The 60,948-nt window shown below is 35.1% G+C and overlaps 3 protein-coding genes across 3 annotated transcripts; all 3 read left to right on the top strand.

Annotated features, from left to right (window-relative positions):
* Window positions 1-4,697: 4,697 nt before the first annotated feature.
* ARPC2B (actin-related protein C2B) lies at window positions 4,698-7,223 on the top strand. The gene is made up of 9 exons (XM_078987325.1): window positions 4,698-4,852; window positions 5,253-5,319; window positions 5,578-5,785; window positions 5,854-6,020; window positions 6,108-6,185; window positions 6,260-6,392; window positions 6,473-6,564; window positions 6,654-6,768; window positions 6,841-7,223. The coding sequence occupies exons 1-9, from the start codon at window positions 4,794-4,796 to the stop codon at window positions 7,032-7,034; spliced, it is 1,113 nt and encodes a 370-aa protein (XP_078843451.1). The 5' UTR covers window positions 4,698-4,793; the 3' UTR covers window positions 7,035-7,223.
* A 6,199-nt stretch (window positions 7,224-13,422) lies between these two features.
* Window positions 13,423-14,256, top strand: LOC145039237 (protein PROTON GRADIENT REGULATION 5, chloroplastic-like). Its single transcript, XM_078987321.1, has 2 exons — window positions 13,423-13,860; window positions 14,019-14,256. Exons 1-2 carry the CDS (start codon window positions 13,588-13,590, stop codon window positions 14,121-14,123), a joined length of 378 nt encoding a protein of 125 aa, XP_078843447.1. The 5' UTR covers window positions 13,423-13,587; the 3' UTR covers window positions 14,124-14,256.
* Window positions 14,257-36,390: 22,134 nt separating this feature from the next.
* On the top strand, window positions 36,391-37,617 carry LOC145007915 (peroxygenase-like). Its single transcript, XM_078966549.1, has 6 exons — window positions 36,391-36,511; window positions 36,639-36,788; window positions 36,896-36,981; window positions 37,057-37,151; window positions 37,265-37,390; window positions 37,464-37,617. Exons 1-6 carry the CDS (start codon window positions 36,391-36,393, stop codon window positions 37,615-37,617), a joined length of 732 nt encoding a protein of 243 aa, XP_078822675.1.
* The last annotated feature ends 23,331 nt before the right edge of the window (window positions 37,618-60,948 follow it).

Raw genomic sequence — 60,948 nt, 5'->3', positions numbered from 1 at the left:
CCACCGTTCCTTTTTAGTTCCAGATCCTTTCACCGCTTCAACCTTCTACATACGTCATCCTTTTCCTTTCCACCTCTTTCTGAATTTCAATTAGGGCTCCACTGGATCTGCTCGACCTCCACCATCAGACTGCTGCTCCGATTCGTCGACCCTTCCACCACTTTGACCGCTTAAACCTTCTACATACCTTATCCTTTTCCTTTCCACCTCCTTCTATATTTTGATTAAAGCTCCACTAGATCTACTTCTCTAACTTAACCAAGGTAACCGCCACTTTCGATCTGTAGGGATCACTACCTTCAGTTTCTTCAGTGACGATAGATTTTCTTAGTAAAATCAAATCAAATGTAGGCTTCTGCGTGGAGAATATTCATAGGACTTCAAAAGCATGAAATAGCGACAACGATCTTCCAACATCATCATCCTTCTAGAATTGTTTTCGCCATTCAGATCGTCATTTGCATCCAAAACCAACCACAACGCAAAACAAACTTTTTTTTTTCAATCTTTTTGTATTTATAACATTATATTTACATATGCTTTTTTAGATTAGTACATTTCATATCTTTAACGAAGACATATTTAGATGATGCAGATTCGGTGTTCATTTGAGTAAAGTTCAAAAAATTCCTCGTTCCTTTGAAAATACATACGTATTTGTTCGATTTTAATTTTTTAAAATTTTTTTTGCTGGTTTTCTTACAGTTTAGGGTTTTTTCTACATCTGACTTTGCCGGTTTTTGTTTTTTGTTTTTTTTGTTTTTTTTTTTTTTTTTTTGTAAATACGAGGCCATTTCCATCGAAACAACACTTCGTTCTTGAGTTTTAAAAAATCAAAACATAACATTTGGATTTTGTAATGCCACTTTATGTTGGTTTTTGTTTTATTCTCTGTTGTGAATTCATTATGATGTTCTGTAAGTTTTAGGTATGCAAGAAAATGGATCATCAAAGGGTAGGGTTTTAAGGACCTGTCTATGTCGATAGCCCAATAAAATCATATATATATATATATATATATATATATATATATATATATATATATATATATATATAATCCACCTCCTATTCTCATTATCTATTCTCTTTAGTATGTTTCAGTTAATTTTCCCTACATATTTTTTCTTGAAATGAAGTTTATTTTTTATATGGTTTGTAGGTTGCAAGATTTGGACCTCAAAACAGAAGGTTAGTGTCATCTTTTGAAATTAGACTATCTAATAATATTTTTTAAGAAATTATTACTATTTGTTCCACCTTTTGTATTTTAGCTATGAAATTAATTTGGGGTTCTTATGATTTTACAAAAAAAAATTGTTCCATTTTCTTTATTATGTTTTGGTTTTGGATTCATCTTACAAAAACACACAAAAACAAAACCGCACCGCAAAAATAACCGCCTAACCGCACCGCGAAAATAACCGCACCAAGCGGTTTTGAAAATGGATTAACCGCATTTGCGGTTAGTGGTGAGATTTTGGCTAATAACCGCACCAAACCGCACCGCGCTCATCCCTAGCAGCTGCATAGGACCCAATTTTTCTCATTATATATTATTATTTAAAAATTTAAAATTATAATAAAGATAAAGACTTTTTTCTTCTTGTTCGTCTTAGACCTTTAAGAATATTTAATTTTTTAAGACTGACTCTATTGAAAGTTGATGGGGTCACTTTGTTACCATTGGTTAACCCCAAATCTATTTGTTATTTATCTTTGTATGTTTTCCCAAATGCAATGCTATAATAGGAAGAATTTGAAGTAGGTGAACCATGTGAAACGGGGACACATTTCAGAGTGACACGCAAAAAAATAGTACACACCGACCCGGGTGAAGCCCGGGATACCCTACTAGTTATTATTATTATTATCAGTAGTAATGAGAATTATTATTATTATTATTATTATTATTATTAGGGAGAATGAAAAAAAATCATGACATCATCATCAAAAATAACAAGATTATCATTATTATTATTTCCAACTAAGAGTTTTTAATTTTTAATTTTTAATTTTTTTTTTTTTGCTTTAAGATTCGATTAATGTTTAACTGATCCTAGATTCTAGATTTTGCGTATTACATATAGGGTAAATTACACCAATGGTCCCTTGTGTAGGTGCTAGAAAGCACGTTTAGTCCCTATTTTCAAAAATTAACTCGGACCGTCCCTCGTTTGATTAAAAATTGCACGCTTCATCCCTTGTAAGTTTAAATTTGCAAGCTTCATCCCTTACGAGTTATAAAATGACTGTTATACCCTTTTGTATTTATTTTCCAATTAATTTAAATGTTATAATAATTATTACTAATTTAAAAATAAAAGAAAAAACCCAAATATCCCTACCACCCTACCCCGACCCCCCCCCCCCCACCTTCCTTTTGCTCATCTCTCTTCCTCCCTCTTTTGTTAATTCTTGTAAAACCACAGATCCACCAGTTCCGATCAACCACCACCAGAGCACACCCCTTAAAGTCAAAATTCGGCCACTTTTTTGTAGCCTCCCGAATCAATAGAACCATCAACCATTTTTTTCCTGAACACCGCCTTCAACATGAACCACTTCACTGGTAACACCGGTTGCCCATCAGGGATCCCAACCTCTACGCCACCTGTTTCTAACCTCCACACCACCGAAAATACCAACCGTTGCTGCAACCACCCTCGAAAATTGCCGCCTTCAAATGCCACCTCTTAACAATCAAACTTGCTGCTGAATACCGAAAACCATTTCTGAATCTCACCTTCACCAAAACCGCCTAGAACTGCCATGAAATCAGGGCCTGAAAACCATATCAAACACCGCATGGAATGTGATCCCCTCTCCGTCTTCGTTATCAATTGAGAAGATTTGGGTTCGATATGAGCTTGCTTCTCCAATCTGAATCTCCCTCTTCTTCGATTTACAAGTTTAGGGTTCATTTTTTGAGATTTGAATGATGACTACTGGTGGTTACAGGAGGTGCTAGCGGTGATAGATGGAGGTGCCGGAGATTAGAAAGAGGATAGTGAAGAGAGAGAACATGTGTGTGGCGGAGATGAACGATCGAATTCAAAGAAGCAGAAGAAGAAGAAGAAGAAGAAGCAGCAGCAGCAGCAGCAGAAGAAGAAGAAGAAGAAAGGAAATTGGGGAAAGGGAAGGGGGTGGCTTGGTGGAGTCACCCGGAGAAGTCGCCGGAGTAATGAAGTCGGCGGAAGTTGTCGTTGGGGTCGCGTCTGTGGGTGGTGGTCGTGGATAAGAGGTGTTTCGAAGAAGAAAGGGGTTTGGGAGACGAGTTATGAATGTTTGCTTAGGGACCTAATTTCTTTTTAAAAGTTTTTTTAATAAATAAATAATTAATAATTACAAAAAAATAGAAAAATAGATAAAATAAATAAATAAATAAGGGCAAAATGGTCTTTTTATGCCCAGAGGGATGAAGTGTGCAACTTTTAATCAAACAAGGGACTTTCAGAGTTAATTTTTTAAAATAGGAACTAAACATGCTTTTTAGTACCTGCACGAGGGATGATTGGTGTAATTTACCATTACATATAATACAGACCTCTACATGAAAACAATTGCACATTCAACTCGGACCACCACATCAATTGCAAGTTAAAGTGGATTGTCTATTATTGGTTGTTCAACCCAACAAGGCAACAACTAATAAAATATAAATTTCATGGACACTATATATTATAAAAATTATAGTAGTTGTAGATAAGGTCAGTTCTTAACGATTCAATTTAAAAGTAATGTACACCAAATTTATCAAACTTTATTAAATATACATAAAGGGGGAGTTGGAAACGATAAATGCAATTACAATAAAATAAATAAATAAATAAAAGTGATTGGCTAATTTTTCAATACATTTATAACTTATTAATTAAGTTGATTCAGAAGTTACTGGTACAATAACAATGTTTTACTTGGTAAACATGTATTTGTTAGTTAGTGAACAAGTTTTCGAAGGGATAGTGGTTGTTTTTGGATAATTGAAATTTTGGAGGTTACGTAGAAATATGATCTAAGCTTTATTATTGTACTGAATAACCCAAGAAAAAAATGTAATGCACGTCATGTAACCTATACGCGTAACAAATAGGACATCTTGACATCCAACTTAAGTTCCATTTTGCACGGGTCTTAATCCCTTAAGACCTTCTACATGCAAGTAATAAAAAAGTCTTAGTTAGCGTTCACGCCTTTATACAAAAAGCAACATAAACCTAAACCTTGAGGTATCTCTTTGTTCTCTCACAAAATGTCATCTACAATCTAGATTAAATGTTTTGCACATCAAACTTAACCTACACGAAAAGAGTACAAAAGTAAGAACAATATCATTGGATACTCTTCAAACTTACAAGAAAAAACCCTTAAAATAGTGGCTCTATATTTTGGTAGGCGCAACTAAAAATCCAAGATTCTAAATCAATTTTGAATAAATAATATTCAACAAATCTACGAGCCGATTAACATAAATCAATGAGCTCAAGCGATTTACCTATTAGATGGAAATATACAAAAATTAAAAATCTTTAATAAAAACCATTTTTTTTTTGAAATTGTATTATTTCTTAGTGATGCTTCCGTTAGTTGTTAGATATGTACCCACTACCCACCCCTAGTGCACTAAAGATGATATAGATAGAGACTGTATATATTGCTTCAAAGCTCACCAAACATGATTGCAAAAAGGACTTCATTTTTACTCAAACCCCTTATTACTCAACTGTAAAATAAAACATGCTACACTACTTAGTTTTCATCCATCTACACACAACAAGATCAAAACATCCACAAGAATGGCTTTTTTCGAGAGGGCATCACCCGCATTGAAGCACATTTTGCTCCAACTCTATAGGTAATACTATCATTGTATATATATACATTTTTCATATGCATTTTCATGAACCCATCAAAAAACACTTAAAATTTAACATCATGATCAATGGTTGTTTATCAAACTTCCATGTAACATATAGATACTGACAGATACTACAATAACTTTTACCATGATTTTAAGTTGATTCAGAAGTTACTGTTATTGAGTCAGTCTGTCATTTTAACTTCGGAATGTTACCGATCATGTAGGGCTAGATACCTCTAACCATTTGGTAGACAAATTTTAGTGCTTTCTAAGTAGGTTTTCCAACAATGGTGGTGCACTAAAAGTGTGCGGGACTTTGATAAACGTAGGTCCTTAATGTCGGTTTTATAGAAATCAAAAGCCAAAACAAACTAACTTGTTGCTTTCACGACAGTGCTGATAAGCCTTTTGCAGTCGAACACCACTTGCACGAATTCGGATCATTGCAATATCACATTCAGGTAAAAATGATAAACTTTGTAACGTATTTGACATGTATTTAATTATGATTATTATTATGACTATAACTTTTACAATTTTGTATTGTATTTAACATGTATTTGATTATGATTATAACTATTACACTAGGAATTCTTCCACTGAAAAATATGAACTTATACACACTTATCAAGTAAAAAAGACGTAAATACCCTCTTGTTCACTCTTACAAAAAATTAATCTTAATTAATTATTCACATAGAAATTTATCTTTTTATCAGTCGTATGCTTCAGAACCACATCATGCTTACCTATCTGTTTCAACTCCTCTTCTATCCACCGGCTCTTCGATCTTATGTGAGCTTCCTTCTTCCACCATGGAAACAGTAACACGAATTTGCCCTGGAGTTGTGGAGATCGTTGAACCACCACGAACAGGATATCAGCTCACTCTTAAGCTCAATTTCGCTAAAATTCCAAGAAAAAAAGGTAAATTATGCTACAATCGATCGTTTTGTCACTGTAAAAGCCCTAGAACCAGTCGTTTTGTGATCTAGATGCAGCGAAGATAATTACCGAGATTGCATCGGTGCACACGGTGATACTGAGCTCTCAGCTACGAGAGTTGTTGAAGAATGTTAATGATCAGGAGATAACTCAGGGGACATACAAACCGATCAAACTTGTGTATCATCAACGGGAGCCTTTCTACGTCGTTAAACAGGTAATGTTAGGGTTTTTTAGGGAACAAATCTCGAAAACCTCACAGTTCACGCTTCGGATTTTCAAGTTTGATTTATGTGTTTGGCAGCCGGAAAAGTTAACGGCGGTTTTCCCGATTCGGATAAAAGAGGATTCAGATGTGGTTATCGCAAAGGCGTTCTTTCAGGTTCGAATTCCGTTAGTTTCTGTTTGTATTTATGATTTATCTCATTGTTTTGAGGTTTTGAATTCGTTTGACAGGAGCTGGTGGACGTCGGAAGTTCAGGAAGGTTTGCCAAGGCACCGGCTTGCTACTGGTCGGCGATTCCACCGGCGGAGTTGAGGGGAGAATCTATGCAAGATTTGAGCACGAATGGAGGGTTCGTCTCATTTGGTATCATTTATCAACCAAACTCGATTTACACATTTTCGATCACACAATTTTTACACCACTAATTCTGTTCATATCCGCAGAAATCATGGCACGACATGTTGAAGGGAAGAAACTCGAGAAGACTGTATGGAATCTACTCAACTTCAATGCGTTGGTGAAATATCATGTAAAGGTAACATCTGAGTTATTATTAACACTAACTCACTAAGCATACAGATTTGAAGACATTAATGGTGTCATGGTGATATGATTCTGAAACAGTGCACCAAAGGGTTTGTGCAACGAAGAATGAGAAGTCGTTTGGATAGCTTGGTTGAGGCTCTGCAACATACGAACATGAAAGAAGATGAAGATGAACATATTGGAAAAGTTAAAGGTATTATTGAGATTTGAGAAACGATCGTTGATCTTTGACTAATTTTGACCATTTGTTCAAATCTTGATGCAGGACGTACACGTGTGAAGAAAGTGATGAGGTTTATGAGATGTAAGGTTGTGATGAGAAGATGGAATTTGAAGAAACAGATTAAGAGAATACGATCGAGAATAAGAATCCATGGATTTGGAAAGTTTCAAAGACGTTGGTTGAAACTTCCAAGTTTCTCTTCTGTAATGAGATATCAGAAGCTAGAAAAGTATTGATCAATATAATTTATAGGGGAAATGAATTAGGAGGATAACAATGTTTTTGTTTTATTAAAAAATTGGTATTGAACCTATTGATTCATTTGCCGTTATAGAAAGTAAATTATTTTGTGTATTCCCTTTTTCTATTTGTCTTTATGAATCTTGAATCTAGTCTTCATAAATAAATAAATAAATAATTTTGTGTTTGCTTTGTTACTTAATATAAAAATCTAAGTTAAACTATAAATAAACTGGTTTGACCCATTAACAAGCTAGAAAAAGTTTATGAATAGTGACCTTAGGCGTAGAGCAGGAGATGATCAACGTTCTTATATATATATATATATATATATATATATATATATATATATATATATATATATATATATATATATATATATATATATATATACACTAGCAGTGTACCCGCGCAAAGCGGCGGGGCGTGTAAATTCTTTCGGTGATATGTTTCCTTTACAAAAATGTTATGTTACAAAAGAAAGTACATGTCGAAGACAAAATAATTAAACTATGTTTTTATTTGGGAAATGAAGTCATTTTTTGTTCCTGGACGGTGGGCTTTATAGCAGAGGAGGGAGCAAAGAGGTATATGCGATTGGAGGGATATTTGAATCGACATGCTAAATTTAAGAATATCTAAAAGGGTTTAAAATTTGAATGAATCCGAGATTTTTGAGGGAACCATATCAAATTGTTGAGAAATATATGGAGATTTGATGATAAATATTTGAATTCAAAATATGGTTAAAATTTAATATTATTTTATTAATGATTAATTATACTATCAGCTTCATTATTTGGACGTCTTAAAAAAAATTATTATTATAATCAATCTATTATAGAAATAGTTAGATTTCTTTTATAAGATAGTAAAGATATATATATATATATATATATATATATATATATATATATATATATATATTAACCCTATTCTTCACGGAGCTAGTCAAAAGGACTAACTATGCAAGGTTTTGAAACCACAATGATCACCTATGTAACGATTTCTAAAGATATCTTGAAAGTGCTATTTTTTGGAAACCATAAAGATCATTTATGAAATTTTGTCTAGTAAAAATAAATTTATAGGATGTAAAGATTGATATGTTAGCTTAATCTACATGTCTTCCATGATTCACCCGCGCATCATTTATCTTTTCAATCATTCGTACCATTGTTTTCAAGGAAATACTAATCTTTCAAAAAGTATATAATAGAGAAGGCAAGATAGGAGAATATGTAAAAGAGAGATAAATTTTAGTAGGGCTGTCAAATATGTACCATAAAAAACCAACTAACATGTTACCAACCAGACCAATTAAATTGGTAGCCAAGTTGTTTGATAGCCAATATATTTGGCTGGTAATACCATGTCAATTAAGTAGTCTTGGTACGGTAACGGTATGAAATTTTGAATACCACAGTTGTACCATACCAACCAACATATATATATATATATATATATATATATATATATATATATATATATATATATATATATATATATATATATATATATATATATATATATAGACACACACACACACATATATTAATTCATAAATACAAAGAAATATGAGTTCTCATATCTTCATGTTTTAATTAGAATAACAACTAACAAGTCTTAGAATTACTAAACTAACACATTGACCGGAAATTTTTTGATACTTATTATTTGATGTGCACGAGATCGATGATATATACACTAAAACTTAAAAAGGAATATTAGCTTCTCATTCATTTTACTTGTTTAGTTATCATTTGTTTCCTCTAGCAACTTGTTAGGAGTGGACCTCTTTTAATCATTTTAGTGGTTTCCAAAAAGAAAATACTACCAGAAACGAGTGAAACAACGGCCAAATGTTCACAAATTCAACTTATATTCATGTATAGTACATATTAGCTAAAAACTTTGGTATATACCAAATACCAATATATACCAACCAAAATCGTTGGTAGCTAAATTAATTGGTACCAAGTACACTTGGTATGGTACTGGTAGCAAAAATCTTATACCAACTATAGTTGGTACGGTACACGATTTGGGGAAAAAAAACTCAGTATCGTACTAATTCCATCCCTAAATTTTAAGGAGGAAAAGGCCGGGCCAATGGGCTGGACGATGCCCCAACGAATTACCATTCATCAATATTTTTGACTGCATATGGTTCAATCATAAAAACTTTATTATAATTATCAAAGTGATGTTTAAATATTCTGAATGCATATCGCGGTCAAAAATATAATAGCGGTCACTGGCCGCTATTTGAAATCGCGGTGGTATAGCGGTGATATACGTTTTTTATATTATTTAATATATATATATATATATATATATATATATATATATATATAGTTAATTAGTCAGGGGTCGTTTGATAGTTACTGATTGGGTAAAGGCTGATTGGATTAGAAGTTCTGACTAAGTTAACATCTGACTGGAACTTGTTGTTTGATTTTGTATCTGATTGATTGTACCAAATAACTATATTACCCTCAATCAATATTTTTATAACATTCTTTTGCCTCCCGATTTCTTTTACTTCACCTGCTCTACAAACATGATTTTTATTTTGTTAAAAAAGTAATATACATGAATAAATTCAAATATTCAATCCCTGAATGTATAGTGCTTGACTTTTTCTAGTTCATGAGAGGTTTGACAATCTTAAAACCAAATTATTAAGCGTATTATACACCAAATTATCAAACTTTGAGTAGAAAACAAAGTGCACAACAGCAGCAAAGCAACAATCCTTACGATTTAACCCTTTTGTTTGACCCAGAAAATGTCAAAATTAACATTGAAAGTTAAGGATAATGTCAAAATTGATCCAAACAAAGTATTATGTTCTTTTCCCTAATACAAATACATAAGCTATCAATACAAATAGCTTCATATGATTATGTGAATGAGAATTGAATTCAAATACATTACCAATAAAGGTTGCTTCTCTTAGGCCAAACAAAATATTATGTTCTTTTCCCTAATGGCTTTCATAAGCTGTCAAATACATTCTCTTGAAGACTAGGCTACGAAATAGTCAAACCTTATAAAGGTTGAATGAAACATACCAAACAATGTCTTTCTTCTGTCAATTTTGACCAATTTGCTTCTCTTAGGCCTTTCATCAAACGGTTTATGAGCATACATTCACACTGAATTAACACGCCATCGACTATCTACAATTCCAAAATCATAGTTATCAGGAGATGAAATAAAGAAAACTGTAACGAATATGTGAATTATAAACTAAACTAAATAATTCTAACCTTCATAATTTAACAATACAATTGATCACTAACAGGAAAAACTTGAAATAAAACTCAATTGAAATATTCTTGGATGAAATCATTCAATGGTGTAAGCAAGAAGGGGAGAAAAGAAAGGATTTTTCCTACCGCTAGAATGAGGCCGGATCTCAGGCGAAGCGGCGCCAAATGGAGGCAACCCAAGGCGTAGATCGGAGGTAGTAGGAATCAGCGCACATATCATTGTTGGGTCAATAGAGAAGAAGCATTGTTGGAGCCTGGATGTGTGATGATTGAGGGAGAAGAGAAAACATAAGTGTAAACTAAACGAGGGGCAATCAAGGTGAAGACCCAGTCAACTATTTTTTTTTTCAGGACCGGGTAAGTGATGGGTAAGAGATGGGCTGACTGAGTAAGTGGTTTATATGTGGTTACCAAACGCCCTGACCGGACCAAGTAAGTAAAAATCCTCTGATCGGACCGGGTCAGCACTAAATCAAACAGCCCCTTAATCAGTAATCATAATTCACATATCATATTTAGTTGATCATGCTTCACATATTATAATTAGTTAATCATACTTCACAGACAAATTACCAATGTCATAATTAATCATAATTTAACACAATCAACAAGAATACATATATGCAATACTTACTATTTTATCATAGTTTAACACAATTACAATTAGCAAATAAAATGATTAAGTAATTTGATAGTTAATCATAATGTAGTACTTCAAGTTTTCAACAAAATTAACAAGACAAAACATTACATGGTTTCAATGGAAGTCATGACAATCACAAAATTACAATTTTATTTAATGAAATGACACAAAAGTTTTGATTTGGGCTAAGAAAAAACAATTTTATTCAATGGAATGATACAAAAAATATTTAATTTATGTAAAACAGCCCAAAAATTAAATTTATTCAAATAGCGGTTATAGCGCCGCTATAGTGGTGACCATAATCGCGGTAAATCGTGGCGCCAATAGCGTCACCGCTATTCTAAATCACTATTTTGAAATAGTGTTTCCTTAACTCCGCTAAACGCTATAGCGCCGCTATTAACTACATAGGATCCGACCCGCCACCACTAATATATTTTAGTCATATTTTTTCCAGTTTCAATAACATAAAGTACCACATGGTTTTTGATTTTAGATTTGCTGGTACAACGGGTGTCAAAAAAATGTAACTAATTAGAGCAGAAATCATCGGGAATGCTACACATTTTGATTTTATACTCTATACCTTATCGAGGCTCGTTGTCTTACTCTCAAGTCTCACCTCTATCCTCGTTTTTGCTTATGGTACTCGCTTAGTCAACTAGTAAGATAAAAAAATCCCCAAGAATATTTCTTAAAATCCATACATATATAAAAGAGTAAATATTAGATTTTGAAAATCGATTTCTATTTGATTGATTGATTATTGACTCTTGCAAACAAACAAATAGTAAGTCTCATTTCTTGATTATGATTTGTGAAGTCTAATTTCCATGATTATGATTTTCTAAAGTTTAATTTATGAAAATCATTTTTTGGATTTTGAGTTTTCAAGTCTAATGTCTTGATTATGATTTTATTGGTTGTTAAAATTGATTTATTGTATTTATGGTTCTTGAAATCTCTTTTTAATTTTACTATTCTAAAAATTGATATCTTATATTCATGATTCTGAAAATGGATTTTTGATTTTTCTGATTTTTGATTTTAGTCATTTTGTTGTTTCTTTAAAAAAACTTATTTAATATATTCTTGATTTGTAAAATGGATTTATGATTTAATTGATTCTTAATTAGTTGTTTGGAAAATCTATGTGTTCCTCTTAATTTTTTATTACTAGATTTTTTATTTTCCTATTCATTTTTGTAGTTAAATTTAAAAAGCAAGAAGATCAATTTTGTTGGTTGTTGCTTTGCTTATTTCTTTTTATAATTAACCTGAATCCACATGACAACCATGTGTTTTGTTTTTTTACTTTTTTTTTCTCATTATTATTGTTTTATTTAATTTTAAATAACAAAATGTTGCCTAGAAAATATCTATTTGGAAGTGAAATAAAAAAAAAAAAAAAAACAAAAACTCAAACAAGTAATACTATATGTGAAAGGATAGGTGGATAAATTTATAAAAACAAAATGGATACTTCTAATGTTAATTGTTCTCATGAGAATGAAAATGGCATGAATGCGACTATTAATGTATCAAGGCTTTTTTTTACCAATTTATTACAATGTAAAAGTTTTCATTTTTTATTTTGCTACGTTCCTCAAATCGGTTTGCACCGGCCTTGACGAAGATTCATCCATTTTCTTTAGCATTTCCGAGACCGTCCAATAATGGGTCAACTGCACATGAATATGGTATAGTCAATGTTTTAAAATCCGGGTTTTTAGTTGACCCGGTGTGATGACCGGTTCACGGGTCAATCGGTTCAACCGGTTGAACAGCCGGGTCAACCCGGTTTATGGTCTTTTTCTATTTTTATATATTTTTACTTTCATGCATAATGCATAAACATATAAAACCAATAATTTGATGTCCACAAATTTTAAACATTGAAAAACATTGAAGAAACCGCAAATGACTCGTTGTTTTGGTGTTCGCTACTTGTATCCAACCATCCAAACTCTATTGAAACGGGTCAAACCGGTTTAACCGGTTCAACATAAGCGGTCGAACCGCGGTTTAGGGGAAACCCGGCCGGTTCGATCCGGTTCGTATTTTTACAAAAAACCGGTCTAATTTGACCCGCCTTCTGCCCCGGGTCACGGTCCAACCAGTCGGGTCAACCCGGGTTTTAAAACATGGGGTATAGTCTAAATTTGTAATCGAAACAAAATTATATTATCTAAAAACCTAAATAAACAAAAAAGTTTCCTCCTAAAAATAGAAAAATAGGCATAGTTGATTTAAAAAATTTAAATTTCTTTCCTTAATTAAATAAAAGCCACGTCCAAGAAAAATGGAACAATTTACCACCACATCCATCCGATGGACCCGGGTAAAAAGCCACAACCAATAAGAGAACAAAATCAGATTTCCATCAAAGAAGGTGGGTCCCATTAGGTGAAAAGAATCCATACTATAGTATCGAGATGCTTTATCAACCGGATTTTTTAAGCCATAGAGTATTTGTGGCTCTAGACGCCTCTTCAAACAAAAGGTTCTCAAATTTACACCAAACCCACAAAAACAATCTCTCCAAAAAACACACACAAAAACCCCACTAACCATTTCTCATAACAAACACACAAACACCAACACCTCTGATTCCTGATCATTTTCATGGCAACATCATCAGTTACTGCAACTGGGTTTTCTTCTTCCTTCCATGGAAGTTGGGGAACTTCCATTACAGGTGAAGATTACGCCACCATGGTGTCAAAAACCACACCCAACCAAGTTCGAGTTGGAAAGCCCTTAAGATCTGGCCCGATGATGGGAAACGTCAATGAAGGAAAAGGTCTTTTTGCCCCTTTAGTTGTCGTCACTCGTAACATCGTTGGAAAGAAGCGATTCAATCAACTTAGAGGAAAAGCAATTGCTTTACACTCACAGGTATATACCCATGTCTTAAAGATTGTTTCTTTGAATAAAACTATTGAAATCAGTAAGCGTTTTCTTGATTTGTGTTGTGGGTCGATCTTTATATATATGAAAGAAAGATTTGTAGTAAATCTTGTAGATGATGAATCAAATTCATGTTTTTTTATCAGGTAATCACAGAGTTCTGCAAATCTATAGGGGCAGATTCTAAGCAACGACAAGGGTTGATTCGTTTGGCAAAGAAGAATGGTGAAAGACTAGGATTCCTAGCTTAATACGTTAGTGTGTAAGTTCAAGATCATAAGTTCATATTTCATGAGAAAGTTAAAATTGTGACTTTATAGCATGTATTAAGATATTCCAGATGTATATACTTTCTGTTGGAAAATATTTTTTTATATCAGCTCAGATACTGATTGTTGGAAATATAAAAATCTGATCACCACAACAAAAAGCTCGGTTACCAGTTATCGTGTAATAGATATATAAGTTTAAGATATAAGATGTAGATATATATAAAGAATAATAATTGCGGAATAAATATAAATATGAAAATTATAAATGATTGAAAACTATAATAATATAAATGATTGTATTTAAATAACGTAAAGCTATAAATAATATAAATGACTGTATTTAAATGACGTAAAGCTATAAATAATATAAATAACTATATTTAAATGATATAAAGCTATAATAATGTATATAAGTATATAAATATATATCAAGTAGGTTTGTCAATAAATTGACTGAACTGGACTCGTCGAACGACTGGTCGATATTTATTCTCTTGGAAAGACTGGTCGATATTGGGACTCTTGGAACGACTGGTCGATATTTGTTTTTGAAATGACTGGTCGATTTTGGACTCTTGGAACGACTGGTCGATATTTATTCAATGATCAATCCGGTATTTGATATGTAGTAAAAAGTTCATTTTCATGTAAATGGTTGTTTACAAAACAGTGCAAAGTACACGAGTCATGTATTTGTATACGGGTATTGGGTGTTTTGAGGATATTTGATGAGGTTGGAGTGGGTATTTGGAGGGTGGTAGGAAGTGTAATAATGTTGTAGTTTTGGTGGTATAAGGTAGCAAAGATGGTGATGTTGAAAGAGCTTTGGGTGGTGATGAATGTAGATTTTCGTAGTAAATCTCTCTGGATAGCCAATTCTCTCTCGCGTCTCTTTGGGGTTTCCAGCGGTCAAAATCGTCCACGAAAATTTCTATATGTAGGTAAGGTTCTGAAGAATTGATGGTGAAAATCTCCCTAGTAGGATTTTGGCTGTGTTGTGCTCGGTTTTTTGTTTTCTAACATGAAGATTCTGAACTTGAAAACAGAAATCTCTCTGGATAGCCAATTCTCTCTCGCGTCTCTTTGGGGTTTCCCTTGGTCAAAATCGTCCAAGAAAATTTCAAGATCTAGTTAAGGTCCTGAAGAATTGATGGTGAAAATCTCCTTAGTCTTTTTGTGCTTGTACTAAGCCCAGTTTTCTTCGTTTCTGACTTGAAGATTCTGATGTCGAAAAACAGCAAGGTAGTGATGGTTGTGGTTATTTGAAAGGGTTTTTGGAGGAGGTTTAAGGAGGGTTTTTGGAGGGTGTTTGGAGAGTATTTTGAGGTTGTTTGGAAGGTATTTGGAGGTTGTTTTAGTTGTTCTTGAAGGTTGAGGTTGCAAAAGTTGTTCTTCAAGATTGAAGTTGCAAGAGTTGTTCTTGAAGAGGGAGGTGATGTTCTTGGTTGGGAGAGTTTTTTTTTTTGTGTATGGAGATGTAGCTGGAGGTATTACAAAGAAAAAGAACACACACTTCTTACATTACATACACATTACGTATATACATACAAGAGAAATTAACAAATATCTAATGCACTTGAGTGATGAAAGTTTGTGAGTAAAGGATTTGTTGACTTTGTGTCAAGTAGTAGATATTTGTTTGAGAAGCTAGATAGGCACGTTGCTTTTTCTTTGCTTCTGTATTTCCCAGGGAATATTCAATTAAGACAATTGAATTTCCATTATAGTCCCTTGAGGTTTTTATGTCTTGATAATTTTTGGGTTTGACTTTTAATTCTCCACTTCACAGAGAAATCAAATATGTATGTTAAATTCAATTAATGAATTGAATTTCCATATTTGACCCTTGAGTTTTTGAAACCTTGACACCTCTTTTTTTTATTTTAATTTTATCCCTTATTTTCTTTTGTCTTCAAACGACCAAATAAGCGCTATTTTCCGTCTTTGCGTATTCCGCCTTTCACGTATTTTTGTATTTTCCATTCGATCATGAATCCACGCAACCTGAAATAACTAATAATAGTTGTCAGATAAAATAAGAATAGTTCGTCTTATTTCAATGATGGTCACATACAAAAACATTTTTCAACAATTTCCCCCTATGTGATCATTGTTGAAATAAGGACAGTTATCACTTAATCGTGTTGATAGTTTTAATTTTGAAGATTCGGGATAAAATTTTTGTCAATGATAAGGTATATATAAAACCATAGTAATCGATTTGAAAGTTTGTGACTTGGTTTATCATATCTTATGTAAAAGTTTTTTAGAAATTTGTTTCCGAATCCAAGTCTCGGGTTCGGTTATCAAAGGGTAGCCATATATGTATCTAAATAAATTTCCTTCGATTTTATAGCATTATTAATGACGACAAGTGGTCTAACATGTCGATTCAGATGAATGCTCATAGATATAGCTCACACTTCACTTGGGTGTTTGGTTGTTCTGGCAGCAGAACAAGTTAATGATCACTAAAAATGAGTGATATCTCTCTCTGACGACTCATACTCATATTGGAGGTGTTCAGCTATGCTTTTCCTGAAAGTCACTTAGTCTCATTATTAGATAATCAATCATATAAGACTGGTTTCGGCATTACTCAGTGGGTTGCTTCATTCATGCCATTAACTTTCACTCTCTCTCCGTCGGGAAATACATGTAGTTTGCAACTTTTCATATAAGACTGGTTTAGCAATTTTCATAGTGCAGTTTGCAACTAAGAACTTTCAGTGATGAAGGCTACAGTATCCCGGGAAATCCATTGTTGTTGCAACTTCTTCCTTGATGGTATCCTTTTTGTTGATCAATATCGATTTTTGTAAAAAGATATTTTGTTTTAGCATCGAGAATTTGCTATATTTTGAGAAAATTTGGATTTTTGAGAGTATCTGTCTTGCGGGATTGAGATATCCCTTTTTGTGAAAAATGGTTAAAAACAGATCAATGGATCTTTTGATGATTGCTTTGAAATAACCATTTGGTTGAAACTTTGTTTGAAAATACCAAATGTAGAGTTTTTTTTGTTTTTTTTTGGTATTTCTTCGGTGAATGATTTGGCTTTCTTGTTGATTCGTCTTTATCTTGTTTCGTCTTTGATTATTAGATTTGGATAGATCTTTGGTTTTCTTTGATAAGTGATTGTTGAAATCCTTTACGTTTCGTCTTTTCTTGTTGATGGATCACGGGATCTCAAGAGTTCATTTTTGGTTGGCTTCTATCTAGGTAGGGATTGGTGGCATAAACGACAGTTTGTCTAGTATGTAAGAAATGAATGTATCATCCCTGGTCATTTTGATATCTAAGCAAAAATGAGACCGTGACAAGGTGTAATCGGATATACCTTATAAGCAATAGTAACACACCTAAGCTCACAAGAAATGAATTCCACAATGATTCGGATGTGACGAGGCACAAATTCTCACATGGGTTTTTGTTTTCATCTGAATCTTCTAACCTTATGTCCCTTGATTGTTTAAAATCATCAATAATTAAATAAAATCGAAGGAAATAAAGTTATATACATTATGAAAAGTAGGAGATTTGAACCTTCACTCCAATTGAGAATCAATATGACTTAAAATCTTCATCGAACATAAGCATCTGAAAATTAAGTCAATAGACGATTAATCACAAGGTTCTATAAAAGCTTATTATGGCAAGTCTTTTATTATGTTTTTGAATATTTGTTTTTCTGAATGTTTTTGGAAATATTGGTTATTTGAATTTTTTTGGTATTTTTGAAAAAGAAAGCAATTTTCAAATGTTTTTGAATTTTCTTTTTGAATGAAAGTAAACACACTTTTGTACAAACAAAAAGTAAAAGTTTAAGGATGGATGTTATCTGGATTTAACATTCCTAGACGGCCTAGGAAGTATATAAACTTTGTTTCATCGAGAGCCTTAGTGAAGACATCGATAATTTGATCTTCGGGGTTGATGAAGTGTAGTTCGATATAACCCTTTTGAATGTTGTCTTTGATAAAGTGATATCGAATATTGACGTGCTTTGTCATGGAATGGTGAACGAGATTGTGTGAAATAACAATTGCACTGGTTGAGTCACAAAATATGGGAATTTGTGAGATTTTGAAGCCATAGTCACGCAGTTGAGTTTGCATCCATATGACTTGTGAATAACAGTTGGCGGCAGCGACGTATTCAGCTTCTGCTGTTGATGTGGACACACAAGTCTGTTTCTTTGAAGTCCAACTCACTAATCTACCTCCTAGGAATTGACAGCTACCAGATGTACTCTTCCTATCTAGCTTGCATCCTTCGTAGTCTGAGTCGGTGAAAGCGTTCAGCTGAAAATCGGATTTAGTTGGATACCAAAGGCCAAGTTTGGGAGTGCCTTTAAGGTATTTGAAGATGCGTTTCACAGCAACTACATGGTATTCCATAGGATTTGCTTGGTATCAGGCACAGACACATGTAGAAAACATGATGTCAGGTCTACTGGAAATGAGATGCAAGAGTGATCCGATCATTCCACGATATCTTTTCTGGTCAACGGGTTTGCCATTTAAGTCTGCATCAATTTTGTATCCAAAGGCCATTAGCGTTTTTGTGGTATTGGATTTGTCTATTGAAAAGTGAATGAGTAGGCTTTTGACATAATTCTCTTGGTTGATGAAAATGCCATCAGTTGACTGTTTGATTTGAAGTTCGAGAAAAGTAGTCATCTCCCTAATCATGCTCATTTCAAATTTGCTCTTCATTAAATCTGCAAACTTAACACTTAAAGATTCATCAGTAGAACCGAAAATAATGTCATTAACATATATTTTTACGATTAACAGATGTTTATTAAAGACTTTACGAAAGAGGGTTTGATCAATTGAACCTCTTTTAAAACCCGATTCTTTGAGAAAGGTTGACAACGTGGCATACCAGGCTCGGGGTGCTTGTTTCAAGCCGTAGACAGCTTTCTGCAATTTAAAGCTGTGATTTGGAAATTTGGGATCTTCAAAACCTGGTGGTTGTTGGATGTATACTTCGCGATCTATCTCTCCATGTAGGAATGCACATTTAACGTCCATTTGGAATACTTTGACATTCTTATGTGCAACATATGCAAGAAAGATGTGAATTGCTTCAATTCTGGCAACTGGAGCATATGTTTCATCGTAGTCGATTCCTTCTTGTTGTGAATATCCTTTGACTACAAGACGTGCCTTGTTTCGACAAATGATTCCTTGATCTTTAGTCTTGTTTCTATATACCCATCTTGAACCTATAACAGTAACATCGGGTGGAGTAGGAACAAGATTCCATACGTCGTTTCTTTCAAACTCTGCTAGCTCTTCTTGCATAGCTTTTACCTAGTCTGGATCTTTTATAGCAGAATGTATGGTTTTGGGTTCAGTCGTGGATAAGAAGGCTCCAAATAAACATTCATTTGTGGATGCGGCTCTAGTCTGAATGCCTAAGTTGGGATCTCCGATGATTTGGTCTGTTGGATGATTTCTGGTCCACTTTATTATGCGATTCTCTTCCGCTATAATAATTGGAGTTTCAGTATCCCATTATTCTTTTCCGGGTGTTTCATCTTGGAATAGGTTTGAAGGTTCCCCCATAAATGATGCATCGAGATTGTTTTGGCTATTTGGGGATGGGGTGTTTAAAGGAGCATTTGGTGTTTGTTCCAAAGAGGAAGTATGTGTTGGTGGTTCCCCCTCGAATTGATTTGCATCATTTTGGTTTGTTTGTGGAATTACTTCACTTGGTGTTCCTGTAGGGTCAATTAAAGTAGTTAAAAGTTCAGAATTGTAAGCGGTTTTTGGTTGTTCAAAGAGCAAATCAAGATCGATTTCAATGTCTATGTCATGAGAAGGTGTTTGTTGAATTAGATTTTGAAAAATATTTTCAATCATTTTTGAACCAAAATGTTCACGGTCCAATTTCCTGACATAAAATTCATCGAAATGAACATCGGTACTTTCTTCAATTACTCTAGTACGTTTGTTCAGTACTCGATAAGCAGCTGAAGAAAACGAGTAACCAAGGAAAATTCCTTCGTCCGACCTTGATTCAAATTTTGAAAGGTGATCTTTATTATTCTTTACGAAGCACCGACAACCGAAAATATGGAAAAATTTGATGTTTGGTTTTCGGTTGTTAATGACTTCATATGGTGTTTTATGAAGATGTTTATGGATTAAGGAATGATTTTGAGTGTAGCAAGTTGTGGCTATTGCTTCTTCCCAGAAGTATTGTGGCAGATCAACGAAGATAAGCATTGATCTTGCAGCTTCACATAGAGTTCGGTTCCTTCTTTCGACAACACCGTTCTGTTGTGGAGTGTATGGGGCTGAGAAGTTATGTTCAATTCCTTTGTCTTTGAGAAATGAATCTAGAGTATTGTTTTTGAACTCTAAACCATTATCACTTCGGATTCTTCGAACAGGTCGTTTCAGCTTCAGCTCGATTTGTTTGATGAAGTTGATCATCTCTTCAGGTGCTTCTGATTTTAGTCTTAAGAAAAAGACCCAAGTAAATCGAGAGAAACCATCAACGACAACAAGAATGTACTTCTTCCCTTGTATGGTTTGGGTTTTGGCAGGGCAACAAAGGTCTATGTGCAAAAACTCTAGTGGTTCGGATACGCTAGATTCTGAGATGCTTTTATGAGTGGATTTGGAAAGTTTTCCTTTTTCAGATGCGGCACAAAGAGTTTCGTTATCAAGCTGCAGAAGTGGTAGCCCTCGAACAAGATCATCGCCGATTAATTTGTTGATGTACCCAAAGTTTAGATGGGAAAGACGGCAGTGCCATAACCAACTAATATCTGCTGGGGCTTTAGATAGCATACATATATCGGGTTTACCATAGATAAGATCCATGTCAAGTGGATACATATTTCCGGCACGGTCAGAATCAACTATAACATCTTTGGTTTTGGCGTCCATGATCAAGCTTCGTTGTTTGGTGAAAAGAACTTCAAGATTGTTATCAAACAGTTGAGAAACATTGATGAGGTTGTGTTTCAGGTCATCGACGAAGGCAAATTTCTTTATGGTAAAATTACCATTTGTTATGTTTCCATAACCTTTGATTTTTGCTTTCATGTTGTTGCCGAAGGTAACATCTTGATTGGTTTGTATAGGTTTGAAGTCACGTAAGTAGTTCCGGTTTCCTGTCATATGCTTGGAGCAGCCACTATTAATATACCATGTACCATCATTAGGTTCCCCAGCATTAAGTACCTGCAATCATACAGAAAGTTTAGGTACCCAAATCTGAATGGGTCCTGGTTTGTCAGTTGTTATTTTGGGTGCTTTGCTTGATGAATTTCTTTTATCATTTGACTTCACATTATTGTAATGGTTTGGTTTATGACGATGGAATGGTTGAGGTTTGATTTGATCTATTAATTTTACCCAAAATGTGATTTGTTTTTGAAAACCAGTGGGTTGTTAAGATTTGTGATTTGGTGAAAGATATCCTAGATGTGAAGGTTTGTTTGATAAGCTTTCTTCATATCTGGGATGTGATGGGCGATTTTGAAAAGCTTTTTGATGATGATGGTTTAAAACTTTCTGATGTGATGGTTTTTGAAAGTTCCTTGAATGATTAAAAGTAATATCTTGAAAGCGGTTTTCAAAAGGTTTTTGAAAAGGTTTTGGTTTTTGTTTGGAAACCTGTTTATGAGGTATGACGTAGGGTTTAACTGGTTTCTTTGGTTGGTTTTTAAAAATGTTTGGGTTGATAAGTGGGGTTTTGGTGATTTGAATGGAGTTTTTGCTTGTTTGTTGTTTCTTGGAGTATTTTTATCCCAGACTAGTTTTTCCAACAATTAATGAAGTCATTGTAGGAAAAGCAGTTGGTATAGAAGTACTACCATCCTCATAAGAGGAATTTTCTCCATTCAAAAAGTTTTTGAGCTTAGTGGTTCCATGGGTATGTTTGATTTGGTGAGTTAAAGAACTTGCAGAGTCTGTTTCAGAATTTACAACTCTTTTGAAAGACTTTTTGGAAACACTGAAAGCAGTATCAACTGGACTACAGTTGATAACTGTTTCGTCATCTGAATCTTCCTCATTAACAGATGTGAAAAGATTAGGTAGAGTAGATTCATAGTTTTCACAATTCGTCATGTTTTCCTGTTTTGCTTGTTCAATTTTCAAAGGACTCTCTTCCAATTCCTGGTCTATAATTCGTATCAATTTTTCTAATTCCTAAGGTGTTTGCCTTGGTGAAAATATCATCACTTAGTTTTCTGGCAACTTTGATAGAATCCATATTCCATATCAATCTTTTATTCTCGGTTTCAAGAGAATTGATTTGTTTTAAAGAATCAGTCAAATTTTCATTTAAAACATTGTATTTGTCAGTTGATTTTTGAAAGTCTTGTTTCAACTGAAGAATTTCCATTTCTAAAACATCTTTTATTTTAGAAGAAATGACTGACTGATTTTTTAGTTCCAAATCCCTTTTCTGAATTAGGGTCTGATTTAATTACTCCAAGACGTGATTATAATCTTCTGATTTTCTTACAATGTCTCTTTCCAATTTGCTTTTCGTTCTTGTTGATTCTCCAAATTTCAGTTGCAAGGTTTGTAACTCATACTTGCAAATATCATAATTGACCATTGTGTCATGATATGTTTTGAGATAAGCTTCTAGACTAGTCTCAATTTTGGTTATGTGGGACTCAAAAATTGTTTTGGAAAAACCATGTTCAGAGATCATGGACCATACCTGTTCTATGATGTTGGGAGCTCTTGAAGGTATTTCAACACCAGCTACGAAGCAGAAGTTTGATTGTGCTTGTTCATTGTCAGCTTCGTCATCAGATGTTGTCCAGTATTCCACACTTGGTTCATGGATTGCCATCAATGCTTTTTTCTTTTCTTGGTTTTCCAGTTTCTTCAATTCATCGGCTCTTTGAGCATAGTATGCTGAGTCTTTGATTTTGGTTTTGTTTTTGGCTCTTCATTCTCTTGCATAGTGATTTGTTCCTTTGCAGTTGTGACAAATGATCACTTCTTCATCACTGTCATCCTTTTGACTTTTAATCGGAAGTCTTTCAGGTGCTTGACTTTGGGTTTGTTAGGAAGGTTGAGAATGGTTCTGTTGGAATCCAAAATTTTGGTTGTTTTGAAAACCATTGTTTTGATTGTTGTAACTTTGATTTTGGAAACCTCATTTTTGATTTTGAAAACTATTGTTTGGATTGTGATTATGACCTGAGTTGGGATCGTTTTGAAATCCTTGGTTTTGAAAACCTTGGTTTGAGTTATTTTGGAAAGAAGGTCTTTGAGAATTTTGTCCAAAGTAAGGTCTAGGATGAAAACCTGAGTTGTTTTGTCCAAAAGATGGCCTTGGTTGAAAACCTGAGTTATTTTGTCCAAAAGATGGTCTTGGTTGAAAATTTGGTCTAAAATTTGATTAACCATGATTTGGGAGAAATCTCTGGAGATTTGTGTTTGCAACCAACGCACACAGTTGTTGATAATCTGCTTCATCATTCGAATCAGACTTGAAGGCTTGGTTTTGAAGAGATGTAGTCTGATTAAAATGATTAAAGTTTTCATCATTGAAAGGTGTTTGGTTTTGAGAAATTATGGACACAAGTGCAAGTGGTCCTCCAAAAGCTGCAGTGGTTTGTGGGTCACTCGAGGATTCATACGATTGAAGTTCTCCATACAAGTTGTACAAAGTTTCAGTATGAATAGTTGGATTTCCCTGAATAATGAGTTTAACCATTTTCCAGCTTTCGAAAAGATTGTTTAAAAACTTGAGATTTATCTCGTGTTGTGTCTTTTTGATACCCAAATTGTTCATTTTAACCATAATCAAATTGAACCTATCATGAGCATCATGGATGGTTTCTGATGAAAGCATTTTGAAATTATCGAATTCATTCAAAACAGATGTTCTTTTGTTTCCGATAATTCTTTTATTTCCACAAAAACGATTTTTCAAATTCTCCTAAATTTGATTTGCGGTTAACAGTATAATGTCATCCATTTCACTTAGAATACTGTGAGGTATTCCAGAAACAAGTTCCTTTTTGGCTTGGAGTTCCAACTTTTTTATGATTTCAACTTGAGTGGCTTGATTTGTAGCAAGAGTAGCCATATTTTCTGGAGTAACATATGTTCCTTCTGCACACTTCCAGACATCTTCATTTATAGCATTAAGATGAAGATTCATAAGGCCAACCCACGAATTATAATCTTTAGGAATAAGTATGGGTGCCCGTGAACCAGATCCTAAGCTATTTGCAATGGAGATAGAGTTCATGTTGGAGTAATTTGCCAAAGAAATTTTTTTTAATTTTTTTAAATGGATTTTGAACAAGTGATATTAAAATGAAATTTTTAAAGAAAAGCTTATGGAAGGTTTATAAACGCTATAACCAAAAGTTTTTCGACAAAAATTTCAAGGTAAATCACACAAGCTCTGATACCAATTGTTGGAAAATGTTTTTTTATATCAGCTCAGATACCGATTGTTGAAAATATAAAAATCTGATCACCACAACAAAAAGCTCGGTTACCAGTTATCGTGTAATAGATATATAAGTTTAAGATATAAGATGTAGATATATATAAAGAATAATAATTGCGGAATAAATATAAATATGAAAATTATAAATGATTGAAAACTATAATAATATAAATGATTGTATTTAAATAACGTAAAGCTATAAATAATATAAATGACTGTATTTAAATGACGTAAAGCTATAAATAATATAAATAACTATATTTAAATGATATAAAGCTATAATAATGTATATAAGTATATAAATATATATCAAGTAGGTTTGTCAATAAATTGACTGAACTGGACTCGTCGAACGACTGGTCGATATTTATTCTCTTGGAAAGACTGGTCGATATTGGGACTCTTGGAACGACTGGTCGATATTTGTTTTTTAAATGACTGGTCGATTTTGGACTCTTGGAACGATTGGTCAATATTTATTCAATGATCAATCCGGTATTTGATATGTAGTAAAAAGTTCATTTTCATGTAAATGGTTGTTTACAAAACAGTGCAAAGTACACGAGTCATGTATTTGTATACGGGTATTGGGTGTTTTGAGGATATTTGATGAGGTTGGAGTGGGTATTTGGAGGGTGGTAGGAAGTGCAATAATGTTGTAGTTTTGGTGGTATAAGGTAGCAAAGATGGTGATGTTGAAAGAGCTTTGGGTGGTGATGAATGTAGATTTTCGTAGTAAATCTCTCTGGATAGCCAATTCTCTCTCGCGTCTCTTTGGGGTTTCCCGCGGTCAAAATCGTCCACGAAAATTTCTAGATGTAGGTAAGGTTCTGAAGAATTGATGGTGAAAATCTCTCTAGTCTTTTTGTGCTTGTACTGAGCCCAGTTTTCTTCGTTTCTGACTTGAAGATTCTGATGTCGAAAAACAGCAAGGTAGTGATGGTTGTGGTTATTTGAAAGGGTTTTTGGAGGAGGTTTAAGGAGGGTGTTTGGAGAGTATTTTGAGGTTGTTTGGAAGGTATTTGGAGGTTTGTGGTAGTGTCTAAATTTACCAAATAAGGAAAGATTCTCATCACCCAAGTTTCAATTCGATTGAAGCTTGGAATCGTGCGACTTGTATTGTATGATGAATGAAAACCTTCATCTTTGGGAAATTAAGACTAATTCCTTGTTCACATATAGATGTGAGTCGAGTGAAGGACTAGGAGATCCAGTACAAATTTTTGTGCACTGGTTGGGTCCACCACAAAGAATGATAAGACTCTTCGTCATGATTTACTAAAATATTAATGAATATGATTATGCTTACAAGATTAAGTATAATTCCGAATCATTGAAAAAGTTTCAATGTATAGCAGGACAAATAAGAAGAATCAAATAGGCATAGAGATGAAAGTTTCTCTAATATGAAAGAAAAGGAGAATACTTTACTATCGTGTTTTATGATCATCTTAATGGTTATGAAAACCATATCACAATTTATCCTCTAAGGACATCTTAGTGCATTTGTATGGCTAAGAAGAGGAATTGGGAATTGTTGAAATGGTTAAATCAATTAAGGTGAATCATACTTCGTTCCAAAATCAAGTCTTAGAGTCATACTCCAAGATTGTGACTTGAATGACATATCTTAAGCAGGTTTATAACACCTCATAGGATGTGGAGTAGAAATGTTTCTTGCTCTTGCACATTTGAATTTGGTAGTTGTGATGTTTTAGATAAGACAAAGACCAACTAAGCCCAATTATATGAAGTGTCATTCTTGATAAGAATCTGCACTAACTCTTGGATATTTGTTTATCAAGGAATGTTTCTTGACAAGAGAATATTATATGTCAAGAGGCCAATTGGAGTCTTAAAGGCCTTGAAAAGCTTAACAAACTAATCAAAAATAAACCTATTGTTTATCACTAGCACACGACTTGAGGTTTGTTACCCATCGTGTTGATACATTCTTGTTTCTGTGCTCATTCCAGTTAAAGTTGACTATACATGTGATTTCAATGAGTTCTCAATTGTTTTCATAAGGCAAATCACCTAGATCAGTGAAAGTTCATTGTTCAGTATGGGTGAGCTGCTCAACAACTTGGAAGACATGGTAGACCCTTATGCTACCAAGTGGCAAGAAATTAAGATTGATTAAGTTCAGTCCATATGAGTTTGATTTTATTATAGACCTTGTCTTATGATAATGGTTGGAAATGACAATTTCACATGGATAGGAACACATACACTATAAAATTTAAGTGACAAAGGTTTCTATCCAATTCATGAAAATGATTATGAGGAAACATTTTCACTAAGTAGATTTTAAGGAGATAGCAGTTGTGTTAATTGCGTTCTTGAATTCGATTATGATTATGGCATCCCTTTTTATAGTTTGAATTATGAGAAATGGCAAATAGTTTGAACATTCGGGACTTATTGTTGTAAGTTCTGAAATAGTTTAGACACACATATGAGCTTTCTAATAAAATGTGTATGAGCTTAGATAAAGGCTTATCAAAGCATCTCGTATCATAAATCTGAAGTTTGGTAAGAGAGTCAATAAATATTGATTTCTAGAAGTCCATCTGATTTATGGGTACATGTCAAAGCTAGTGGGAGTATAAGTGTTAAGCTAGTAGGAATATAATTATCATGACAGTGGGAGCATGATTATTATGTGAAGTGTTGCAAGTTAGCAATACTTGTTGTAGGAAACAAAGGTTAAGAATTTCGCAAAGTTGCAGAATTTGAAAAGTTGTTTTGCTATATGTAAAGGAGAGGATACTTATACTTTATTTCGAATCTAAAAGTTTATATTGAAATATTAATTAAAATTAGTCATGAATATATATATATATATATATATATATATATATATATATATATATATATATATATATATATATATATGAATGTAATGTTGAAATGTATCAACATTGGAAATTATTTATATGGAAATATTATAGCAAGAGATTGGGCTAGTATCAAGTCTTTATGTAAGACATTATGAATCGTATCCCATATGCTTCGGGTATAGGATTGATTCCATGTGCTATAATATTCACGTGTTCTAATTTTCCAAATGCCTAAGGCATTAAGAGGACTAAAACCAGATATGACTAAAGTTATTAAACAACCATCAAGGACGATCTAAGGTTCGCTAAGGATTGATAGCTTGTAGTTGGAAGTATAGTAATTGATGGACCATATTAACATTATTATGAATAGACAGGATTCTATTTATAATGAGTTGTCATATGGTATATATGGAAATGTTTCCATAATGGGAGATGGATATTAATAATCTATGTGAAAGTTAGAAACTTTTATGCAAGAAAGATGTTTAAAGGAATGTAATTTGAATTTGAGATTTCACTTCCATGGATTTTTTCTTGTGGCAATCTCCAAAGGAATACTTTGTAATATCATGGCAAAGTCTCTGTGACTTTTGTACCTCGATATTACGAAATGAATCATTGCATGATAGTTTAGAATCTTACACTTATGATAAAGATTTGGAATTGTGAAATGAGTTTCATTGAAAATGTGTCTATTTCACAAAGTAAGGACCATAGGAAAACATAGTGTGCATGCTTGGAGAATGGGATAACTATTGTTTTAATTCAAGTATTAAGTTGATTAATCGAAATATCATACAATGAATAATGTATAATCAATATGGTGATTAAATAATAAGTGTTTTATTTATATTCAAAAGTTTTGAAACCATATTGGATTAAATTATTCTTGTGTTTCACTTTGCATGTTTTGACTTCCCAAATAATAAGATTATTCAAACATCTACAGTCAATCATACTTTGGAAGTAGGTAATGAGGTAAGCATGTCATGAATTCGTATGTAGATTGTCTAAAGTGTTTAGACATAGCAAAGTTTGTTGTAGTGTTCATGAGTACTCCTATAATAAGATTTGATTATTAGATTAAACCCACGCTCATCTGAATTACTTCATGGATTTTCTCATGGGTGATTGTGAGACGACAATATCTTATATTCTTGAAACAGCGACATATAGTTGCATTTTACAATTCGGTTGCATATTGATGATATGTAAATGCACCAGTAACTTGGTGTTATAAAACATATTGTTGTGTGTGATTTGATAAGTAAATAATGCAAGCATATGAATCGAAGTTTATCCGTTCCTTTTACCTTAAGAGGGATAAAAGAGATATATGTGGGCCCCTCAATGATTTAGTGATGACAACCCTAAATGCTTGGTCAAGCCTGGACTGATTTGATTTGTTCAATTAGTCGGTCGTCTTAAATCGGAAATCAGGAAACAACACATGGACAAAAAGAATGATTATAATCCATGTATCATGTCCATACGATATCTAGAATGGAGGAATATATGATCCCTTATCTAATGGATGCATTATTGATTAGAGTTGACAACGGATTTTGAGAGCTACGCTTGCTAATCGGATTTTGGAGTCGTACTTGCAATAATAGTTATTAGACTTATCCAAGTGGGAGACTTTTGGATTAGGTGTCAAAGTCCGTAACTATAATTCGTATGTACTTGACCCGATAGTAGCATGATCCGATTAGTATAATACATTAACTGATAGTAGCATGATCCGATTACTATAATCCATGTCTCATTTTGGGTTGCATTCACTGGAACAATTTGATAGGATGAATACTTGAGAAAGAGGTTATTTTTGATTTATTCATATATTATAAGTATAACACATTAACTGAGAAATCATATTATTTAATTAATATTGGTCAAGAATTAATTTGGAATTAATTTAGTGATCAAAAGAGATTAATAAAATTAAATGGACTGATTTTGTAAATCAGTGATACATATAGTTCGGGCCAATGATCCATGATTCATTAGTGACGGACTAAGTTTATGTGAGAGTCCATGAAGTGTTAGTCCATAAGGCTTATCATATGGATTATTTAAAGGCCCAAGGAAGTGGATTAGGGTTTACAAGTTGAAATTCTAGGAATTCTATACTATAAGTGTAACCCCTTACCTCCAAAATTGGTACCCCAAGAGTTCCAAGTAGAACCCAAGTTGATTTTGCGTGCTCCTAACCTCTCTCTCAAAGTCCTCCATTTGTTCATGGTGTTTTGTGAACCATTTGAGGCATCACACTTGGGGTGCTAAGCTCTTGAAAGGCCAAAATTCTACAAGCTACAACTAAGAGGTATTCTTCTAACTAGTTTTATGTTTCAAATATCTATGTTGTATGCTAGTTATAGGTTTCATGCTTTGGATAATTTTTTTTGTTGCATGTATAACTAGAGAAAACATAGATCCAAAGCATTAGGATTGTATGTACACCATATGAGTGTTATAGTGCTCAAAACCCAACAGTGGTATCAAAGTCATGGTTGTTTTCTGTTATATTGATGCATTGGTTAATTGTCTAGATAGTGGACTTAACGAGTCCCATTAGTGGACTCGACGATTTAGGTCATTTGCTGTTGAACTTGACGAGTCCAATATTCGAATTGATGAGTTGGATCATCAGTTGGCAGATTTTCGGGTTTGTTTTGGCTAGAATTGGATTAGGATCATTACCAAAAACTGTTTTGGCTCATAAAATTTGATTTTATTGATAAGGTAATAATTATCCCCATCCAATTAAATGATGATTGTCAAATTTTAAGATAGTTACTAGTTTATATGATAACGCTAATTATTTGTAATTTTTTATTTGAAATTAACATGCTACAAGAGTTGCATTAGGTCAAATTGGTAAAAGATAAATAATATGATTATTTTATTAGTTTAAAATTTTGATTTAAATGTTTTAAAGAGTTACAAAACTTGTCTTCAAGTTATACACAAATAGAATCACATGCACTGTCAAATAAGCTTCTACCCTAAACCACAACAAAACAAGGAATATGAATAAGGCATAATTCATCAGTCTAGGGCTATGAAATCCTAGACATATACAACTTTGAAAGCATACACATGGCAAGTAATCAATTCAATCATCAATTTCCAAATATAACTATAGCATGGCTAGTACATTGGGAACACTTACTTGAGCTTGGCTGATTACTGGCATTGCACTCTCCCCTTTTACTTATAAAACCGTTTCTGAGAAATTTTTTAACTTTTGGTTTCTTTTAGAAAAAGGGTTTACCATTTCTTCAGTTTCAGTTCTAACACACCCAAGAGAGTGTTTGAATCCCTCAAACCAAGGGTCTGATACCAACTTGTAACAACCCAAAATTTTTAGGAAAATTTTCATTTATATAGTTAATAATATCAACCACATTTGTTTCCAAAAATACCATTACATAACTACATTGTTTAAAAGATCATCGTTTTCAAATACTAAGTGCAGAAATACTGGGGAGTGCATGCTGCGCCATCAAGTCGGACCCTTGCCCTTAAAACCAGAAGTACCTGAAACACCCAACAAAACTGTAAACACATGCTTAGAGAGTTTCCCAAAAACACATAAACACATAACCATTTATTGCCATGCACACATAAACATAGGTTTGCCATGGACTCCCTCCACAGTCTTCATTTGGAATGTCGTGGGCTACCCCTATGGTCTTGTATCCCAGTGTCATGGGATCCCTAAGGTCTTGCCAAGTGCTATGGGCTACCCCATGGGCTTCACATAAGTCAACACATAAATTAATGCAACCCATAACATAATCAATTACTAACATATCATATCAGTTAATGGGTTGGCCTTGGTGCCTTCGACCCATGGTTGTAGTGAGAAGACTCACCTTAATCTGCTGAACACAATAGTTGCTTGCCTAACAGTCTAATACCTCACACTGAACAACAATTCAAATAACCCTTAAATTAGGATTATAATTCACCCTTGTTAAAAAGCCAATAAATCTAAATCCAAGTTCATCCATAAAGGCCCAAAGGTCATTACTTCACTAATGGGCCTAACATCCAAAGTCCGCAACCATTATGGGCCACAAGGCCCAAAACTCCCAACTAAGCTACTAATGATCCAATAATCCTAACTATCCCAAAACCTCAAGCCCACAGTCAAAACCCAAAAACCCACTTAAGGCCCAAAGATTTGAGCCCAACGCTTAACAAGGTTGCCTGAACCGTACGCTCGATGTACACATTGGTACACACAACGTATCTCAGCTAGAGGCAATACGCACGACGTACATGATTGTACGCACAACATACGCGCTAGCTATACGATAATCCTTGCAAAGACTAATGCATTAAGATTTTACGTCCAAAACTCAGATCATGACCCATTAAGACCTCTAGGGCTATAAAGTTGCCAACTTTAAGCCCTTGCATGTCTACAAGAAGTCCAAAAACAAATATCAAGTCTCATAAGCCCTTTTCTACATCTTCTCTCAAGAATGGGGACCAAACCACCTCAAAGCTTGCACCTTTAAGCATTGAGACAATAGATCCTAACCGGAAATGCAACAAAAAGGCTTGGGAGTAGCTCATACTCACCAAGATCTAACCTTCTTGTGTCAATAGGGGAAATCTAGCCTCAACCAAGAACTTAAGGAAACACAAGCAAAGATTTGATCTTTATGCCTCAAATTAGTGTCAAATGAGTAGCAAATGCAGGATCTAAAGTCTTGGAGACAAAGCTCTCTTCTTGCACCACCTTCTTCACCACCAAACAAGCTCAAAATCTCACTACAAAGCTCAAGAGGTTCAAAATGGCAAGGGTTAGCTAAGAGAGCCGAAATGACAGTGGAGGCTAAGGTTAAGGAAGGTCTTCGATTCATAATGGGGCTTAAATAGTGCACAAACCCTAATCACTAGGTTTTGGTCTGAGCCACATACGCCCAACGTACGAGACGCACGTGCAGCTTACGCACCCGGTGTCCTCTACGCCCAACATTATAAGAGTTACGCCCTGCGTACTAAAAAAAGTTAAGATTCCAATCTCGGTGACCAATAATGCCATAAATACCACATGGACCGTTTTTGCATTTTTGTCTAAAAATTTTAGTAGAATAATAATGTAAATAGAATATAAATACTTATATGTTAATATTCATTTTATAATTACTACAATACTACACACAGTAAATTCAAAGCAGAATAATAACATAAAAATGATGTTCTCACGTTCTTATTTTATTTGTCGTTCTCATGTGAACTATATATATATATATATATATATATATATATATATATATATATGTGTGTGTGTGTGTGTGTGTGTGTGTGTATGTGTTATGGTAGTATGCAGATAACCAAACAATTCAAATGTAAATATCTGTTGCATCATTAGAAGGGTTGACCTAAGCCTAGGGTGAGTTGGGTCATGGCTTAGGGCAACAAATTCTAAAGGGGCATCAATTTTCCAAAGTCAGTTATAGGTATTTTATTATTTGGGGTACAATTGATCCACTACCAAGACCAATCCATATGAAAAGGGGGGCAACCGGAACTTGAAAGTGCATTACGTCGTAACATCGAGACCTAATTTGGCGCCAAATGGAATTTGATTTCATACGCTTATGAATTCTCGATCTAAGAACCAGCCACCTAATAATTGAAGATGAAGAATCCGGTTCGGTAGAGGACGATGTATTATTCAATCATTTAAATTAAAATCTTGATCTGGTCTAATTTAAACCTAATTTCTATTCTCTCACTCTCGCTTAGTAGCTCCTCCTAATTTTGATTCTTTTTGAATCGTTTCTTCTACAATCCTATACTCTCCTGAAATCTTAGAGATTTGTGAAGTATTGAAGTTTCAGTCAGTCCTCTATTCTTATAATCGGTCCTGTGAAGTTTGGAAGGGTGATTGAATGAATTGGTCCTCCTAATCGATCCCTGTAAGTTTTTCCACGTAATTAAAATATCTTGCACAACCCAGTTCCTTGATTTTCAATGTCTGGAATGAGACACTAAATTAATATCGTTATATAATAAGCAATTTATATATCAAAAGGGAAATAAAATTTATAGCCAAACAAAATCAAGGTTATTCAAACCAAATCATACAAAAAATCATTTAAAACAATGCCTTCATGCATTTTTTTGAAGCCAAAACATCTTTTATTTTGTACAAATTGATTTTTGATATTTTCTATTGATAATCCGTTTAATGTTTATTGAGTCCTAGTACTTCGAAGAAAGATACAACCTGAAGTTAGCTATCCATAAGCAACATTAACAAAAACATAAACTAGTTCAAAATTAACATTTTAGATTTTTAGAGTTTAAATTACCGTTAGTTTTTCAGAAATTTGATGTATCTGAAAATTGTAATAGCCCAAAATTGATAGGAAAATTTTCATTTAAATAGTTAATAATATCAACCACATTTGTTTCTAAAATCCCATTACATAACTACATTGTTTAAAAGATCATAGTTTTCAAATACTATGTGCATAAATACTGGGGAGTGCATGTTGCGCATCAAGCCGAACCCTTGCCTTTAGAACTAGAAGTACTTAAAACACCCAATAAAACTGTAAGCACACACTTAGCGAGTTTCCCAAAAACACATAAACACATAACCATATATTGCCATGCACACATAAACATAGGTTTGCCATGGACTCCCTCCAGGGTCTTCAATTGGCATGCTATGGGCTAACCCCATGGTCTTGTATCTAGTGTTATGGGCTCCCACAAGGTCTTACCAAGTGTCATTGGCTCCCACCATGGTCTTTACATAAGTCAACACATAAGTCAATGCAACCCATATCATAATCAATTACTAACATCTCATAACAATTCATGGGCCAGCGTTGGTGCCTTCGACCCATGGGTGTAGTGAGAAGACTCACCCTAATCTACTGAACACAATAGTTGCTCGCCTAACAATCTGAAACCTCACACTGAACAACAATTCAAATAACCCTAAATGAGGATTATAATTCACCATAATTAAAATGCCCAAAAATCTAAGTCCAAGTTCCTCCATAGAGGCCTAAAGGTCATTCCTTCACTAATGGGCCTTGCATCTAAAGTCTGCAACCATTATGGGCCACAAGGACCAAAAGTACCAACTAAGCTACTAATGATCCAATAATGAATTCCAGGGCCCAAATGATCCAAAACCTCAGGCCCACAGTTAAAACCCAAAACCCACATATGGCCCAAAGATTGGAGCCCAACACTTAACAAGGCTTCCTGAACTGTACGTCCGACGTACACACTGGTATGCACATTGTATCTCACCCAGAGGCAATACGCACGACGTACATGGGTGTACGTGCGGCATACGCACCAGCTATACCACGATCCATGCAAAGACTTAAATGCATTAAGATTTAATGTCCAAAAGTCAGATCTGGACCCATTAAGACCTCTAGGGCTATAAAGTTGCCAACTTTAAGCCCTTACATGGCTACAAAAAGTCTAAAAACAAAGATCAAGTCTCATAAGCCCTTTTCTACGTCTTATCTCAAGAATGGGGGACCAAACCACCTCAAAGCTTGCACCTTTAAGCATTAAGATACTAGATCCGAACTGGAAATGCAACAAAAAGGCTTGGGAATAGCTCATACTCACCAAGATCTAACCTTTTTGTGTCAAAAGGGGAAATCTAGCCTCAACCAAGAACTTAAGGAAACACAAGCAAAGATTTGATCTTTATGCCTCAAATTGGTGCCAAATGAGTAGCAAATGCAGGATCTAAAGTCTTGGAGACAAAGCTCTCTTCTTGCACCACCTTCTTCACCACCAAACAAGCTCAAAATCTCACTACAAAGCTCAAGAGGTTCAAAATGGCCAGGGTTAGCTAAAAGAGCCGAAATGACAGTGGAGGCTGAGGTTAGGGAAGGTCTTCGAGTCAAAATGGGTTTTAAATAGTGCACAAACCCTAATCACTAGGTTTTGGTCTGAGCCACATACGCCAATCGTACGAGACGCATGCGCAGCTTACGCACCTAGAGTCCTCTACACCCAATGTAATAAGAGTTACTCCCCGCGTACTAAAAAAAGTTAAGATTCCAATCTCGCTGACCAATAATGCCATAAACTCAAATTCTAAAAGTTAAAAACCAAGCTGATCAATCTTGGATGTTACAAAATTTTGATAGGTTATCTAAATAATATGAATCTCAATAAGATGCAACCATCACTTCTCTTCCATTTCTCTAGTTCTCAACCAAAATTTTGATGTTGATCATGATATTCCCATTTACCTTACATAAAAAAATAAAAAATATCGAACAATTTCTGAATAAGAATCAATTGTCGTAGAATTAGTAATGTTTTACCACTTACGCTGAAATTATGCAACCCCGAATTCCATCCTAGCCAATCAAAGAAAATAAAGATTCCAATCAGAGAAGATGAAGACATATTACAATGACAAACAGTTCACTTATTATGCATTAGATGAAGACATGATGTAGAAAACACAAACCTGCAACTTCAATTTTAAGGAGAAGAAATACGACATGTTGTATAAATCTAGAAAAATATAATACATAGTTGCAAAAATTTACAATTTTCACTTTTCCAAAAAAAAAAAAAAAAAAAAAAAAAAAAAAAAAAAAAGTTAAAAATAGAGATTTTGGAATATAAAATGTTGGCCTCTTCTCCTTTGCCCACTCGTTTTCACAACGGGTCGAATATTTCATGTGGTCAGTACCCGGTTTAAAATGAGATACTATGGACTACGGAATATGGACTACATAAAGGAGGGAAATTGAAAAAAGCACGTGGAAGGAAGTAGGGCACGTAGCGGAACGCAAAGAGAGTAAGCACAGTCTCCAGCTTCACCTCAACCAGTTTAAGACGCACGTATCAGCTCGATTCTCTCATGCACGCTAAAATCAGACAACATACTCAAACAAGACGAAGAAACAGACTACACAGAAATGGCGACAAAGATGATCGGAGGCGTCGACGGCAGTGCTTTGACACCGGAGGCGGAGTGTGAACCGTTGACTTATGAGAGAAGAGTTCGAACCGACTTGGAAATTCATCTTCCTAAACCTTGTAAGTTCTTCATCACTCTATCCTGATATGTTGTAATGTTATTAACAATTTGATTTACAATTCTCGTTCTTATTTAGATTTCATATCACAATTTGGTGATTTTGTGGGAAATGGTAATGATTTTCAGATTTGGCGAGGGGACTTGTAGCTCCAGATGTCGAGCATCCAAATGGAACGCTAGGGCACAGACACAACGACATGACTGTTCTCCAACAGCATGTTGCTTTCTTCGATCAAAACGACGACGGAATCGTTTACCCATGGGAGACGTATGCCGGTGAGCACCTTCAATATCAACATTCAATTGAATGTTTAAAGGAGTTGATAAGGAAATTACTATCAATAATCCTTCAAATTCAGATGAATTAATTGTATGGATTTCAGGAATGCGTCGATTAGGGTTCAATTTCGTGATCTCACTCCTTACAGCCATTTGTATGAACTTCGTAATGAGCTATCCCACACAACCTGTACATTCTTCTATCTTCTTCTAATCGTAACTAATTCTATATATGATTATAATTGAACAAAATTTGAACTTGCAGAGTTGGATTCCTTCGCTTTTCTTCCCCATTTACATCAACAACATCCATAGATCCAAACACGGAAGCGACTCGGGAACTTACGATACTGAAGGAAGGTCTGTCCATCGTCATCATACTCTTATAATCTCCCATCAATTTGAACCTCCTCCTTCTTCTTCTTCTTCTTCTTCTGATGATGATGATGAAACTAATTCATATTCATTTTCAGATTCTTACCAGTGAACTTCGAGAACATATTCAGCAAGTATGCTAAAACAGTACCAGACAAGCTGACACTGGGAGAGATATGGAACATGACTGAAGGGAATCGAGCAGCGTTTGATTTCTTCGGATGGTGGGTAGTTGGATTCAAACAAATAATTTAGATTTTTCTTTAAGTAAAAAATGGAAGTTGAAATTTTATGCAGGACTTCGGGGAAGATGGAGTGGGCGATATTGTATGTGCTTGCCAGGGATGAAGAAGGCATGCTGTGTAAGGAGGCTGTGAGGCGATGCTTTGATGGGAGTTTGTTTGCGTATTGTGCTAAAATGAACAGGGCTGCGCAGGATAAGATGTACTAAAGATGGTGTTTAATTAATTAATTATGTAAGTGAATGATGTGTGTATTAATGTTAATCAACAGGCCACCTTCCTCCACCCTCACTAGGACACTACCCCACGATCGCCATGGCCACCACATCTACCACCGCCAAAACCCACCCCACTAGATTCCAAAATTGAAAACAAAATATTAATCTCAACATGTTTTCTAGTTTTCAAAATAGAAAATATAAATATAAATAAATAAGTATGTTTTAATTTTTAACTGAATGTACTTTCTAAAGAAAATTGAAAAAATTGAAAATTCATTTCAATTATTCTTAAAATGAAAATGAAAATGAAAAATGAAAACTATTTTTCCATAATTAAAAGCCAATCCTAGTTTTTCATGATTATTTTCGTAGATTTATACATTGAATTTATAGTTTATTTATCTTACAGAAAGAGGTTGCAAACTCAAGAACAATTTCAAGACATGTTTTTTTCGTGGTATTTTGTTTTTTAGATTTTGTAAATCTATTTTATGTAATATACTGTATTTTCAAACTCAATTTAACCGGTTCGCAATAGAATATTTTATGATTAAATACTTAATTACAGCATCATGGCTTCTATATGACAAACTTAAATGGTAGTTTATGTGGAAATGAGATACTCAAGGTTCATCTTTTGCCAAGTTATGGGATATTATATAAGTATAAAACGAAGATACTAACTGAAATTGAGAATATGATTTAAAATTGGGATATTCTGTTGTATAAAATAAAGATGCTTGCTAAAACTGAGAATATGATTTAAAAAATGGCCAAATATGAGGATGTCATACTAACATAATTTTATGTTTTATTATTAGAGGATCAATGAATTAATGTCCACTTGCATAACCAAAATTATAATGTGCCCAACACATGAAAAACAAAATTATAATGTGCCACACTGTAGCATGTTAGTTTACAAAATTGTAAAAATGGTCCTTCATATGTTAGTTTATGAGAATATATATGATTTTTTTTTATCTAAAAAACAAATAATTTCTTATTATATTATATATTATATTATTATATAAAATTAATCTCTACGTGTCTTATATGAACAATGCCACATGGAGCTGACTCGCGACTTCAAATCTTCGGCTTTGGCTAAAGGGCATTGGCTCTAAAAATAGGTTGCATCCGCCTTTATTTCTGTGCTATACCTTTCATTTTCACTTTCGAAAGACCACCTTCAATCAAATGTGCCTTACTATTCTTTTCTCCACCGTCTATGTTTCACTCGCTCAACAATTCTGCGATTTTACGTCAACTGAAAACGCTTCACTGACTTCCAATTTCATGGTGTTATTCCTCATAATTGTCACCCGACCCCATGGCTAAACTCCCCCGATTTCACCTTCGGTTTCCCCCAACTTCCAATGTGGGTTAGAAGCGCAATGAGGGTTCGTGATTTTGACTTCTGAAGACGAGTGTATTTTCAGCTGATGTAACATCCCAAAACTCATAGAAACTTTCACATTTTAATAAGATAAAAATCATTCATTCCATTTCATCAAGTGATCATCATAGTATCAAAAGTATTTTCAACATTAACATCAGAGTATCATAAAACAAAAGTGCAGAACCCCCAGTGGAATCAAGCCTGACTCTTCCCCTTGCTACCAGACGTACCTGAAACATTTAAACTTAAAACCATAAGCACAAAGCTTAGTAAGTTCTCCAAAATACTACACACATACACACACATACATACATACATACATACATACATACATACATATATATATATATATATATATATATATATATCAATACAGCCAGTTTCAGCCTATGGGTCTGCTTCAATCCTTATGAATGTTGTGGTCCTCTCACAGTTTTACAACCACTTCCGTTGTTGTAATCGTCCTGCATTGTTTCTTCCTATGGTCCTCCTATAGTCTATCATACAGTTGTCATGGTCCTCCTATTGTCTTTCATACTGTTTTCATGGTTCTATCGTGGTCTTTCATACAGTTATCATGATCCTCCCATGGTCTTTCATGCAAAAGTCAACTAAAAAGATCGACTCTTCACCACCAAAGCATTTTCCTTCCCCTTGCGACGTTAGTGGTCCTCAGTATGGTTGGAGCGGGTGCTTTCACTACACCACCAGACAAGCCCATACATCTGGCCTTCCTATGGCCGACCTGGCTGTAGTGGAAACAAATCAACGACCTACTTGTGCAATCACTGTTAATGTGTAACACCTGTTCCTCGGGTACATTTCTTTATGATTTTTAACTTTATATATTTGGGAAATAAGGTTCAACACATGGCGTAGATTGTTAATTATGCATGTGATGTGCACAGAAGTACCTATTAGTTTTAAATTTATAACCTCATAAACTGTTACTAACAATATTGTTACTAACTATGCACCTATAGGAAGTGTACTTAGTCATATTATAGTATAGCTCAGGTAAGTTGGGTGTCGATTGCAGGGAATGAAATTTAATTAAGTAAATTAACTACTTCTAATTAAATTATTAAACAAACTAGGATTGGGGTTTTTTTTATTGATTTTTCAAGATCAGAATAACTTAATATTACCTAACAAGTAAGCAAGCAATGGAAACAAAAGTAAATTCAAGAATTAAAAGAATACTTCTTCCTAGATCTGATTTCACTTTCTCTTATAGTTGATTTCTTATGGATAGATTATATTGATTACCAATTATCTAGCTATTATGATCAAATATCTAAGCCTACCAATTTATGAATGACAAAGCATTGATCATGCATAAGTTAAACACCAAATTGATATTAGCACAATTGGACTATGAATTATATGAGTTACTCTCCTATGATTAATTCAAGCAACCAAGTACAAATTAATACTAATTATGCTCTCTAACACATTTAAAGTTACTAGCTTTAATTACTAAAACTAAGATGTGATTAATCATAGCTCTAATTATCTACTTATCATAAATAATTAGAAGATAGATTCATGCAATTCATATGATCAATTAACACACAAAATCTGATTTAAAAGCAATATAAACTAAAGCATGCTAGGGTTTATATATATATATATATATATATATATATATATATATATATATATATACATACATATATATATATATATATATATATATATATATATATACACAACACAACTAAAATCAATAATAATCATCCAATAATTGAAATCAACATATATGGATCAAGTTCATCTACACCAAATAGAAGTAAAAGGTTAGCCTCCTATTATAGCGGAAAAACACAATTGATCTAAGTAAAATAAGCTAGATATGTGTATAATAAGCAAACCAACTAGATTAATGTTGAATTCCTTCTAAATCTTTTTCAATCCTTAAGCTTTAGTTGAATTTCAATCTTCTTCTGGGTTTCTAAGGGTTATTAGTCGCAATTAACCTCAAAATACCGAATGCATGCCTTTGATTTTGACCTAATGCCCGGGATTTTATAATTGTGGAAATCTGACCACCACGTCCCGGTTGACTGCCACGACATTGTGGTCTTCACGTTTTTCCTGTGTTTGCCAAGTCAGCATATGGGTCGCAAATATTCCGATCACCACGACGTGATCTTCAGTAATCTTCTTTTCTTTTTGTTGGCTTTAGCTCCCGTTTCCTGCTTCCAGCTCCTCGTATGCTCCCTTTGTGTCCCGAGCAAGTTTTCTCCGCTACAAAAGATATTTTAAACATAATAAGTATCTTTTGTTCCATATTAAGGATAATTGTAGCTAAAAATATTAGAAATATGCATTAAATCTGTAGTTAATTATACACACATCAAAATACCCCACACTTGGATTTTGTTTGTCCCCAAGCAAAACTGATTTTGCTATCATCATATCAAGATTTTAGCTACCAACATTGCATAAGACAATCCATTTTGAGCCTGTCCATTATTCCAAGACCGCAATGCATGTATTTGTGTCTATATTTTTCTATGAACTTCCCTTATCCTAAATACTCACAATCTTCATAAACACTTGCCCACTTCTTTTAAACAACGCTCATTTTATGCATCCCTTCGAATCCATCCCCAAAAAACTTTCTTAACCTTAAGGTATTTTTGGTTAAACCCCCAATCATACATATGGAAAAATAACCTAGAAAATAAAAAGAATACAATAATAACTTGGCAAATTTTGCCTTATTCTTGAGTCTTTGATAATTTGGAGCTTTTCTTCATGATATTTCTTGATCTTCATTGCTTTTTGTAGTCTCTTATTTCCAACTTTTGCAACTTTTTTTTTTTCACTTTTTTCACTAAAAAACTAAAAATCCTAAAAAAAACATATGCTGAAGCAAGGGAATTTAACTTCAACTCTTATTGGTTAGATGTATTGGTCTAATGTGCAATTGCTACATAAGCTCTCCTGAATATATTTCTGTTTCACGATGCTAAACATATTGCAACCCTCAAACTAAGCAATGTCGTGTTTTTGTTCCATGATTTCACTAGGACAGGGAAGCAACAAATACACTATAACATATGTTGGCTCAAATTAACATTGAAATCGCATCAGATCATCCCACACAATACTAGCAACCAAGATCTCAACATAACAAGTTTTTAACTAGATTCAATTCTAGATTATTGTTTCAAATCTTTCTAAAGTTTTTTAAATCCTAGTCATTTTCCAAAATTTTATCAGAATGTTTGTATTCCTATATTCAACTCCTTACCCTACACTTAAATGATGCAATTTCCCCATTGCATACTAAAATAATAAAAAGAACATATAATTAAAAAAGAAGAATTGGAACAGAACCCCCTTGGGTAGTAATGACGAGATCGAATTCTAAAAGTGTGTGGAAAACTTGGACTTCTCGTAATATGGTAGGAAACAATATTATTGAGTTCTTCTCATGTGAAAGAAAATGTGTCGGATCGGAATTAATCAAAGAACCAATTCTTGAAAAATGTGTTGAATCTCTACCACGTCGTGGGAAAGCAACGCCGCGACGTGGTGTAGTATTTGAGTTCGAAAATGGTCGAGTAAAATAAGATTGCCATGACGTGGTCTAAGGATGTCACATTGTGGTGTAGTCAGATGCAATCTCAATAAAATAAATTGCCACGATGTGTTGATGATGTCCACATCGTGGTTTCTACTCAAATCGTCTTTTAAGATTAACAGTAGTGCATCAACTATTTGTAACGTGTAGAACCATTCCTAATCATCTCTTTTAGTAAAATATTCTTCAAAATGCTTTTTTCTCTTCATTATGTGGGAACCCCACACTTATCTAATAACATGGTCTTTGATTGTGATCTTCAAAATTGCACGGCTTCTTAATGCATTAAGCTCCTTTATCGCTTCACATACTTTCTTTTCTAAAACTACAAAATAAAATCAGAAGAGTGGAGAAACGCATGATCAATTGGTTAAGCTAAAAGTAAAAACTAAAACCAAAATAAAATTAAAAACGAAAAAGAAATCAAAATGCAAACTCATAAAATTAGGATGCCTCCCGAGAAGCGCTTCTTTTTTGAGGAGTCATGAGTTGGACTCCTTCCTACTTTATGTTGTCACGTTTGGGAGTGGGATCTCCCTTTGCTCCTTCCATTTGCATTTATTGGCTTGAACCCTTCTCTTGTATGCTTTCTTCTAATTTTCCTTCTTCTTTTTATTGGCAATGTCTTCATATTTGTGTTTTACCCCTTTACCTAGCTTCTTTGCCTTGTTTACCTTTTTGTCATCTTCCTTAGGATCTTCCTTTTCTACCTCCATCTTGACTATAGTTGGCTCTTCTAATTCTTCACCCTTGTCTTCTTCAGCTATTTCCACTTCTTCATACAAATCATCTTCTATTTCATTTACTTCTTCTTCCTCTTGAACCTTTGGTGTAGTAATGCAATCACCTAAAATGTCATAGGAATCAAGACTCTTGGTTTCAAGCATTTGACTTTTTCAACATTGGGCTCCTCCCAAACCTTAAGTTCTTCTTCTATCATTTTCTCAATTGCAACTAGCTCATCAATGTCTTATTCCATAGCATCCATGTAACACCGTAAATTTTCAAACAAAATTTTCATTTTTGAATCACATAATTCTCATAACACATTTTATAAAAATCTCATTTATTTAATTTACAAAACGCAGGTCCATGTGTTTTTGATTAATAATCCAGGATCCTCAAAACATAACTCTTTCTCTGGTGTGTACAATCAAGCCGGCGCCTTCCCGCGATCCTGAGAAAAACCTGAAACACATTACACATAACACGTAACACATAACACGGTAAGCACAAAGCTTAGTGAGTTCCCTAAAATACCACATACACACAATAAGCCTCTCATGGCTATAGCTCGGCATGGACCCTCCGTCCATGCGTCTCAGTGAGGACCCTCCGGTCTCACGGCTCGTTGGACCCTCTGCTCCGGTCTCAGTGAGGACTCTCTGGTCTCATTGATGACCCTTCGGTCTCACGGCTCGTTGGACCCTCCGTCCAGATCTCAGTAACACATAATATAGCATATATACCACACAGACAAAATGCATGACTCAAGTAAACACATAAGACCCTCCGGTCACTCATATATACCACTCATGGTAAGTATAGTGAGAAGACTCACCTCGGATGATGAACAACCCCTATAAACGCTGCTGCCGCGCACCAGTCTCTATCTCTGAGCCAACCCCACAATTAACTCAATTAGGAACTAAGTCCAAACTCTCACTCATAGGTCTAAAGGTAGTCCACTAACCAGCCCATCCATAACCAAAAAACCATTAGGCCCACCAAGGCCCAATAATAAACGGGCTCTCCTGATCCCCAATTCTCAAGTCTAAAATGGCAAGCCCAACTCAAGGGCCCAAAGCACATAAATATATTCCTCTAGTCCAAAACTTTATTACAAAAAGCCCAAACTCCAGGCCCAAAAAGAGACTTAGCCCAAAAAGTCCACAGTGGGGTTACGCGCAACGTACCTCCCTTGGTACACTCAGCGTACGCACGAATCCAGATTGGGCCATCGGGTACACTTGTTCAATACGCGGGGCGTACTGGATTTACGCTCGGCGTACGTCCAGACTTTCTTTTTCCATTCTATTGGTCTTAACCCATTAAGACCATAACTATAGTCTTAGATCTGGACTCCCTAAAGGCTCCTACTCCATAAAGTTCATGACTTTAAGCCTTTGCATGGTTGATAAAGTCCCAAACCCAAATACACCCACTCTTTACTCCCAAAAATTCTCATATCTCATTCATGGACAGATATTGATGACTAAGATCTCATTTTTATGAGTCCAAATGACTAAAAGCATCTAAAAGGACATGTATTATACTCTGGAGTTCATCAAACTTATAAAGTTCCAAGCTTAGGACATAAGATCCCACAATTGGACTCAAAACAAGAACTAGTACAACAATAAGCAAGTTTCGAACTTGATACCTCTGGAAGATGCACCAATAAGTGTACAACTCAGATCCAAAAGCTATATGTTCAAGCTATTCTCATTCAAGGCTCCTTCTTCTTTAACAGAAAAACATAACAAGTCATCACCCCATTAGATCTACATGAGAAAGCCACCAAGATTCAAACTTTATGCTTTCTGGAGCTAGATCAATATGATTAGAGCTTAGATCCACAAGCTTCAAGTGTGACATCCCCAAAATCTCAGCCAGAAAAGACCGATTTTCATTTATGCTTTTAAAATAATTTCAGAGTAAATCCTTTTGATTTGAAAGAGTTGCGGAATTTGTTCCCAAAAACAAAGTATGATAAAATAATATTTACCAAAGCATTTCATAAAAGAAATGTATTTTCATTATATAATTAAAACTCGGGATGTCATGTTCCGATACAGACCATAAAGCATAAACGATAACATTACAAGTCATTCAACAAATATATACATATAGAGACTTGTAAACAAAACAACTTGATGGTTCATCCATCTTATGCCCTTGCACCACTTCCTGTAATACAAATAAAACTGAGTGGGTCAGGCTTGGGAGCCTAGTGAGCATATAGGGTTTTCAACCCACAATAAATAATTATATTTAATTCCACCAACTAACAATAACCCAATGACTCATTCCCATTATTCTCACTTTACGTCCCTAAAACAACTAACACAAGGGACCTAGTCTTAGAATATTTCATCGAGGCGACAACACATGCATTCGGGGGTTTCCCGACAATATATGTCAAATAAGGCAACCATGAGGGGGATGGAGTACAGCGAATGAACACCCAAATTCATTAACACCTACAGGTGGCGAACCTGCTAGCGTTCCACAGGACTGTCTAGAAAAGTCCACGGTCGTCCTCTAAACTCCGCTAGATGACTGAATCAAAAACAACATCGAGGCCTCACATATGTTTATCACACAACTATCTGCCCATGTTCTACCCGACATATTAGTAGGTAAATATATATATTTTTATACATAGTTTAAAACCTGTATAGCATTTTCATTCAATACATATTCCAAACAACAGACGAGACACATACACATAACACATATTTCATAGAGAATAAATCAGATCTATGAGATAGAAGAAAGTGAATATACATTCACACATATACACAACAAAATATACACATAACACATATATCGTATAAAATACTTCATAGTTATGCGTTAGAAGCAAGTAACTACACACTCACTTGATCAGAAGATGATCGGACAGCACTACGGCTTGCAGAAGTAGTAATCCTCAGCAGATCTGGAAGATCTCTACAAAAATCGAACTTCTCGCGGGCAGAGCTTCGGCTCGGGAATCGCACTTCTCGGGATCTTCGGGGCTTCGAAACTTGCTTCGGGGCTCGGGAATATTACCGGGGCTTCGGGGTACTTCTGGCACGCAAATCTAGGTAAAACGGAGAGAGAGAAGAGAGAAAAAGAGCAAATGAGCCGGCTGCCCTCGCATCCTATTTATAGGAGGCTGAGGCCTCACCGTACGCTGGGCGTACAGCCTTACGCGGGGCGTAAGCCTCCGAAATCATCACTGCATGCGTCATCCGAAGAACTCGAGTGCGAAGGTCTTCATGCTTCTTTGTACGCTAGGTGTACAACAGTACGCTAGGCGTACTTCGGATCTGCTCGGTGACTCCCCTTCGGATAATGCCGGATTTCATAATTAAATTTAAATATTAATTATTTAATAAACTTTGAAAATGCATATCTTCTTCATAAGAACTCCGATTTTGATGTTTTTTATATCCACGCGTAGATGAGACTACGCTCTACAACTTTTGTTTAGACTCCGTCAGCCAATTTTGAATTTATTTTTATTAATTATTTTTAATAGGCCCGGACAGGAATACTTCGTTATCAATTCGTAACTTCTTCGTTTGACGTCCGTTATCACCTAACTTTTCATGGCTTCGATACCAACAACGAGATCTTCGATTCTCGTTTAAATTGCTTCGGCTAAAAACCGCTCTATCTCAAATCGAGTATTTCGGGCTGCATACCGCTAAGTCGAAACTTCAATAAATCATAACTTCCTCATACGAAGTCAGATTTTGGCATTCTTTTTATGCACGCTCTCGGTTTAACGAACTCTACGACTTTCGTTTAGATCAATAAGGCTAAATATCGCTCTAATGTAAATTTCACTTTTTACGTGCTTCAGCGTTGCCGGTTCTGTCGCGAAACTTCGACGGGTCATAACTTCTTCGTTATAACTCGGATTTCGGCATTCTTTATATCTTCGGAATCCTTGTTTCGATCACTACATATTTATGCAAAGATATTAGGATTATCCCACACTTCAAATTTGACGCTTATTTTATTCTTAATTCATTAAATTATAATAATTAAGAAAATAAACACATAATTCTCATAATACTCAAATATTTCATCATTAATACTTCAAAAAGAGTTACAAGGGTTAACCTAGACTATTACATCAATGGAAATGCCTAGCCTCGAAACGCGGTCATTACAATTCTCTCCCCCTTAGGATGATTCCGTCCCCGGAATCACACATCAACAAACAAATGCAGATAGTGAATCAACATGTCACTCTCCGTTTCCCAGGTGAGATTTGGCCCATTCGAATGTTTCCAACGAACAAGCACTAATTCGACCATCTTGCGTCGAAGCTTCTTAGTCTTTCGTTCAACAATTGCTTCGGGTTCTTCAATTAACCTCTTGTTTTCATTAATTCTCAATTCAGAAATTGGAATTATATCGGGAACTTCTCCCGTTAACTTCCTCAAATAACACACATGAAAAGTGTTGTGAATTTCATTCAGTTCTTCGGGTAATTCGAGCTTGTAGCTTGGTTCCCAATCCTCTGAAGAACTTTAAACGGTCCGATAAACCTTGGACTTAACTTTCCCCTTTTACCAAATCTTATAAGTCCCTTCCACAATGAGACTTTAAGCAAAACCGAATCTCCAACCTCAAAAGTCATCGGTCTTCGCTTCTTGTCAGCATAGCTCTTTTGTCGATCCTGAGCTGCTAACATTCTTTCCCTGATCACTTTCAACTTCTCAGCAGTTTGATGGACCATCTCGGGACTCATAAACTGTTTTTCCCCAGCCTCAAGCCAACAAGACGGCGTACGACACTTTTGTCTGTACAAAGCTTGATAAGGTGCCATCTTTATGCTCGAGTGGAAACTATTATTGTAAGAAAATTCTACTAAAGGTAAATGTTCATCCCAATTACCTAGGAATTCTAGGGTACATGCCCTCAGCATATCTTCAAGTGTTTGTATCGTCCTTTCACTCTAACCATCAGTTTGTGGATGGTAAGCTGTACTTAAACATAACTTGTTACCCATTTCCTTTTGTAGACTTTTCCAAAATCTTGAGGTGAAACGGCTATCACGATCCGACACAATCGTTAAAGGAACACCGTGAAGCCTCACAATTTCCTTCACATAAGAATTCGCGAGCTTTTCCATAGACCATTTCTCATTGGCTGCTATGAAATGCGCACTCTTAGTGAATCGATCAACGACCACCCAAATCATGTCGTGGCCACTTTTTGTTCTGGGTAGTTTAGTGACAAAATCCATCGCAATGTCTTCCCATTTACCCATAGGCACAGGTAAAGGTTCTAAACTCCCGTATGGTTTCTGATGTTGTGTCACAAGTCACACACTCGGCCACATACTTTGCAACATCAAGCTTCATCGTTGGCCACCAGTAGTAGGGTTTTAGGTCCCTATACATTTTACTGCTACCATGATGAATCGAGTACATGGTTTTGTGAGCTTCTTCCATCAGAAGATCTCTTATTCCTCCTGACTTAGGTACCCAAATACGATCTTGGAATACCTTCAGTCCATGACCGTTTGTACCAAACACCAACGTTTTGCCCAAACGTTCCTCCTTTCGGTCATTTTTCTCAAAAGCTTCCTCTTGAGCTTTCTTTATACTCTCCACAATTGTCGAGACAACTTCTATTCTCAACGCTCTTGGCCTCTTCCTTTCAAGATTGACTTTCCGACTGAGAGCATCAACAACAACATTAGCTTTACCGGGGTGGTAAAGTATCTCACAGTCGTAGTCCTTGAGTAACTCTAGTCAGCGTCGTTGCCTCATATTCAATTCTTTCTGATTAAAGAGATATTGGAGACTCTTATGATCAGTGAAAAGATTGCACTTTGTGCCATAGAGGTAATGCCTCCATATTTTCAGAGCGAAAACTACCGCTGCCAACTCCAAATCATGAGTCGGGTAATTCTTTTCATGCTCCTTCAGCTGTCGAGATGCATATGCTATCACCTTTTCTCTTTGGGTCAAAACACAACCCAATCCAACCCCAGACGCATCGCTATAAACAGCGAAGTCTTCAACTCCATCGGGTAAAGAAAGTATTGGTGCCTCGCATAGCTTCTTCTTTAGCTTCTCGAATGCTTCTTTATGCTTATCATTCCAAGCATAAGTAGCTCCTTTGTGGGTCAAAGCTGTTAATGGAGTAGCAATCAAAGAAAAGCCATGGATAAACCTTCGGTAATATCCGGCTAATCTTAAAAAGCTTCGGATATCCGTGGGACTTTTCGGTTGTTCCCACTTCATTACAACTTCAATCTTTGCTGGATCAACCATTATCCCTTCTTGGTTGACCACGTGACCCAAGAATTGGACTTCACGAATCCAAAAATCACATTTGGAGAACTTCGCATACAGCTTCTCCTTCTTCAAAACTTCTAACACTTCTTGCAAGTGTCTGCCATGCTCCTCTTGGCTTTTCGAGTAAATCAGAATGTCATCTATGAACACTATCACAAATTTATCAAGGAACGGATTACAAACCCTATTTATTAAATCCATGAATGCTGCTGGAGCATTGGTTAGTCCAAACGACATAACCAAGAACTTGTAGTGTCCATATCTAGTTCTGAATGCAGTCTTCTCGATATCTTGTTCTCTCACTTTTAATTGATGATATCCTGACCTTAGATCGATCTTCAAGAAATAGCTCGAACCTTGCAAATGATCAAACAGGTCATCAATCCTCGGCAATGGATATCTATTCTTTATTGTTGCCTAGTTGAGCTCTCTATAATTAATGCACATTCTCATACTTCCATCTTTCTTCTTTACAAATAACACCGGAGCTCCCCAGGGTGATGAACTAGGTCTAATGAAACCTTTGTCCAATAACTCCTGAAGTTGCATCATTAGCTCCTTCATCTTTGTCGGTGCTAATCGATAAGGTGCTTTTGCTATTGGCATGGTTACTGGTAACAAGTCTATTCTGAACTCCACTTGTCTATCAGGTGGTAATCCAGGAAGATCTTCGGGAAATACTTCCGGATAATCGCACACCACTAGAATGCTCTGCATCACCTTCTTTTCCTTCTTAGCATCAATCACGAATGCTAAGTATGAGGTACATCCCTTGGTCAAACACCTTCTGGCTTTCATTAGGGAAATGATTCCAGAATTTACTCGGCGTTTGTCCCCATACACCATAATGAATCTTTCCCAGGTGAGTTCACTTTAACTATCTTCTTCTTGCATAATATATCGGCGTCATGGCGCTAAGCCAATCCATTCCCAGAATGATGTCGAAACCATTAAGTTCGATAGGCAATAATACCTCGTGAAACTTATTCCCATTAAGGTCGATTAAGATGTTTTTCATACGATGACTAACAAGTATAAACTTGCCACTAGCAACTTCGACTAATAAAGCATTATCTAGTCTATCAATAGGCAAAGCTAGTTTTCTACCAAACTCATGAGAAATAAAAGAGTAGTTGGCTCCAGAATCAAACAAAATTTGAGTAGGTAATTCGTTTACGAGAAAGGTACCTGAAGCGACATCAGCTTCATCTTTAGCAGCCTCAAGTGTCAGCGACATCAGTTTCATCTTTAGCAGCGTCAAGTGTCATCTGGAAGGCTCTCGCCTTCGGCTTTGGTGGAATGTTGGGCTTAGCTGCCTCCTTCTTCTTCGGACAGTCCTTCAAAATGTGCCCCTCTTCATTGCAACCAAAACACATCCTTTTGTTGGACGGACACTCATTGGCGAAATGCCCAATTTTTCCACACTTGTAGCAGGTTACATCCTCACTACACTTCCCAAAGTGCTTTTTCTTACACTTATCACACCATTTCGCTTCGCCTCCTTTTCCTCCAAACTTTTTCGAATCAGATTTCGAAAATTTGCTTCTCTTACCGGAACCAGATGTTCCCTCAAACTTTCTCTTCTCACCAACCTCAACCTTGTCGGTGGTCCTCCCCTTAATCATGTTCTCAACAGACTTGGCAGCCCAAATAGCTGCCTCTAAAGTAAGTGCCTGACGAACTGGCACTGCGTACTCCCATGAGAGTCCCTTTGCATACCGATCAACCTTTGTCATCGCATCTGGAACGATGCGCAAAGAAAACTCCATCTTATCTGTAAATTTATTAGTGTATTCATCAACTGACATGCTGCCTTTCGTCAATGTCAGAAACTTGTTCTCTAGTTCCAACAGTTTTTGAGCCGAGCAGAACTTGCGCTTGAACTGCACCAAGAATTCTGCCCATGTCAATTGCAGTGGATCATTAGGGTTTAAAGTCTTCCCTAGAGTATTCCACCAACGAACGGCTCCACCTCGGAATTGACGCACTACATAGATAGTCTGCAACTTGCCTCTGCAGCCACAAGTCATGAAGGCCAATTCCATTTCTGAGATCCAATCCATAACTCCAATCGGATCCTCCTTTCCATTGAAGGTCGATGGTTTGCAAGTTAGAAAGTCCTTGTACTTGCATCCCATTCCATCATTCCTTCCGTCATGGTTGTTTTGCCTAACTATCGGTGGGTTGGCTTGACCAACAAACCCACTGAAGTTTCCACCTTCCGAGTGCCCTTCATTTAATTCGGGCTCTTCCACACGAATTAACATTTCTTCACGATTCTGTTGAAGCAACCCCCAAGTCTCCTCCATTTGACGATCCAACATTGTTTGAATCATCATTTGTACACCAGCCATTGTTATTGGCTCCGGTGCTGCAGCTACAACAGGTATTTGTTCAATCACTGGTGGTTGATTCCTATTTTCATCAGCATTTCCAACTCCACTTCTTGTTCTCACCATTTTTGATCTACACACCGAATAAGGTGAAATTAGATCCTCATTCACGATAGATATTTAAATCATCCTTATCACTCCGAAATGTTTACATACTAGTTCTAAAATCGTAGACGTACGCTTAGAATCCTACACACATAAGGTTTCTAGATCCGGTCGGCAACAGACCATAGATCCGAACAAATAATATCATATATGGCAACATATAACATTTAGCACGTAAAAGCATTTTAGGCAACTTTCCTAAAATAAACTAGTGCTCGTGTCTAAAACATAACGGACACATATCTCAAAACTTCACTTAGCATTTTAAGTTTAAGTCTAGAAATCCTACAAATTCCTAGTTCGCTTAAACTAATGCTCTGATACCAACTGTGACATCCTCAAAATCTCGACCAGAAAAGACCGATTTTCATTTATGCTTTCAAAATAATTTCAGAGTAAATCCTTTTGATTTGAAAGAGTTGCGGAATTTGTTCCCAAAAACAAAGTATGATCAAATAATATTTACCAAAGCATTTCATAAAAGAAATGTATTTTCATTATATAATCAAAACTCGGGATGTCATGTTCCGATACAGACCATAAAGCATAAACGATAACATTACAAGTCATTCAACAAATATATACATATACAGACTTGTAAACAAAACAACTTGATGGTTCATCCATCTTATGCCCTTGCACCACTTCCTGTAATACAAATAAAACTGAGTGGGTCAGGCTTGGGAGCCTAGTGAGCATATAGTGTTTTCAACCCACAATAAATAATTATATTTAATTCCACCAACTAACAATAACCCAATTACCCATTCCCGTTATTCTCACTTTACGTCCCTAAAACAACTAACACAAGGGACCTAGTCTTAGAATATTTCATCGAGGCGACAACACATGCATTCGGGGGTTTCCCGACAATATATGTCAAATAAGGCAACCATGAGGGGGATGGAGTACAGCGAATGAACACCCAAATTCATTAACACCTACAGGTGGCGAACCTGCTAGCATTCCACATGACTGTCTAGAAAAGTCCATGGTCGTCCTCTAAACTCCGCTAGATGACTGAATCAAAAACAACATCGAGGCCTCACATATGTTTATCACACAACTATCTGCCCATGTTCTACCCGACATATTAGTAGGTAAAAATATATATTTTTATACATAGTTTAAAACCTGTATAGCATTTTCATTCAATACATATTCCAAACAACAGACGAGACACATACACATAACACATATTTCATAGAGAATAAATCAGATCTATGAGATAGAAGAAAGTGAATATACATTCACACATATACACAACAAAATATACACATAACACATATATCGTATAAAATACTTCATAGTTATGCGTTAGAAGCAAGTAACTACACACTCACTTGATCAGAAGATAATCGGACAGCACCACGACTTGCAGAAGTAGTAATCCTCAGCAGATCTTGAAGATCTCTACAAAAATCGAACTTCTCGCGGGCAGAGCTTCGACTCGGGAATCGCACTTCTTGGGATCTTCGGGGCTTCGAAACTTGCTTCGGGGCTCGGGAATATTACCGGGGCTTCGGGGTACTTCTGGCACGCAAATCGAGGTAAAACGGGAGAGAGAAGAGAGAAAAAGAGCAAATGAGCCGGCTGCCCTCACATCCTATTTATAGGAGGCTGAGGTCTCACCGTACGCTGGGCGTACAGCCTTACGCGGGGCGTAAGCCTCCAAAATTGTCACTGCATGCATCATCCGAAGAACTCGAGTGCGAAGGTCGTCATGCTTCGTTGTACGCTGGGCGTACTTCGGATATGCTCGGTGACTCCCCTTCGGATAATGCCGGATTTCATAATTAAATTTAAATATTAATTATTTAATAAAATTTGAAAATTCATATCTGCTTCATACGAACTCCGTTTTCGACGTTGTTTATATTCCGCGTATGTGAGACTACGCTCTACAACTTTCGTTTAGACTCCATCGGCTAACTTTGACTTTATTTTTCTTAATTATTTTTAATAGGCCCGGACAAGAAAACTTCGTTATAAATTCATAACTTCTTCGTTTGACCTCCGTTCTCGCCTAACTTTTCATCGCTTCAATACCAACAATGAGATCTTCGATTCTCGTTTAGATTGCTTCGGCTAAAAACCGCTCGATCTCAAATCGAGTATTTTGGGCTGCATACCGCTAAGTCGAAACTTCAATAAATCATAACTTCCTCATACGAAGTCAGATTTTGGCATTCTTTTTATGCACGCTCTCGGTTTAACGAACTCTACAACTTTCGTTTAGATCAATAAGGCTAAATATCGCTCTAATGTAAATTTCACTTTTTACGTCATTCAGCGTTGCCGGTTCTGTCGCGAAACTTCGACATATCATAACTTCTTCGTTATAACTCAGATTTCGGCATTCTTTATATCTTCGGAATCCTTGTTTCGATCACTACATCTTTATGCAAAGATATTGGGATTATCCCACACTTCAAATTTGACGCTTATTTTATTCTTAATTCATTAAATTATAATAATTAAGAAAATAAACACATAATTCTCATAATACTCAAATATTTCATCATTAATACTTCAAAAAGAGTTAAAAGGGTTAACCTAGACTATTACATCAATGGAAATGCCTAGCCTGGAAACGCGGGCATTACATCAAGGCAAGCAATGCTTCGTCAAGGAACTCCTTCTTCCACAATAAGCACCAAAACTTCACTAAATTACCAAAAAGCTCAAGAATCACTCAAATGAAGGCTTAGGGTCGATTTCTAGGGTTTAGAGAGATACAGGCTGAAGATATTAGGGTTAGGTTATGAGATAAGGAGCTTAAATGGGGTCCAAGACCCTAAAATAGGGTTCATGTCTAATTGGCGTACGCCCAACGTACATATGGTACCCCCAGCGTACTCCGAAGAACATTCGCGACCATCCTGGTCAGTACACCCAACATATTGCCTTCATCACTAGTACGCCCAACGTACTGCCTTCTTCATTAGTACACCCAACGTACGCTTTGTGTACGCCCCGCGTACTCAGCTAAGCCTGAAACCACGAAACTTATGAACGCCATAACTTCTTCATTATAAATCCGTTTCTTACGATTCTTATATCCATGAAAAAGGTAACGAGAAGCCCTACACTTATATTAACTTTATTCATCCTGAAGCCCACTCAAACTTAGATCTAAACTGCATGAAAAGCCCGAACCAGCACCTTTAACAATACATTTGGGCTCTAAAGCACAAACCAAACTCTTTTATCACACAACCTACCTAACCCACATCCCAAAAGGGCCTAAACCTTTATCCTTCAAAGCCTCAAAACCCTTATCATACTCGAATTAAGGCCCACGGGTCTTGAATCACAAAAAAATCGGGAACAGGATGTTACAATCCATCTTTGACACTTCATCTTTTTGCGTTTCATGATGCACTTTAGGACTCATCTCAAAAGTAATAACATCGTCTTCCACACGAAGTGTGAGTTTTGAGTCATGGATATCAACTAATAATCTTGTGGTACTCAAAAATGGTCTTCCTAAAATAATTGGAAGTTCTTCATCCTCCTTCATGTCAAGAACCACAAAGTCGACCGGAAAAAAAATCCCACTTTCATTAGTAAGTCTTCAATAATTACTCGTGGGTATGTGGTTGAGTGATCCGTCACTCGAATGGTCATACTTGTATCTTGGAGATTTAGTAATCCAAGATTTTGGTAGAAAGAGTATAACAGGAGGTTAATGCTCGCCCCCGAATCGGATAAAGCATTAATAGAAGTTGAATTGCCAAATTCACAAGGCAATGTGAGTTGACGTGGATCTCCCATCTTGATTGGTAATCCTTTGATAATCGTGGCTGAACACAACTCATTAAGAACTATTGTTGAGGCCTTTTCCAACTCCTTTCTATTACTCATTACATCCTTTGCAAACTTTGGAAGTTTCGCCAATAGGGCGTTAATTGAGGGTTAGAGCACTTGTTCCATAAATTTCCTTCATTCAAGATCTAGAGAATGTTTGATTGCTTGAGATGGAATAGAAAAGGTGGTTCATATGATTGAAGAATAGAAAATTTTTCTTCTGCTCGAGACCACGATGTGGTGAAGCATCAAAGAACACTTCACTTTTAGCTCTTTTGGCTCCGGGATTATATTGTTTCTCCCACGAATTAGGATGACTTGTAGCTGCTTCATGGGTCATTATTAGCTCAGAATGAACCTATTCTTCAGTTCAGATCGCCATGACATTAGGTTCTGACTTTTGGTCTTGATTTTTGGTGGTAACCTTTCATTGACAAGTGTGGTCAATTCCCCAAGTTGAGTCTCTATGTTCTTAATGGAAGCTTGATGATTTCTCACATTGGCATCAGTAGTATCATGTCTCTTTTTAGATGCTTCCATAAATCTATGAAGTATCGACTCGAAATCCATCTTCATTTTAAATGGTGGTTGCTCTTTTTGATAGAAACCTCTACCTATTTGTCTATAATTCTCATCCTTTTGCTTCTTATACTCTTCATATGGAAACCACTCCTTTTTGGTCTTTCACTAATCTTTATCATACTTTTCACCAATTGATTAGAACACTTGCGCTTTCTTGTTCCCATTTTCATCCAAATCACAATCCTTGGTCAACTGTGGACCACTACAATTATCACACCTAAATCTTATCGCATGAATTGACTAATCCAACTTTGTCATTCTTCTATCCATAGTATATAGTTTACCTATGATTGTAGCCAAGTTCTCTATGGGTGTGGATTCCATTTGGGTTATTGTGGACAGGTTGACCAAGAGTACTCATTTTATATCGATTTCCGAGAGTATCTCCGCCAAGAAATTAGCAGACATTTATATGCGGGAGGTGGTGGTTAGGCACGGGGTGTCGGTATCTGTGGTCTCGGACCATGATGTTCGTTTCACCTCCAGATTCTGGAGGAAGTTTCATGAGGATTTGGGTACTCAATTTCATTTCAGTACTGCTTACCACTCCATACCGATGGGCAGAGCGAGCGGATGATCCAGAAGCTCGAGGATATGCTTCAGGCATGTGTATTGGGTTTCAGGGGAAGTTGGGATACTTACCTCCCTCTAGAAGAGTTCTCATATAATAATAGTTATCATACTACTATCGATCGAACCCCATTTGAGATGATGTATGGTCGGAGGTGTAGGATTTTAGTTTGTTGGGGGGGGGGGGGGGGGAGGTTGGACATCGAGTTATGGGAAGCACTGATGTCACACCCCCAAACCGAGATGGCAGAAACATTTGGGGGCAGAGAACATCATGTACAATACCATAAAAATTGCATAATAGCATGGTTGCAGAAATCGGGATTAATCGGCGATTAATCGTGGATTAATATTTTGACATTCTCCAACCGTCGAGGATTAGGGCATTAATCGTAAATTTAGGATCAATCGGCCTTGGCGGGATTAATCGGTCAACAAAAGTAAAAAAAAAATCGAAAAAAAGTCAAAAAAAGTCAAAAAAAGGTCAAAAAAAAATTAAAAAAATTCAAAAAACCAACTTTCCTTTTTTACTCCAAAATTTTCAAATTTCAAATTTTCAAATATTATACCAAAATGTTTATATTTTCGTATTTCCAAATTACAATTTTTCTTATTTTCTAATTTTGAAGTACTTGTTTTTTTAAAGATATATTAATATTTAATTAAATTTACTATTTTATTAATAATCTATGGTTCCCGATTAATCTTCGATTAATCCCCGCCAAGACCGATTAATCCCTTAACACCAGTTGACCATCGAGCTACCGTCAAACGATTTTTACAACCTTGCATAATAGTAAAACAAACAACAACATCCATCGTATTTAAAATATAGTAATACATTTGTGTTATTAGTATTGTTTGTATGACACCAAAAGGTATAGCAAAATAAACGTCAAGTCTTGAATATGCCCCATCTTCTCAAAAACCTGAGTGAGTGTACGTGTCTACTTGTTTCCTGAGAATACAAGTTATTTTGAAAAGAGAGAATCAACATTTAAGTTGGTGAGTTCATAAGCATTTAGTATTAGAAATTTGTCTTTGTTTCATGAAAATGATAGTGTGTTGCTCCAGAAAATTAAATATTTTCTATAAGAAATGAAGTGTAGTCTTAGGCCTTAAGACCAAAATGTTTGTATGTTATTGTACTATTAAATAGTATAAGTGTATGTTTTCCATAAATATATGCTTTCTTTGCTAGAAAATTGTGTATTGTACTTGTATGCACTCTGTTGTGTACTAGTACAAGAAAGTAATAATATGTAGTCTTATTACTTAAAATAATACTACTGAAGTGATGTTTGTTTAGTTAACCAAAAATGTTTAGTTAACGTTTAATGTGAGTGAGATTATAACCATACTAAACTGACTAGTGGCATGCACGACGTTCTTCAGGCGTCGGAACGTTATTACATTTTTCACCCAAAACTTATCGGTCTAACTGTAGCTAACAGCTGAGGTGCGGGATTGCCAGTCTCGTATAGATCTATACATAAATTCACGCTCTCCCTCTAGAAGACTCTGGTTATAATTCAGGACTTTTAGCATGTACTCTAGTAGGTACCATGAAGTAGTGGCTCACATTTTAGTATTAACTTGTTTACATAGTGTGTATATGTTTTCGTGTTTTTGTAAATGAATAGTGTACTTGTAGTAAAAAGTAATTATACTTATGTGATTATTCATGTGATGCATTCTTGACCTAGAAAATAGTGTGAATTGATCCCTAAACTATACTTGTTATAGTTTATAAGTTGTTATGTTTATACTGAAAGTGATTAAGGAAAAATATCCATTTGCTCGGCATGTTACAAAAGGGTTAGAAATAGTTGTTGAAATAAGTTTTGTACTTATATGTGTATATATATATATATATATATATATATATATATATATATATATATATATATATATATTGCATGTATAATATAATTTAAAAGACAGTTTGACAAGCATTCCTATCCTAAACCCACAACCAAACAAGGAACAGGAGTTAAGGCAGAAACACTGGTACTAAGCCTGTTAAATCATAATTATATATATATATATATATATATATATATATATATATATATATATATATATATAATTGATCCCTAAACTATACCTGTTATAGTTTATAAGTTGTTATGTCTGTACTGAAAGTGATTAAGGAAAAATATCCATTTGCTCGACATGTTACAAAAGGATTAGAAATAGTTGTTGAAATAAGTTTTGTACTATATATATATATATATATATATATATATATATATATATATATATATATATATATATATATATATATATATATATATATATATATATATATTGCATGTATAATATAATTTAAAAGACAGTCGGACAAGCATTCATATCCTAAGCCCACAACCAAACAAGGAACAGGAGTTAAGGCAGAAACACTAGTACTAAGCCTGTTAAATCATAACTATACATACATACATATATATATATATATATATATATATATATATATATATATATATATATATATATATATATATATATATATATATATAGTTTGATAAAAACAGTTATTTAAGTACTTGAAAAATAGTTTAGAATGGTTTGATAAGTTTATAAAAGCATTATATATCTTGAGATGATTTGTAACTGTATTTAAGTGTTATCACAACTACTATGTGTTTTGCTTGTATTCTCCCCTTAAAAGCATTAAAAAAATGGTAAAACATAGGGGTATGAACTTAGCTTACGTGAGTGTTCGAGAGGGGATACGGTGTAATAGTGCAAATCCTCAACTTATAACTCGTATGATTATCTTAATCCTAATAATAATTATACCCGATATAAAACTCGAATTATTAGAATATCAAATTAAGTGATAAACAACACTAGAATCATGTAAGAAGTACTTACAAAAAGTTTTAGAATTATTCAAAAATAGGAGTTTTCGGTTGCTTTTGTGTCTTCGATTGGTTGAAGATATGAAGAGTGTTCTTGGTGTAAATAAGGAGATTGAGGTGTTTCGGTTGGTAAGATGAAGATTGGATGGTGATTTCGGTTGATAATAAGAACACTTGAAGATTTTTGGCAAGATCTTATGAAGACTCAAGTGAGTTTTCGAATGATACTTGAGAGGATTTCGAGTGTGTTTTTGGGAGGGACATGCGAGATTTCCGTCTAGATGTGTAAGAATGATATGGTGTTTTCGGTCCAACATATATATATGGATGAATATACGATGGGACTTTTACATTAAAACTCACATTTTATCCCTTGAATTGCGTGACAACGGATAGGACTTAGGTGATTTCGGTGTGGAACTCTATCCGAGAAAAGTCGATTTCGGCAGAGAACGGGTTTGCGGTCCACAGGTTTGTGGTCCGAAGAAACAGCCCCGCATGTTTGCGGTCTTAACCGCAAACATGATTATGGTCCGAGAAGAGGTATGGCTTGCGAAGGTTTTCGGTGGGGATTTCGGTCCTCGCAATTTTGGTTCATATTTTTGTAACACTTATCCAATAAAAGCTTTATTTATATTAAAATATTAGTTTAGCCTTAACAAATTAATAAATCAACAAATTTGATTTTTATTTAGCCAGTTTGACTTTTGTTGACTTTTACAGACTTGGAAATAACAGGTTGTCACAATTGAGGTGGTGCTTATATGATGGAGCTTACTAATATATATATATATATATATATATATATATATATATATATATATATATATATATATATATATATATATATATACATATATATATATATATATATCCCTATTCTAATAAAAGAATAGTTGTAATATCCTTTTGACATGTATCATCATATTAAGCCTCCTAATTAATACATATATATATATATATATAT

The sequence above is a fragment of the Lactuca saligna genome, chromosome 1 (genome assembly GCF_052625555.1).
Source record: "Lactuca saligna cultivar CGN05327 chromosome 1, ASM5262555v1, whole genome shotgun sequence".
NCBI lineage: Eukaryota > Viridiplantae > Streptophyta > Magnoliopsida > Asterales > Asteraceae > Lactuca > Lactuca saligna.
This window is presented reverse-complemented; position numbering and strand designations above follow the sequence as displayed.

Bases quoted from the DNA above. Each gene is read 5' to 3' on its own strand.
- ARPC2B (XM_078987325.1), top strand. From the start codon at position 4,794: ATGGCTTTTTTCGAGAGGGCATCACCCGCATTGAAGCACATTTTGCTC. The intron at 5,320-5,577 runs GTAAAAATGATA...TCTTTTTATCAG, and splicing joins CATTGCAATATCACATTCAG to TCGTATGCTTCAGAACCACA. The intron at 6,393-6,472 runs GTATCATTTATC...TCATATCCGCAG, and splicing joins TGGAGGGTTCGTCTCATTTG to AAATCATGGCACGACATGTT.
- LOC145039237 (XM_078987321.1), top strand. From the start codon at position 13,588: ATGGCAACATCATCAGTTACTGCAACTGGGTTTTCTTCTTCCTTCCAT. The intron at 13,861-14,018 runs GTATATACCCAT...TTTTTTTATCAG, and splicing joins CAATTGCTTTACACTCACAG to GTAATCACAGAGTTCTGCAA.
- LOC145007915 (XM_078966549.1), top strand. From the start codon at position 36,391: ATGGCGACAAAGATGATCGGAGGCGTCGACGGCAGTGCTTTGACACCG. The intron at 36,789-36,895 runs GTGAGCACCTTC...TATGGATTTCAG, and splicing joins CCCATGGGAGACGTATGCCG to GAATGCGTCGATTAGGGTTC. The intron at 37,391-37,463 runs GTGGGTAGTTGG...AATTTTATGCAG, and splicing joins GCGTTTGATTTCTTCGGATG to GACTTCGGGGAAGATGGAGT.